The sequence below is a fragment of the Pelodiscus sinensis genome, chromosome 8 (assembly GCF_049634645.1).
Source record: "Pelodiscus sinensis isolate JC-2024 chromosome 8, ASM4963464v1, whole genome shotgun sequence".
Classification (NCBI taxonomy): domain Eukaryota; kingdom Metazoa; phylum Chordata; order Testudines; family Trionychidae; genus Pelodiscus; species Pelodiscus sinensis.
In genome coordinates, this window is record NC_134718.1 from 47,431,575 (window position 1) to 47,503,663 (window position 72,089).

The 72,089-nt window shown below is 43.7% G+C and overlaps 1 protein-coding gene across 2 annotated transcripts; it reads right to left on the reverse strand.

Moving 5' to 3' along the window:
• Positions 1 to 5,723: 5,723 nt before the first annotated feature.
• Positions 5,724 to 59,307, reverse strand: PPP2R2D (protein phosphatase 2 regulatory subunit Bdelta). 2 transcript variants are annotated; one of them, XM_025178191.2, is made up of 11 exons: positions 58,719 to 58,805; positions 47,118 to 47,207; positions 37,862 to 37,959; positions 37,115 to 37,330; positions 30,111 to 30,276; positions 19,107 to 19,219; positions 12,629 to 12,806; positions 10,982 to 11,146; positions 9,274 to 9,443; positions 9,105 to 9,196; positions 5,724 to 7,827 (listed from the first exon to the last, which is right to left on the reverse strand). In XM_025178191.2, the coding sequence occupies exons 4-11, from the start codon at positions 37,115 to 37,117 to the stop codon at positions 7,548 to 7,550; spliced, it is 1,167 nt and encodes a 388-aa protein (XP_025033976.1). In that variant the 5' UTR covers positions 37,118 to 37,330; positions 37,862 to 37,959; positions 47,118 to 47,207; positions 58,719 to 58,805; the 3' UTR covers positions 5,724 to 7,547. The 2 variants fall into 2 exon arrangements, with proteins under 2 accessions (XP_025033976.1, XP_075791355.1); XM_075935240.1 differs by lacking the exons at positions 37,115 to 37,330; positions 47,118 to 47,207 and adding an exon at positions 59,136 to 59,307.
• Between the last annotated feature and the right edge of the window lie 12,782 nt (positions 59,308 to 72,089).

Below are 72,089 nucleotides of genomic sequence, written 5' to 3' on the forward strand. Positions count from 1 at the left end.
GACTGAGGTCCCAGGAAGATATGGGTTGTGTGATATCAATATAAAGGAGACACAGTCCTTTGAAGAACCTTTTTATTGTAGGGTGAGTAAAAACAGACCACCCCTCCATTTTGTGGTGTAAGACTGTAATGGCTGCTAGGGGTACCTTGATGGAACTGAATGAAAGTGATGATTACTTCAGAGTGAGGAGGTAGTCCAGGATAAAATATAGGGGCACTGATACTGGGTCCTGCCCTTTCAAGGTGCACAATGCTGAGAAGTGCTTCCACTTGTAGGTGTAGGAGGCACGAATGGAATCCTTACATCTGTGGATGAGGATTGCGTGCATGTGCCTGAAAGTCCTAGTTTGGAGTGGAACAGCCACAGAGGAGCCATGCTGTTAGATGCAGTTTGTGTAGGCCTGGGTAGGTTTGTGTTGTCCAACCCAGAGAGATGAGATTGTGTTGGAGAGGGGTGGGTACTGTTGAACATGTCAGCGATGCCAATGGCGATGGCAGTGCTGTGGGTTTCGGTACGATTGAGATCATCAGTACCTATGATGTAGCTGGCCATACTGAGGGGCCAAGCTTGATGACCATCTCTCTGTCTTTGAGGCTGGGTTCGGTTCCTGTTCAGATTGTTGTCTGGCCGTTGGTTGAGATAGGCTGGGTAATGCAGCCATTGATAGGGCTGGTGCCGGTACTGCCTATGTCTATTGGCAGGCGTATGGATACCCAGGGTGCAAAGGGTACACAAGAGTTCTTCATGGTATTGAGAACTTAGTTGGTTTTGCCTACACATAACCTCTCCCCATCAAAGGGCAAATCCTCGACCGTGGATTGTATCTCATGAGGGAATGTGGTTGGGAGAACCAAGAGGCCCCATGTATCACAACTGCATTTGCTGTGGTCCTAGCCACAGTGTCTGTGGCATTGAGTTTGGCCTGAAGGGCAGCATGGGAAATAACCTGCCCTCTGCTACAATTGCCATATTGAGGGGGCCTCTGCCTCCAGAATGTCCTCTGCAAAGTCCATGAGCTTAGAGTAGTTTCAAAATCATACTTTGCCAACAAAGCCGAGTAGTTCAAGATCTGCAACTTTACAGTTGCAGATGTGTAGGGCTTATGACTGAAGAGATCAAGTCTCTTATTATCCTTGTCCGGAGGAGTGGTGCAAAAGCGATTTTGCTTCACCCTCTGGGCTGCTGCTTCCACCACCAAAGAGTTCAGAGTAGGGTGGGTTAAGAAAAACTCCAAACTCTTCGTGGGTACATAGTATTTTTTATATGTTCCCTTGCATGTACCGAGTGGCTGTTGCACAGATTAAGTTGTATGCGGTGTATAAAAACTAGCTTGTTTGTAGGGACTAGGCTGTAAACTGTGGTGTCTCCTATAGGAACTCCAAGGGCTCCAGTAAGGCCATTGTGCTGGATGCGGTACTGGTGGAGGCATCCAGGGATGCTCATACCATGGGGGTACTCCCTGTGGATCATAACGCGGCTTATAGTATTGCATTGGAGGACTACGGTGTGGAAAGAAGGAGGCTTGTAAGACTTCATCCTCATCGCTAGAGAATTGCGATAGTACCAGGGACAGTGCTTGAGAAGCAGTTGGACTAGGCAACGCATTGGTGCCAAAAAGTGGTGACTGAGGGGCAGATATCACTGCAAGATCCACATTCTGCTTGTCTGGCAACGGTGCCACAAGTATCAGTGCTGGAGTCTACAGCATTGGTTTATACAACGCCAACGGTGTAGCTGGTGTGGATGGTAGCGACCGTTGGTATGATGGTGGTATCAAGTACATGTTTGGTGTCACTAATCTGGTCAGTGCCAAAGAATAAGTGGGTGCTGTTGGCACCGATGAACACATTGGCGATGCTGATGGTAAATCCTACTCCTTAAATTAGTTTTTCTTCCTTTGGGATTCCTTTCCAGAAAAAGGTGTACCCTCCACCTTCTTCTCTTAGCTGTCCTTCCGGTACTGGCGGGAGGGGGGGGGGGGGGCAGGACTCGAACGCACCATCCTGTGCTCCCCAGGCATTTGCTCTATCCCCTAGGCCACTCCAGCTGCCAAGGCAACTATGTCTATGTTAAATCGTCGGCGCTTGTGGGTGATAATTGCCATGCATCTTTTGGGTCATCCACTGTCTGGAAACTATTGCAGCACCTCCTGGCAATGGCAAGAAAAAAAAAATCTTAGCTTGAATCCTTGCAAATCAACTCCTGCCACACAGAAGAAAATCTTCCAGAATCCCAGTGTGGCTTCAAACCATCTGAGGAACAGTGGACATGATTTTCATCACTTGGAAATTGCAAGAAAAATGTTACGAACAAAATCAAGCCTTATATAGGAGTTTCATGGACCTGACCAAAGCATTCGACTCAATCAATCGTAGTGCCCTGTGTAGCAAAGATTGGTTGCCCCAAAAAATTCTCAGGAGACTGAAGGCCAAAAACAGGACTTTCACAACTTCAATCATAGAGCTCTAATAAGCAGATGACAATATGGTTGCTGGTTTTTTCCCCCATAGCTCTTCAGACTATCTTAAGTGCCTTCACTGAAGCATATGAGAATCTCTGCCTCACACTGATCATCAAAAAGACCAAGGTGCTTCATCAACCCTCCCTGACAGGACAATCTCATGTACCATCTATTGAAGTCAGAGAACTGCTGGAAAATGTGGAGTATTTCCCATACCTTGGAAGTCATTGCTCTGCCAAAGTCGACATTAACACCGAAATCCAGCATTGCCTGAGCTACGCAAACTCTGCTTTTGCCTGCCTAAGATGAAGGGTCTTTAAGAACTGGGACATCAGTGCCAAGACAAAGCTCCTTGTGTACTGCACAGTGGTTGTTCCAACACTGCTGTATGCATGTGAAATCTGTACAACATACAAGTGTCACCTGAAGGCACTTGAACACTATCAATCAATATCATCATTGCTGCCTCAGGAGAATCTTAAATAACCCTTGGGAGGCCAGGTACATAAACACTAGTGCCCTGGAAGAGTTGAACATGACCAGCATTGAAGCTATCAATAGCTATCTACCAACAACTTCACTGGACTGATCAGCACCTCCCAAACAGATTCTGTTTTCTGAGCTGTAGTAAAGACCGAGGAGCATTGAGGGCCAGATGAAGACATGCAAGGACATGACGGCAAACATGAAAAAGTGTGGCATCAGTGTCGACACTTGGGTGAACCTTGCCCAGGATCATCCCCAGTAGAGAGTGGTAATCCATGAGGGGATGGTGCAACTTGAGAGGTCTCGCTGCAGGGCAGAGGGGAGAGGCAGAGGAGGAGAGAAGAGCAGCAAAAACTGTCCCTTCTACAGTAAGACCTGCAGCTTCAGAATCAGGCTGATCAGCTATTAACAGATCCACAAATAGGAGGGTGACAGGAAGAAGTTCTATTTGTTATTGAGCGACTGCCAGGGGGGTGGTGGTGCTGTAGGTTTTGGTACCGTTGAGGTAATCGGTACCGATGTACCTGGCAGTACTGAGGTAGTTGTTGGTACCGTAGAGGTTACCGATATGGCTTTAGGGTGTTGTTAGAACCCTTTGTGATCCGCATCAGCAGCGGCCGACAGGTACTGACACGTGGCCTCTGTGCTGATGGCCTGGGGGAGAGGGACCATTTCTTGGAGAAGAGTTCATGATGAGGCACTGAGGACTCTCTCCTCTTTGATGCCTTCTTGTCCTGAGGAGAACCTGGGATGAGCGTACCTCCCTAGGTTGTCATCCCAGGTCTGAGGCAGGGTGTTTACTCTTCTCCAGTAGAATTAGCTTTAAGCAGAAGTGTCTGTTGCTGTGAGCCTTGGCCTTTTAAGTTTGGTGCAGTCCTGAGGTGAATGATGTTCTACCAGACATCTGACGCATTGTGCATATCTGTCAGAAATTGGCATTGCCTCTACAGGAGAGAGAGTGTTTAAAGCCTGGAGAACCAGGCATGGTGAAAAAAGTTTGTTTTGTTTTTTTAAATGACTAATAACTAACAAACAACAAAAAGAACTAACTACTAATCTATGAAAATCTCTTTCAGAAATGTCAAATAAAGCAGAGAACTCAGGTCGAGGGCAGTTGAGAAGGAATTGGAGGGCTCGAGCCACGTTTCTGCAGTGCCTGCTGGCATGTTGCATGCTGCTTGGCACCGTGCATGGATGACTTGCGCAGGGACTGCTTCAAAATCGCCATTCCAGGAGCTGGGAAGGCATCCAGTTCAAATGTGGAGCATCCATGGGGGGACCTCTTGAGGAAGATTCTCCTCAAAAGGTTTATGTACCTTTCTTAGACACGTTTGCCTAAATAAGGATCCTTATTTCTTAAACTGAACTTTTTTACCTGCCAAGATGAAAGTTTGAGACTTAAATTTCTCTTTTAATATTTGCAACTAGAAGACTTACCAGGCATTGCTCAGGTCCTTTAGAATAGGGAACTGGGCGTGGGGTAGATGCAGGAGTCAGGACAGGGACTGGTTTCAGATATCAATCGATACCATTAATTTCAATTTTAATACAAATAAAGAATCCCAACCACCAAAAGGAGAAACACTGTTTTCAAGTAAGATGTGTGTTGAAAGCTTTTACTGAACTACAATCATCTGTTTAACCAGAACAGTAATATATATAAAAAAAAGTACCCTAATATAATCTCCCTTGCAAAAATTTCTTTAATTTTCTCCTTAATCCCACCTATGCTTTGGGGTTTGCTGAACCCAACTACAATGGCTCTCTAATAGGGATGTAAAATCCCATTTAGTTGTTTAATTGGTTCACCAATTAAAGGGGAGGTTGCTCCAGACCTGCTAGAGCAGTCCCTCCCACCCCATCACTGGGCTCAAGCAGCCCCTGCCTGTGGCAGGCCAGGGTGCCCTGCAAGCAGGTGCTGTTCTGGCGTCCCAGACCAAAATGGACAATGGCTGCTCTGGCCGATCTGGCATCCCAGTTGGAGCAGCCCCTACCTGAAAAGTGCCCAGGCCCACTGCAGACAGAAGTCGCTCTGGTGGGGAGGCCAGAGCAGCCTCTGTCTATGGGGTTCCTGGGCTCTCTATAGTCAGCTCTGCTCCAGCCGGGCCAGAGCAGCACCTGTCCATAACAGGTCCCCTGTAGGGCAGAAGCAGCCCCCTTCCTACCTGTCCAATGTTTCAGCCCCCACTGGTTAACCTTTACCAGTAAGCCTTACCCGTTAAGGCTGAGGCTTACCGTTTGATCAGTTAAATGCTCACATCCCTCCTCTCTAATAGGCAGAATAACATTATTTAGTCATCCAGTATGGACCTTACAAATACTTAAGCCTGGTCTGTACTAAAAAATTAGGTTGGTATAACTACACTGGTCAGCGGTGTGATGCCACACCCAAGCTGTATCAAGCAAACCCAAGTCCCTGTGTATACAGCACTCAGTCAATGGAAGAATTTTTCTGTCAGCCTACCTACTGCCTCTTCGGGAGGTGGATTGCCTACGCTGATGGGAGAATCCCTCATGTCAACATGCATACTGTCTGCACTGAAGCACTATAGCAGCACAACTATTCCACTGTAACAATTTAAGTGTAGACACAGCCTTACTTTGCTCATTGGAATATTAATGGGACTAATCCAGCTACATTTGGTCATTTCCCTTTCCTAAGTAGTATGCTAATTTGATATGTAAGTCTACACTGAATTATGCTGGGGGAAAACTCAGCTAGAATTTAAATTTAAGAGCAAAAATAAGAAAAAATTGTCAAGATACACAGAACAAGTTCAGGTAAACATTTAAAATTTATTAAACTTTTTGGTCAAAATAATTGAACAAGTATATACAATCCCATTGTATTAGCTCTATTACGTATTTTAAGAACAAGGTCAAATCTAATGCTTAAATGACCTAGTTCTACAATTCAAGATTTGCAAATAGTGTCACAACCAATATACAGTATAAGATTTTTATTTAAACTTTATTTGTAGAACCCCCAAAAGTTAGCTGTATTTACTAGCTTATTGTGAACAAGAGTGGCACTATGGACATTAATTGAGAGGGTAGGAACAGACATTTTTCTCTTGCATATCTTATCTGATTGAGTAATCATAATACACCTTCATTTTATTAAAAATGGAGTGTAAACCACACTTCTGTATTTCATCAGGGAAGCTCAAGGGGCTAATTTCTGAAAGAGACCTTTGATTTTGTAGGCACATTTCATAGCCCTTATATATCTAGGTAACGTAATGCTATTAAAATGTGCCTACACCCTCACCTGTTCTGGGTGAAAAACTGATGGATGAGTTCTGGACCCTTTTTAAAAATAGTACCAAGAACTATTCTTTAACCTCCTGCTGTCAATGGGAACAGACATTACCACAAATGCATTTCACATCAGTATGTAGCCTCCACAGAGCCTGATCTCTTGGTGTCTTTGTTAGACTATGTTATAATTTATTTTGTTGTGATGCTGCTTAGCATAAATTAATTATTTTAACTCCAATGTGAAATTCAATATATATGCCAAAATTTTAATTTAAAATAAAGTATATTTTTTTCCAAACCAAAAGTACTGAACAGGTGAAAAAAAAGTAATGTGCATAAAGTATGTGTCTGTCTCAAACATTTGAGAGGACTCTGTTAAACTGGATTTTTAGTTTTCAAAGCAGCAATTTTATTGAATATTTTCAGTTATTTTTCCTTCTGTGCAAGATGGTCTCTTACTATTATGGCTCTAGATGACTTTATACCAAACTTTTCAATCTCTAACTTTTTTTGCATACAGTATATAATTTTACAGAAAAACAACCTAATGACAATTCCGTGGAAACTAATTTCAGAGTTTGAAATATTTCATGTTATACGAAACTTCAGATCTGCCTGTCAAAAATCAATGTTCTGGAACAAACTTGTCAAATCTTCCCATCAGAATTTTTTTTTCACAATTTCAATACATGCGATAAAAAAATAAAAAAGACTGAATACATACTTTCAGATTTAAAAACACTTTTTATAGTTTGTTATTTTTATTAAGTGGTTTACACCCGAAGGTGTGGTTATAGATACAGTTGGTGAGTAAATATACATGGAAACTTGCCTACAAATCCAACTCAAGACCTACCTTAGTGCTCAGAGATAAAAACACCTAAGCCTAGATGAAAGGCCAGAGGAGGAATGTTTACAGGCATAAAGCACAATATATGTTTTGAAAGGCCCAAATATTACAGCAGAGAAAGAGCGCGAGAGACAGAAATTACATTTTTTTGACAAATTTTCTTCTTGGGTGTTAAATTTTTGGTCTATAAACTGGAAAGGAAGGCTCAGACTTAAATAAATACATTTGAATATTGGCCTTTATTGAGTACTGTCCATCAATTCTGCTTCTAGTGGGCTTTTTCTTGTTGAAAATTGCAACTCACATCCCCCCCTCATTGAAGGCAGAACTACACCATGAACTCAAAATCAGGCAAGCTTCTCTCCTTTATCTATAAAAGGAAGTAAGTGCATCAATGTTCTTTACTGGTAGGACAACAAGGCCTTCTCTTTTACAGAAACAACTGAGCTTAACTATGCAAGAAGATGACTGTCCTCAAATAAGCCACCTTTAGTTAATTTTGTCCTGGAATATATACAAGTTATTGGTGGCAGCTACAGCAATGATGTTCTCTGTGGGGTGCCATGCTGTATGAAGGATCTTCTTGTTGAAGTCCAGACTGTCAACACTTATCTCATCTTTCTTTCTCTTACCACCTGTACACACTTTGCGTGGCTTTAAGATGGCACGAGGTTTGCTACTTTCTCTTGATGCTTCTAATGTAATATCCCGTCGTGTGTTACGATCAAACATCCTAAAGAAATTGTTGTAGGAGCCAGTCATGATAGCACTGTTCAAAACCAGAAAGGAAAGCATTTTACTGGATTTACTAGTGACCATAACACATTAGTCCACTCCAGCATTCCTCTAATTTACTACTTCTGCGCACAGAATGAATGACTTCCAGAGCTCCATTTTAAGACTAGCATTACGTTCCTTTCCCTCTTACTTTATGTCCTCCCCCTCATTACTTCTCCTTTGATCTGTCTTCCCACATCATTTATTTCATATACCACATTCACCACTTGCCTCTTCTCCAGCTCTCTTCCCTTTCCCCTCTCGCCATCCACTTTCACACAGGCAAATCACTTGTGACTTTTCCCTTCATTAGCTCTCTGGATCAGCACAAAAGGAAGTGGCTGGTGAAGCAGCAGGACCCTCTCCCTCACAGTTCATAGCAGAGCTGCTCCTTTTCCTAATATAGCACTATCTCTATATCCTCCTTATACTACAGCAGTCAGGGGAAAAAGTCCTTAAGCAACCACCCAAATCCAGCTAGCAGTACCAGAAAGGCAAGACATTTCTCCTGTACTGAAGACACTCGTCTATTTATTTTAAAAATGTGTCTTGAAGCCCATTGCTACTTCCCAGATACCTATTATCTCTACCTCCCCAATGAGAGAAAATTATGAAGACTAATGCAAATATCGATATTGTGAAAATTTAAGAGAACAGTATAAAATAAACTAACTTCTATTATCAAAATTCTATACTGATTGGATATACTAGAGGTATAAAGAACTTCTCTGGGGTGGAAACAGTGCCATAGGTTATGCAAAAAGAATGAGATACCTTTTTAAGTTCAGTCAAAAGAGTTAACAGAAAATGACCAACTTTGTTAAAGATATTTAATTCTTGTATTAACAGAAAAACAGATTGACACCGCTCCTGTTTGGGACATGATACAAGGGTAGGATTGCTATTATTATAAGTGAGATTTTTGCTATGATCCTAATAAGCTTTTTGTTTTGGTTACAGATGTAGCTGCACCTCTCTCCCCTTTCTTTTTTCTCCCCGAATGTACCACTTCAGGTGTTAGGCCTCATTCCTTTAACTATCCAAGGGTGGAATTTTGCAATGCTACAGTTCTCCTATCAATAATTTCTACCATGTGAATGGTTAACCTGAAAGCATCACCCTTACCAGGTGATGCTTACTGGTTACAGTTAACCAGCAGGGACTGAAGCAGCATAGCAGACAGGCCTTGAGGATGCATAACATAATATAAATCTATGCTGAAGTGTTTTCAGGATTGGGCACTAAATTTATTTCACAAATTAATCTTACCTGTCAGAACCATTCCAGCAGCATTCAAACTTGTCAAAGATGCAGTCATTTTCATACAGAGAACAAAGCTTGCTTCGAAGATATTCATGAACCTTAAAACATTTAATGAAGTATTAGACAGACTTAAAGAAAATGATGCTTTTTAAATAAAAAATTATGAAAACTGTACCTGATATGTCTCTACAGGCCTGTTTTCCATATTGAGATCCCACACTTTAACTGAAAGGTAGTCTCTTGTCATCATGTATCGACCACTGTGACTGAATTTTACATCAGATATTGAAGAAATAATTTCTGAAAAGAATGATCTGCTGCTGGGATCTTCAGGCTCTTCAAAAACTGTAAATTAAGATGTAAAGTAAAACTTCATCCAATACAACAAATTTTACAAATGGCAATGCTATTCAGTATTTACATATTTTAAAATCATGGACCTGAATACTAAGTCCCCCATTTAAAAAAAGAAAAGAAAAAAAAGAGATCATAGCCTGGCTTAGTTTTGTGGGGATTTTTTTTTTTAAAAGGTGATCTTTGTTTAAAAAGGCACTAAGTTCTGGTATATCTAGACTATCAAGAAACTGCAATTCTTGGACTTTGGGAATGAACATTAGAGAGGAATTAACCAAAAAAAATGTATAGGAATCTAAATTAAAAAATAATTGCTTTTCCACTAGGACTACTTATTATGATAAAGCAGAACTACAAAATATTAAATATGTACAATAATAATGCATCTCCAGTGTACATTCTTTTCTAGATCCCATATCTCAGTGGTGCTAGAGAATATGCATTTTATAAAGCAAATATAAATTGCATCACACACAAAATATATTGAAAGAGCACGTTTGTATTTACACTGGAATTGCAATCAGGATCTAGGTCTACTTTTTTGAATCGTGCTACTTGGTGATGTTGAAAGTTCACGTACTCTTTATCCTTAAAATCAATGACAATACAAACCATTTAATACCAAGAGAATACCACCAAAGTTCGTTCTTATAAACCTTGTATATAACCATCACAGACTATGGTACATTTTACAGAGTAAAGAAAGTAAACAAAAATGATAAGCTAGACTGGCTATTGACATTTCCAGTTATATAAACTCTTCATCTTCATATAAACTAGGCTGGCTATAAAGGATGTTTAAAATATTTCTCTTCTGGAATAAAAAAATTGCTCATCTTTTCTACAATATATGAGCTTACCTGGAAATATCAATGCTATTTACGTCAACCCCAGGAAGGAGTGATATATAAAATTATTACTATTATGCAACCAAGAAACAACAGGCTGTGTGTAAACATGGGCCCTATTCCTTATGGTGGAAATATAAAAGCTTTCCTCACCTATATGAGGCTGTGTGGCTCAGTGGTTAAAAAAACAAAAAAACAAAAAAAATCACACACTGGCCTTTTACCTCTGGGAACTGGCTTCAAATCCAGCACAGATCACTGTGAATAAAATTCATTCCGATAGCTGTAAATGGTCACAAATGAAATGGGTTCTGGCAGCCTCAGCCCAGTTCCTAATGCACAAAGGTAGATGTCAATAAATTGCCCTGAACTGGCACTCGTTAAGCAGATACCTTTGAGAAGCACCAAGACTGAGTCTGGACAGAAGACAGGTCTCACTGGTGCCAAAAGCACTTGAGCCACATCGTCAATTGTCTCATGCTACACTTCTGCTTGTTGATGGCCTAGAACAAGACAATTAAAATGTTCTATTCTACAAAACTACGACCCCTTACCTTTGTAAGTTCTTTACCAATTAGCAGAATTTGACATTTTAATGTTTAAATAAGTAGAACACCGTCTCCAGGAAAATGTATCAGACAAACAAGTTTATAAAGCAAAGAGATATTTTAAATTACTTACATTTTGAATGCCTATCACAGAGGGCAGAAGAACGCATATCACAGAGTCGTATAGTTCCTTTACTACTACTGTAGACAAACACATTACAATGATGTGGGTGAAACTCTGCAGCAGTAATCACTTCTGTCAGTTCTTCCATATTAGCAGGCTTAATATCTACAATGTCTGAAAATTTGTTTGTAAAGGTGCCAAATAGCATCACGATTGTTTTAAAATATAATTTAAAAAAAATTGTTAATTATGGTTCTTGTATAATTTTAGAAGCATAAGGAAAGTTCATCTCTTCTGCTGTGGGGACATTTACTCATTGTAAAAGGATATGAGTAAGAAAAATAATCCTGGGCAGATGCTAGCATCTGTACCCAGTATCATGCATAAAAATATCTGAGTGGAAATTTTTTTGCAGGATCTTACCACTGAACATTGAATGGCCTTTGTTCCCCTTATGCTGTAAAACATCTTAAATGATATTTTATATTTCTCAAATCTTTGCTTTTATTGAAGACACTAATGTTATTTGCCAAAAATCTCTCTTAATTGTCATGGACCATTTTGGCCTGAAATAGGCAAACCTTAAGCCATACCAAAAGGGTCACTTTCAGCATTGTCTACAAGACATATCCATTCTTGGTGTGCAAAATTCTAAAGTGTCTATTTAATTTCAAGATAAACAGAATACACACAGGTGACACACTGAATACAACAGGAGGTAGCACTCTAGCAAAATGGAATCCTTTATTTTTTAAATATATCATCAATAATCTCATTTAATAGAAGACTGATACTCACAATTAAGAAATATGATATAACATAGCATTTCAATTCGTTTTCACATTCTGATTTGCAAAATTACACTACCTCAACCCAATATATGTCCCAGCTTGGCGCTTTCCATTTCAAAAACAAGTTTCACTGTGAATTACAGCATTTGAACTAAGGATGTTAAGCGGATAATTCACCAATTGTGTAATCGATACAATCTGTTGAGAACAGGGAGCCCGGCTCCTATTACATTTAAAATGCAGAGCCTCAGCAGGGTTAGCTCGCATTGGCTCTGCCTCCCGTCACCTAAGTTGGTCCCCCCCCCCCCCCCCGTAGGGATATTAAATTTAGATTAATCATCTAATCTAACAGCTGATGCAATTTGCACCGACCATTCGATTAGTCAATAATGGCGCCTGTCTTTGAAGTGTAGCAACATCCCTAGCACTGCCACTTTGGAGCACCCACTTCTCTCTCCTCCCTACCCCCTTGCTGCCTCTTTTTGATAGAGGCAGCTGGGGAGGGGGAAAATGTGGAGGAGGGGAGCAACTAGTGTGTCAAGCAGTCATTCACCTCCCTCCCTCCCAGTACCAGCTCCTGCTTCCCCACCCCTCCATGTTGCTGCTTCTGACACAGAGGTAGCAAGGGTGGGGAGGGAGTGAAGAGTCTTTCAACTACCCAATAAGCCTAGGCTTATCAGGTACTTGACTACTCAAGTAGTCGCTTACATCCCTAATTTGAACTAGTGTTTAATTATATGACTGGAGTTAAATGAAAGTATTTAGGCGCTTATGTTTAGTAAAAATGCAGAGAAGCACTTTTCTATTAAAAGTTAAAACACAGAAATGTATATACGATCATAGAATTCATACTGAAAAAGGATACTAAAACTTCTATCTGTGATTTCTAAATGCCATAGGTTAATTCTTAGGTCATCTGCAGAAAGGTATGTTTCATGATCACTATTTACTGAAATAGAGTTTATGTGATACGTGTGTGCATTTGCAAATATCCTTCGGGGACTTGCTTCTACCATTAGGTCCATGGGTTTCAATATTGGTACCTGCAAAGAGCAAGATACAAAAAAAAGACAGTTTTCATTTGCAGGGAAAAACATCACTATAAAGGCAAAAGAAATAGTAATTTGTGATTCATACATTCACATTAAAGATAAGTTATATTCAACTACTGTATGTAGTCATTTTTTATTATGTAAAAATTTAGATTACAGTATAGGGTTGTAAAATCCTGTTTAATTGGCTATCCCGTTAAACATATTGTTTAACCATTTAATCTATTAAAAAGGGGAGCAGGGGGTAGCTCCAGCACAGCTAGAGATCTCTCCCGACCTGCCGCTAGGCTGGAGCCCCCCCGAGGACAAAGGCTGCTCCGGATCGGATGCTGGAACAGCATGCCTGCCCCCCACCCCATGGGGCTGAAGCAGCGCCCTGCCCATGGTAGGCGAGGAGCTGTTCCAGTCCCTACCAGTTAACCTTAACCAGTAAAATCTTTGCACCCCATCAAAGCAATCAGATTCTCTCTCTTTACTGGAAGAGCATTCATTTAGTTCTGGGGCACTTTCAAATCCACTGAGCAAAAAAAATATGTAGCAAAACAGTTGTCGTCCTACTTTGACTTTCCATATTAGCACACAAACCAGATCCTGGATTAACTTTTTGCATTTCAAACATGTAAGGCTCTCCCATACCTCCACCATGAAGAGACAAGTACAAGTACACGTTTATACTGAACAATTTGGCTATCTCCAATTTGAAACTAACATATCTGAAAATACATCTTCTGTAATTACTTTTAAAATCTATAACTGAAAGAAATTAGCTAACCAAAAAAGAGCTCAGATTGTTTACTTTGAGCATCTGATAGCTCTTGGTATTCATGCTATTTTTCCTCTAAAAGTCAATTAATTCCTTGCACACATCCATCAGGCAGACTCAAAACTCTTAAAACATTTTAAAATGGAATGAAAAACAAAACTATTTGAAGGATGAACCACCAGAATGTGGACTTTTAGAATTAGAAAAAAGTTGGTTAATTTAAAAATTAAATCATTTTGACCACGTACTCATAATCTGATACTCTTCTTACTAAATTGTTGAGAAATTATTTTTAAACACACCAAGAGGAAAGCTAAGACAATCGTTGTTTTTTAAAAAAACAGACGAGAGATTTCTGGAGCTGCCACATCTTGTTTATCAAAAACATCCTTTTTCTTACCACTAATGATGTGTCACATTTTAACATTTAAGGTAAAAACAAAAAATATAAGGGACAAAGTGGCATTCTGAGATGAAATGGAAAAAAAATATTTGAGGGTATATGATAGGGATGTTAAATATCGGGTAATTGAATAGTTGATTAACCTTGAAATTCTTATCAGTTACTCAATTATTCTATAGTACCCAGGTGTGGGGCCGGTAGCCGGTGAGCTCCAGCCCCATTTCTGAGGAGCCCCCTGCCACTCAGAGCTGTTGCCTCCGTATCAGGCGGGAGATGGTCTGAGAGGGCAGCCAGTTTAAACAACCAGGTCCTCTTGCCGATCTGCCTGTTGCCCTGCACTGCTGCCTCAGACACAGAGGCAGCTGTGCAGGGTAGCAGCAGCCCCTTTCCGGGGGACTGGAAGGGGGGTTTAGCTTCAAGACCCGGCACAAGCTGGAACGGAAATGGGCTGCCTGCTCGCCTGGCTCCTAATACAATTTAAATGGAGAGCTGCAGTGGGGTAGGTCCTGGACCCAGAGAGAGACAGGACTGAGCTGGGCTGCTGGTTAGCCTGCTAAAAAATTTATTAGTGGGCGGGGGCGGGTGGAAGAGAGAATGAATATAGTCTATAACATTAACCTATAAACTTTTGCTTATTGGTTAATCAACTACTCTATTATATCCCTAATATACAAGTCTTATAAAAGACAATCAACATTCAGAAACACTTGGATTAATGTAATTAAAGGTAAATTAAACAAAATCTAAATTACAATTAAATTACAATTAAGTGTGAAATTTTCCTTGATGTAAAACTCTGCACCAAGGCTGCAGAGGAAAAGTGGAGCACATGAGCCACACAGAGAGCTTCAACACTCTGTATGTCAGTTTGGAAGATCAGTGTTGAAAGAATGAGGATGGCTATGTAAATCCAGTAGGCCTAACACACCAAGTGTACAGGAGTGACTACAACTACAATTCTGCAGTAGCTGCTGTTGGAAGGGGAAGGCTCTATGCACCACAGTAGGGATGTTAGCGTATACTTAGGTAAACGAATAACCGATACACCTAGGCTTATTGGTTAATCCTATCGACTACATGCACTTCCTCTCTCTTGCTGCCTCTGTGTCTGGGAGTAGGGTAAAGTGGGATGAGGTGCCCATGAGGAGATGGCTTTAAGCAGGCTCCCCACAAGCACCAGATCTGACCCCCCACCGTGCTGCTGCCTATAATCGAGAGGCAGCAGCATGGGGAGGGGGAGGGGAAAAAGGGGGGCAGCTGGAGCAGATACACACAGGGAGCAAACTTTCAAGTTAGCTCCCCATGCATATGGGGTCCCACGGACCCACCTGCTCCCCCTATTGGCTGCCTCCTACAGAGGCAGCAAGGGGGAGCAGGCAGGCACCAGTACTGGGGATAGCCAGCTTAAAAGCCAGTCGTCCTCCCCGGTCCCCAGCTCCGCGGTGTCGTCTGTCCACCGCCTCCCCCCACTGCTGCCTCTATCAGTGTTTTTTAAACTGTGTTCTGTGGCACACCAGTGTGCTGCAAGGCAGTCGGAAGTGTGCCGTGGGAGAACAGAGTTCAAAATATCTGCCCGTAAAGGGGCAGGCAACCTTTTTTTTTTTGCTCAATAACTTCCTTGCCAACCCTTTTTGATGGGTGGTGCTCAACAAAAAATCCTAGGTGTTCCTCATAAAAAATATTTATTGTTTGGTGTTCCTTGGTCTTAAAAAGTTTAAGAAACACTGATATATCAAATGTAGCAAGATGGGGGAGAGGGAGGCAGGGGAAGGCCTCCATGAAGCAGTCTCTGTCCATGGGGGTCAGAGCTCCCCATGGACAGAGACTGCTCCTCATCTCTCAAAGCAGTCTCTCTCCATGGGGAGCTCGGACCTGAAAGGACAGTAGCTGCTGCCACCCTGTGCTGCTGCCTCTGTATCAAAGGCAGCAGCGCAAGTAGGCAGACAGCCAGTCCATGAGGGAAGCTCCTTTTTAAACTGGCTCCCCTCATGGGCCAAGTGCTGCCTGCCACCCTGTGCTGCTGCCTCTAATACAGAGGCAGCAGCGAAGGGTGGCAGGGGGCTCCCCAGGAGTAGGGCTGGAGCACATAGGCTGCCAGCCCCACCCCCAGGGACTATCAAATATGATTATGAAAACATACAAGTGTAAATATCACCAAATTGGATATTAATATGTTCCTTTTATAAATTACCAGTAAAATTAAACCCTGAACCACTAAGATTTCTAGTAAGTGTGATATGCAAGTAGTTTTTACTACTTACCAGTTATAGGACACTAAGAAAAATATTACTTACACATTACTTGCTTTGGAAACAAAAAAAAATGACGAGCTATTTCAGGTTGAAACTCTTAACAGCGACTCCCTGGTCCGGCAGCATCCGTGGTCCTGCCAGACCATGAATGTTCCAAGACCAGAGAGTCCCAGGGGAAGGTTGGAGGCTGGCCTGCCTGGCTCCTTGCAGCTGGACTGCTATGTAAAACCCGGCCGGGCTGTCTGGCACAGCCAGAAGCTCAGTGCACTGTGGCAGAGCTGCCTGGTATGGCCAGGAGCCCAGCATGCAAGGAGCTGGGCTGCCAGACTTATCAAGGAAAGGGGTGGGAGGTGAGGAAATGGCAGGGCAACTGAGCTGGCAATGGAGAGGGAGCCGGCCAAAAGCCTGTCCAAGTTGGGGAGAGAAGAGCGCAGTAGAAAGGGGGCCGGATACAATCTCCCCTTGGCCCAGCAAAATCCCTCATCTAGGACTGGTAAGGTCCTGAGGGTGCCAGACCAGGGAGGTCCAATGTATATTGCAATTTGATTGGGTTGTGACTGGTTTTGGTAATTCTGGGTTTTAACAGCCTCAGTAACAATAAACACATGATCAAAAGTATAAAACCTTCTTGTTTCTGCTTTCAAAGAATTTTTACAGTACAGTAGAACCTCAGTATTAAGAATACAAAATTACAAACACTGATCAGTCTACCACACACCTCATTTGTAATCAAAAGTATGCATTCATGCTACAGCAGAGACCAAATGCTCCCACAAACAACATCAGAAACAACAGAAGTACAAATATAGTGAAGTACTGTTAAACATGTATATCACTACAAATAAAGGAAATGTTTTTAAAAAATTGACAAAAAAAGTGTTTATGCTTGTTTCATTTAAATTAAGATGGTTAAAAGCAACATTTTTTGCTGCAGTAATATTTCAAAATCAATGTTCATTTGTAAACTTTTGCTCAGACTTATGAAAAATCTCCATTCCAGAGATGTTTATAAATGAGATTCTACTGCATTATGTCTTGACACCGTGTTTAATCATATTCTTCCTGCCATAGCTTTATATTTTAAAAGGGCAAATCAGGACTAGGAATGGATCCAATTCTTAGTTTATGATGCAACAGAAGCAAATGCTATAAATAATATTACTCTACCGATTAAAAACATTAAATTTACAAGCACTAAATCAAAACCATTAGGAAAACACTTCTTTACAGTTTCCAATTTCAGAACAAGCTCCACTCATTCAAATACAGCATCCAAAGACTCCTGCAATGAATCCTTAAAACAATTACATTTAGACCTAGATGATCCACGTGGCCAAACATAAGTTTCTTTTAACTAACTGAGTTGACCATTATCACTTAAAATTATTTCAAATTATTTTTCCACCAACGTCCAAGATAACCACCCTATTTTAAGTGCAAATTAATCGTATGTGCCTCCCCTTGGCAGCACTGCATGGAGCCCAGGATCAGTTAGAGTCCCCAGCTGACCGCGGGCTCCACGCAGCACTGCCCCTTTAAAGCACTGCAGTGGCGCATCAAAGGGGCAGGGCAACACGGAGCCCAGGATCAGCAGGAGTGCCGAAGCTGATCCCGGGCTCAATGTTGTGCTGCCTCTTGGAAATACCGCCCCAGCAACTCAAAGGGGCAGCACATTAGGAGCCCGGGATAAGCTGGAGTCATCAGCTGACCCTGAGATCAGCTACATGGGAAGCCCAAGATCAGCTGGGAGTCCTCAGATGACCTTGGGCTCCACAGCTTCCCCTTCAAAATGCCACCTCTGGCATTTCAAAGGGGCAGCTGCCATGGAGACCACGGTTAGTTGGGGACTGCCCAGCTGATCCTGGGCTCCATGCAGCATTTCCCCTGAACCCAAGGTCAGCTGGGAATCCAAAGGGGCAGTGCAGTGCAGAGCTCGGGATCAGCTGGGGACTCCCCAGCTGACCCCAGGCTCCACTGCCCCTTTGAAACATGTGGAGATGTCGTTTCTAAGGGGCAGCTGCCACACAGCTAGTCCCGGGCTCAGCTGTGAGGCGGCTGCTCCTTTGAAACGCCGCCTCTGCGCATTTCAAAGGAGCAGTGGAGCCTGGGGTCAGCTGGGAAGTCCCCAGCTGATCCCGAGCTCTGCACTGCACTGCCCCTTTGAAGCGCTGCAGCAGCATTTCACAGGGGCAGTGCAGCATTAACACCTACGATTAATACATTAAAAAATGTAATACGTTAGTCCTGGACTGCGTTATTGCAGGCGTTAACACATGTCAATTGACAGCCCTAGTGACATTTATGAATCCACACAAATATTGCAAGATGGTTCACTAACAGAACAGGTTATTCAGGGAGATGAGATGTAAGACATTGTCTAGGTTAAAAAATAGTTTAAAGAATCTGTAATGTTAAACTGATCATTCAAAAATATTCTCTCAATTTCAGTGTCTTCTATAAATTATTTATATGACTGAAAAGATGCACCTAATGAAAAACTGTATGTATTAATTTTAAACAGACTTTAAAAGCCCTATATTTACAACAACATTAAGATATTCCAAGATGTCAGTAAGAAGCCAGCCACAAAATATTTGAAGCAGTCTTGTCTTTAATCTTTGCAAAGCATCTATGCAGTGTTTTATGGGACCATGAATTACTGAAACTTCAATAATGTCTTCACATTTAATTCTGCATGTTTTGTATGATCGTGAAATACCCAGTACACTTCTGATTCCACATAGTACAAACTGCAACATAAGACAACTTTATACATGAATGTTTCTTTTTAAAATGTACAATGGTGAACTTACACATTCAAAAAACTAGATTTGATTAGAGTCACAGGAAAAGAAAAACAAAACATAACGTACTCGTAGTGCTGTGATTCTAAATGGATCCCGAAGTCGTCCATCTTCATCTTTCAAGTTATACCCTTCAGCTCTTTTATCCCTTTCACTTATTTTCCATAATTTAATAGTTTTATCTAAAAACAAAAATTCACATTCTTGAAACTGAAATTACAAAATTAAAGACGTTTCAATAAAATATAAAGTTACATGCCAGATTATGAACTTTCCAGGACAGGGACTGTTTCTTTCTTTGGATTTCCCCTGTACCAAATACTAAGACGAGGCCTTTGAGTGCTACCATAGTAATACCGTTATTAAAAAACACACACACTGCATACTGAAAGTATTTTACTTTGTATGAGCTGCTTATGGAATCAATCAGAATTCTGTCATTAAAGTTGCCTGTTTTAGCCAGTTATATACAATGTTCAAACATAATATAAATGTAAAGCGTTGTTAAAGCTGGGAATACATATCAGTAATGCAGAGCTATTGTTATACCCCAAGCAAGCAAGATAAACCGAGGAAATTTGGAATTAAAATAAGAAATGCAAATATGTTACTTCAAGGAAATGCACAGTTAAGGCCCCCTAAATGCCTTAATTCTGACTTGTAGTGAGTGCCAGCATCAAATAATCATCCAAAGGGTATTTTAGCATTTGATATGCTGGATTAGATTAAGTTCAAGCAGACAATAGATTTCATATTTTCTCTCATGATTTCTCTGTCCACTATATATTAGAGTTGGTCTGATCTAATTAGCTCATCACCTAATAAACCATCTTGTTAGTCTTTAAAGTGCTGCATAGTCCTGTCTTTGGTCTGACTGTGTTTGTTCAAGAACTCCTCCTAAACAGCAAGAGCTAGGAACATCTAATTCCAGCTTCCTCTTATCATAACTTAAAGCAAGGCAAGGGTCTGGTTGTGCCTGGAAAATGGGATATGCCCAGAGAGGAATTGCTTCTCATAAAACCATAGAGAAAGGAGACAATCATCAGACAGGTGAAAGGGACTGACTGGGGGCACCTCATCTCCCATCCAGAACTGCCCCAGTCCCAAGCCTCATGCTCTCTCCCAACACCCTTTAGGGAGGGTGGGGTCAAAGCTCCCTCCTTGTTGATTTGTATGTGAATACAAAAACGAACAAACAACAAACACCAAACACACACACACCACCACCGGCGACAATCACCAGGAGGGTGACTTGAGCATGTTGGCTCCCATCCTGTCCGAGACTACCCCAGCCCCAAGGTTCCTACTGCCCAGGTGCTCTTTAGCTCACCTGCTTTTTCAGTATGGTTCACTTATATTCCACCGGAAAAACTAGCCATGAAAGAAGTTCTAATTCTCCTTTAGGGTCACTAGTCCCTTGATACTTGTGTACATAAGGATACTGAACTACTGTAGACTTCCGATAATCCGGCACCTTTGGGACCCAGGTGGTGCCGGATTATCAGATATGCCAGAGTATTGGTAGGTCCCGGTACAGCTGCACGGCTTAACAGCTGGCTGGGACCCTATCTCCCTTCTCCCTCCCCTTCCCTTTCCCCTTTGCTGAAGCAAAATGCTCTTCTCTATGCTGATCCCACTCCCACTTGTGTTCGGTCTGGGTACAGCCAGCATGTGCGTTGAGCGGCCGGCTTTTTAATCAGTTGGATGGGAGCGCTTGACATTTTGATGCTGGAGTATCGGAAGTCCCGGACAATTGGAGTTTTACTGTATTAGACTGAAGAGCTCTTTTTCCACTACAGAAAGATGGAATACTCAGCCTCAGGGACAAGTTAAAAGGAGTGTTACTCGGAGTGTTATGTAAGAAAGTTTAGAGAAGTTAACTATCTTTCTTTGTTAAGGTCAGGAGCATTTTGGTCTGCTGGTTTAGACAAAGAATTGAACCCTGGATTTCTTGAGACTAGCAGGTCACCTTTGTGAAATAAAAATTGTTCAAGGATAAGGTTGTGTGTTTTTCTATAACAGAAAGTGCAGGAAAAATTATTCTGAGGAAAACCAACAACAAGCAGTAATGCAAACGTGTCTTTTAGCTAACTTGGTCTCCCCAGCTTGAATATTAAAAGTTCTTTTCCAAGGCGGCATAAGTTTACTCTATACCTTCTATGCTAACTGGAGAACCCAGGTATCAGTATGCTTCTGAGCTAAGTTGGGGTTCTGAGTGGGAAGAGATGCAATATAGGATCAGTAAAACAATGAAGATGTAAGCACCAAGTATATTTATATCTAGGGGCCCTAACAAATTCAGTCCATTTTAGCCAATTTTAGGCATAGGATTAAAAAAAAAAATCATATATGTCATGATTTCAGCTATTTAAAACTGAAATGTCATGGTTGTGTAATTGAAGGGGTCCTGATCCAAATCAGTTGGGGGGGTTGGGGGGGGGGGAGATGCAAGGAAAATTTCCTGAGGATTGAGACATCCTTCAATTTTAAAATTTTAAAAGAAATGCCAAAAAGGAGTTTGAAGAACAGCTAGCCAAAAACGCCAAGGGTAATAACAAAATGTTTTTAAGTATATCAGAAGCAGGAAGCCTGCTAAACAACCAGTGGGGTCCCTGGATGATTGAGATACAAAAGGAGCACTTAAAGACGATAAAGTCATTGCAGAGAAACTAAATGAATTCTTTGCTTCAGTCTTCACAGCTGAAGATGTTAGGCAGACTCCCAAACCTGTCCTGTCCTTTGTAGGTGACAAATCGGAGGACTGAAGTGTAATTAGAGGTGGTTTTGGAATTAATTGATAAACTTTACATTAACAAGTCACTGGGACCAGATGGCATTCACCCAAGAGTTCTGAAAGAACTCAAATGTGAAATTACGGAGCTATTAATTATGGTTTGTAAGCTATCTTTTAAATCAGCTTCTGTACCCAATGACTGGAAGATAGCTAATGTAACACCAATATTTAAAAAGGGCTCTAGAGGTGATCCCAGCTATTACAGACTGGTAACCGGGCACATTAGTTGAAACAATAGTAAAGAATAAAATTGTCAGACACATAGAAGAACATAATTTGTTGGGCAAAAGTCAGCATGATTTCTATAAAGGGAAATCAAGGCTTACTAATCTATTAGAGTTCTTTGAAGGGGTCAAAAAACATGTGGACAAGGGGGATCCAGCGGATATAGTATACTTAGATTTCCAGAAAGCCTTTGACAAAGTCCCTCACCAAAAGCTCTTATGTAAATTAAGTTGTCATGGGATAAGAGGGAAGATCCTTTCATGGACTGAGAACTGGTTAAAGGACAGGAAACAAAGGGTAGGAATAAATGGTAAATTTTCAGAATGGAGAGGGTAACTAGTGGTATTCCTCAAGGGTCAGCCCTAGGACCAATCCTATTCAATTTATTCATAAATGATCTGGAGAAAGGGGTAAACAGTGAGGTAGCAAAGTTTGCAGACGATACAAAACTGCTCAAGGTAGTTAAGACCAAAGCAGACTGAAGAACTTCAAAAAGATCTCACCAAACTAAGTGACTGGGCAACAAAATGGCAAATTAAATTTAATGAGGATAAATGTAAAGTAATGCATACATATAATATGATGGGGGCTAATTTAGCTACAACAAATCAGGAAAGATCTTGGAGTCATCGTGGATAGTTCTCTGAAGATGTCCATGCAGTGTGCAGCAGAAGTCAAAAAAGCAAACCAGATGTTAGGAATCATTAAAAAAGGGATAGAGAATAAGATGGAGAATATTTTATTGCCCTTATATAAATCCATGGTACGCCCACTTCTGGAATACTGCGTACAGATGTGGTCTCCTCATCTCAAAAAAGATATACTGGCACTAGAAAAGGTTCAGAGAAGGGCAACTAAAATGATTAGGAGTTTGGAACGGGTCCCATATTAGGAGAGATTAAAGAGACTGGGACTTTTCAGCTTAGAAAAGAGGAGACTGGGGGGGGGGGGGGAGGGATATATGAGAGGTATATAAAATCATAAGGGGTATGGAGAAAGTGAATAAGGAAAAGTTATGTACTTGTTCCCGTAATATAAGAACTAAGGGCCACCAAATGAAACTAATGGAGAGCAGGTTTAACACAAATAAAAGGAAGTTCTTCACATAGCGCACAGTCAATCTGTGGAATGCCTTGCCTGAGGAGGTTGCCATAGCTAGGACTATAACACGGTTTAAAAGAGAACTAGATAAATTCATGGAGGTTAGGTTCATAAATGGCTATTAACCAGTATGGGCAAGGAATGGTGTCCCTAGCCTCTGATTGTCAGAGGGTGGAGATGGAAGCAGGAGAGAGATCGCTTGATTATTACCTATTCGATTCACTCCCTCTGGGACACCTGGCATTGGCCACTGTTGGCAGACAGGGTACTGGGCTGGATGGACTTTTGGTCTGACCCAGTATGGCCATTATGATGTTCTTATGTAAAATGGTATGAAAAAAAGCATGACCTATACACTTGAATAAGCCTCTCTTTCAGAAGGTTGTATGAAATTTTTTCATGAACAAACAGGAGACTGATACACAGCATTGAAATGTGCAGCGATTTATTCTGCTGAGTTTCACAGTTGGTGAGCCTGGTGTTCTCTTTAAAAGGTGACCATTATATAATGGACAAGCCCTTGTGAAAGGATATGGATTCTTACGTAGGAGGTAAGAATGATCATGATCACCCTCCCTTCCACCGTTCTTCATAGGGTGGGGAGTGCTGAAATGACAAATTTTGGATTCTCTTACCATTTCTGTAGCAATGGTATTGGATTACAGAAAAGCTGAAAACATACTGGATTAAGAGACTAAAGAATTCATTTGTGGACAAAAGTATAATGAAGAAAAAAGTGATTTAGTCAGGAAAGTAAGGCTATTTTAACAGAAGCTATTGTCAGGAAAGATAAAACTTTATTTTACAAACAAGAGGAGACTATTGTTGTATAAAAAAGCCTCCTCCTGAGCTTACTTGATTTATATACACATGGATTTTCTAAAGCTACACCAAACTGTAAGGTGTAAGGGTTTTAAACTGAAACTCATTGTGATCTTCATCAAACTTTGTAATCTGTGTAACTCTCAGAAATTTACTGTAAGCTGCAGTCACCTTGCTTGTAACTTTCTCAAAGCTGCATCCTCTCCTGGGTGAATGGAGAGAGAGTGTGAGAGTGAGAGTGTGTTTGAGAAGACTGGGAACAGTGGAGGACATTTTAATGAATCATCACAGTCTGGTCATGCTCCTTGCTGGATAAAGCGAATTCTGGGCATGCTCCCTGATGATGAGGTGAATGAGTCACAGGAGCCATTCAGACACTATATAAAGAGAAGCAGCGCATGTGAGACACTCTCTTTTTCCCTTCCCTAGTTCCTGAGAAGCCCCTCTCCTGTGTCTTTGCTCATCATGGCTGGTGAAGCTGGTCAGGAGGAGACAGACCCTCCAGGATCCACATGCCTTGGCTCCTTCTGCAACCCATATGTCTGTGTAAGTGTGAGAGCGCCTGTGGGCAGGAATGAAGGGTGTGAATGAATGGAGGGTTATGTGCTTGCTTGCACGTGTGTGAGAGATCGATCGATCTATCTTTAGTTTAAATCATTGGTGGTTGCTTTCTTCTCTTTAGTTTTTCCTAGTGGAAATAAACGCAATACTAGTGTAACCTTGGTCTCCAGTGAGAATATTTTTGGTGTAACAACTATCTTGTCAGAAATTCAACACTTTTACTCAGTGATGATGAACTGACTTTCATAAAAGGTGGGTGATCTCATTTTGATAGGATAACAAGTCTTATGGATAAGGAAGTAGTGGTGGACGTGGTCTTGCATGACCTCTACATGACTTCAGTAAAGCATCTGATATGGTTTTGCATGATCTTATTAATAAACTAGGGAAAAACATCCTAGATGGGGTGGGTACATAACTGGCTAGATAACTGTTCTCAGAAAGTAGCTATTAATGGTTCACAATCATGCTGGAAGGGCATGACAAGTGGGGCTCCACAGGGGTATGTTCTGGGACAGGTTCCAATCAAAATCTTCATCAACAATTTTGATAGCGGCATAGAGAGTATGCTTATTAAGTTTGCAGATCATACCAAGCTGGGAGGAGTTGTAAGTCTTTTGGAGAATAGGTTCATAATTCAAAAGGATATGGATAAACTGAAGAAATGGTCTGAGGTAAATAGGATGAAGTTTATTAAAGACAAATGCAAAGTAACCCAATTCAGTTTCACGCTTACAGAATGGGAAGCGACTGTCTAGGAAGGAGTACTACTGAAAGGAATCTAGGGATCATAGTGGATCACTAGCTAAATATTTGTCAGCAATGTGACACTGCTGGAATAAAACCAAACATGATTCTGGGATGCATTAATAAGTGTTGTGAGAAAGACATGAAAAGTAATTTTTCTGCTTTACTCTGCAATGATAAGGCCTCAGTTGGAGTACTGTGTCCAGTTCTGGGCACCATATTTCAAGAAAGATTTGGAGAAATTGGAGAAGGTCCAGAGAAGAGCAATAAAAATGATTAAAGTTCTAGAAAACTTGACCTATGAGGGACAACTGAAAGAACTGAGTTGAGAGGGGACATGATAGCACCATGGTCCCCAACACGGTGCCCGCGGGCGCCATGGCGCCCGCGGGGTCATTTGCATGCGCCCGCCACGTGCTCGGGGGTGGTGGAGCCCCGGGCGCGCGGCGCTTGCGGGGGGGGGGGCCCCCGGGCGCGCGGCGCGCGGCTATGGGGGGGGGCCCGAGGCGCGCGGCTATGGGGGGGGCCCCGAGGCGCGCGGCTATGGGGGGGGCCCCGAGGCGCGCGGCTATGGGGGGGGCCCCGAGGCGCGCGGCTATGGGGGGGCCCCGAGGCGTGCGGCTATGGGGGGGGGGCCCCAGGCGTGCAAGTGTCCCCGCCCCCTGGCGCCCGGCGGGCGAACGGCCACGCCTCCTGGCGCCCGACAACCTCAAAAGGTTGGGGACCACTGTGATAGCACTTTTCCAGTTCCTGAAAGGGTGTTACGAGAAGTAGGAAGAAAAATTGTTCTCCTCGGCCTCTGATTACAGGACAAGAAGCAAGTGGACTTAAATTGCAGCAAGGGAGGTTTAGATTGGACATTAAGCACCCTGAGAGGAAGTTTTTCCTAAATACTGGAATAAGTTGTCTAGGGAGGGGGGTGGAATCTCTATTACTGGAGATATTTAAGAGCAGGTTGGACAGACATCTGTCAGGGGTGATCTAGATGCTTGGTCCTGCCATTAGGGAAGGGGACTGGACTTGATGACCTCGGTCCCTTCCAGCTGTAGTATTCTATGATTTCTACTAAAATGTTGGGTAAGATGGCAAACATTCTCTAAAGAGATGGGTTGTGTTTTTGCTGAAGGCACTATAATGTCAACAGTACAAAGATATAGCTTTGGCTTTCAAAAAGTCAAGACATTTCTACCTGGTAAGGAACATGGCAAGGAACAAAGTAAATAAACTGTAAAATTTAAGTTACAAAATAATTGGATAGACTGCAAGTAATTTTCATAGAATCCACATAAATATTAAATGAAAACTTTGTAGGTTTTCTTTCCATTCTATAAATTGTCTTAATTCAATTTACAAAAAGCAAAATCTGTATTTTTAGAACTGATGTTTAGTGGAAATTTCTAACATTCTTGAAACAACTGAATTGTATATGGGAGACAAGGAAGAATGAGCCTTGTCCCAAACCCCCAATGCTAATCAGTATCACTTTTTTGAAAAACAAAAACTGGTACCTTGAAGGTCTCTGAGTACAGACCCTTCCTGTAAATCAAGGGTAGGGAACCTTTTTTGGGTTGGAGGTCGCTAACTTACAGAATAAATCAGTCAGGCTGCGTACGGAAGAAAAAAAAATCCTCACTGACATGGCCGCCTGCCTGAGGAGAAAGACACACCACACATTCCCCTTGCACACCAGAGCCTTGGGGGCCCAGGCTAGTAGATTTTGTGTGCTCCTGCCCATGAAGGGACTGTAAGAGGGCTGGAGTGCCAGCACAGGCTCCCCAATGCTGAGGGAGTGCCCCAAGTCTCATGGGCCAGATCTAGGCAAGTTGGGGCCACATCTGGCCCCCAGGTCTTAGGTCCCCCACCCCTGCTTTAAATCTTATAGAATGGCTAGTTCAGGTTGCACCACAGAAATCCATCACTCTGGTCCAACATCATCTGTGATCTGGCAGGACTACAGATATTGCTTGACCAGAGAGCGCACCTGGGAGCAGGTCTAATGTACAGCCTCAGCTGGGGCCAGTGGCATCATGGCAGGTGAGGCAGGTAGTGCAGCCCTGGCCAGGTCTGGCGCTCCAGAAGGGCTGACAGTTAGGAGAGGAGGCTTGCTCTCCTCTGGTTCAGCAAATTCCCTGGTTTGGGATCACTTGGGTCCCGAGGGTACCAGACCAAGGAGATACAAACTGTACATCAGCAGAAAACAGGAAATTCTATAACAGTTAGATGTACAATAAAATGCAGGATTCCAAAGGCAAAGATATTTTATGATAAAGAACACCAGGGCAATGGTATACTGCAGTATTCTACATGAAATAACTACAGTAAAACTCCAATTGTCCGGCATCCAGTGGTCTGGCACTCCTGCTAATCCAGCACCAACTGGAACCCGGAAGTGCTCCGGCCAGCCGGACAATTGGAGCTCCTGTGAGCCCCACGCACGCTCAATGGCCGGGAAAGGGAAGGGGAGGAGAGGGAAAGGGGATTATACCCCTGTGACGGGTCTGCCCGGACCTGCACTGTGGCTGGCTGGGAGGCGGGGCAAACCCTCTACCATTTTGCAGGGAGGAGCGGGAAAGCCCCATGCAGCCACCTGCTACAGGCCAGCTGGGGCTGCAGGCGGCAGTGGAGAAGAGGGGGCGCTGCGGGACTAACTTGGCAGCACCCCAGCTGTTCTGCCCACCGCTCCCCCAAGTCCGCCGCTCGTCAGTTTCAGCAGCAGCAGGTGAGGGGTGGCGCTGCAGAACCAGCCAGGCAGCACCCCAGCTGCTCTGCCCCACGACTTCCTCAAATTCGCCGCTGCTGAAACTGACGAGCGGTGGACTTGGGGAAGCCGTGGGCAGAGCAGCTGGAGTGCTGCCAGGTTGGTCCCGCAGCGCCGCTCACGTGAGGGGAGGCGCTGCAAGACTAACCCGGCAGCACCCCAGCTGCTCTGCCCCACCACTTCCCCAAGTCCGCCGCTGCTGCTTGCAGCCCCAGCTGGCCTGTCACCGGCGGCTGCGCAGGGCTTCCCCACCTCCCTGCAAAACGGCGGAGGGTTTACTCCACGCCGTGCCGTTCCCCGCTGACCCGTCACAGCACCCCTGCCAGAGTACCTCCTGATACTCTGGCATATCTGATAATCCGGCACCTCCTGGGATTATTGGAAGTCTACTGTACATGTTTTAAGACAGTGGTTCCCAATATATTTTTTTTTTAATGCCAGGGACCAGCAAACCCATTCATACTTAGTGGACCAACAACATTTTTTTTATTTGCATATGAATATCCAAATAAAGTGTTGCCAGTCTGCCTAGACCTAGCCCAACCCCTTGCTCCCCAGTATCTAACACCCTTTGACCCCCCCCCACACCTGTGCCCCATGACTTTGACCTCCAACCCCTACATTTCATGTCAACATCCTCTTGCCCTGTGACCCCAACACATCCATCGCCCCTTTGTCCCCACCCCACCGCGGCACTCCCCAGAGATGGGGCATAACATTAGAAGCAAATAATTTTTATTTCACTTATTTTCAGTATTTGATACTACTTGTGTATTCAGTTTCACTGCTTCCTCATAGTTTCCATCTGTGGTCATCTTTCATTCAGTAATAGGGAAGGAACAGTTATAAAATAAGAAAAAAGCGATTGCCTGTCAATTTTTGTTTTGCAATCTGGGTCCAATGTAATACTTGAAACTATTGCTGATTCTTTTTAAAAAACTAGTTAGATTTCATGTTCGTGCTCTCTCTTTAGACTTGTCAACTGGCATTTTCAAGACAGTGTAGAAGTAATAACCTATAAAACACCCTTCCCTATTAATTGAGTATTATAATGAAACAGCAGTACCGCAGTGCCTAGCACAATGGGACTGTAGTTCTGAATGGAGTATTTTGGTGAAAGAGTAATATAAAGATTTCAGATTTTTTTAATTTTAGGTATGGCACTTACATATCATGGTCATGTATGTAATGGAATTACAAATGCATTTCTATAAATACAGCTGATCTTTTTAGTTTGTAAGCTAAGTGCCATGCTTTGATGTTTGGGAAACATATCACACTGTGGGAATAGGCAGAAATAATATTGCCTTGCTAACAAATTGTATTGAAGAATGGACCTGACATCAGATAATGCTAAAATCAGGGAAGCACAAAGGAGGCTTAAAGTCTCCTTTTCTAAACCTGTGCTGAAGATATAGGGCTAGATCCCACCATCTGCAACAGTTGTGCGAGACAGGGGGAGCAAACACACAGAGCTTTGCATTGCTTGCCTGACTGAAGACTGAAATAACAGGCTGGGAAGGTACTGCTGGTTATTAGATCAGCCTATGTATTACATCCAAAGACACATTCAGTGAGTTGGGCGGTATATTTTCCCATATAATAGACTAGCTGAAATCGACATACTACTCATTGTGGCATTTTGCATGTGGTAAGGCTGACAAGGGCTGCTCATCCATCGACGCCGGCTACTTTTCTCATCTTGGTGGAGTACCAGCGTTGATGGAAGAGCACTTGGAGATTGATTTATCTTGTCAACAGTAGACACAATGAATCAACAACTAGTGGATTGATCACTACAGCATCAATCCTCCATGTAATGCAAACAAGGTACAAGACAGGTAATGTATAGCTACTTATATTGTTGAGCTTTCACTATTCTAAAAACATAGGGTATCAAACCTAAACATGTCTTGCATGGAATCAAAATTATGAAAAAGAATACTATTTTACTATATGAAAGTAATCAACAAAGATATCCAGGGCAAGACTATGAAATTCAACTGGAAATATCAAGAGATCTTGCAGTTTTATAAACTAAAAGTACACAATGAAATGTCCTTACCATTTGTAGACAGCAGGAAATGAGCAGCATTCTGTTGTGGTAGCCACCTAATTTTATTAATTTTTTCCTCAATTTCTAGACTTTTCAAGTAGTCAAATTCAGGTTCATGACTCTGAAAGGTACTGTAAACATTATACTCTCCCCGAGAATGAGGACGGCTTTTATTCTGCAAGGAAGCATAACATTTTTATTAATGAAGTAGAACTCTTATTTCTGTACCTAGAAAGTGACAACAGTCTATATATGCTCTAAGAACAGATAAAATTAGTCAACTATGCATCCCAAAATAAATGTGAACTAGGAATTGAGAAATACTGGGCAAAGATTTGATGAACGGATCAAGATCCAACTGACTGCTATTTTGTATAACTGGTCGTTTACAAAAAAAATTGTAAGTTTTAAATTAAACTTCCATTTATGTTTAGTTTTAGACATTTCAAAATCCAATCTGTTCTTAATATGTTTGATGCACCAGTACGTCCTCTGCTGGCAAATGTTCTAGGGACAATTAGGCATGCCTTATCTGGTTAAGGGAAGACCCCATTTCTCACAAGATGTGTGGTTTTGTAAAGTTTTGAAAATGCGTTTATATTCCATTGTTATAACATATTACAAACTCTACAAAACTGCGCATATTGGAAGACAGTGGACTCTTACCACTATCAGGCAGCTCCAGTCCACAATAGGTTTCTGTGGCTGGTATGTCAGCAACAGAGAACATGTGGTGCACCAAACAGCAAGGGATCAGTAGATCTGCAGCTAGTCTTGAACTAGAGATCTGCAGAGAAACAAAGAAATTTACAGTACATTAATACTGTGCAATGTTTCTTTTTTGCCTGGTTACTTTGACAGTCAAATAATTTCTAAAATTACTGCTTTACTAAATATTCAAACTGACATTAATGCAGATCTGCATTAATAAATGACCTAAAAATGGTCATTATCTCCCCTTACCAATACGTGGTAAAACTCCAAAAGTGATCCAAAGGTTGGTCCAATCCTGCAGTGTGGCAAACATTTTCAACTTCCATTAATTTCAAGTGGAGGGGAGGACACTATCCACAATTCAAGAAGTCAATTTGGCTTCCACTTTGTTTTAAGGCATTAATAACATCCCATTCCTCACTCTCATCAGCAGGCTCTTGTTCAGATGCCTCACTATGCTAAAAATAAACTCATGGAATACAACCAGAATATGGAGACTGCCGCAGACAGAGGCTGCTTCACGGCAGCCTCCTCTGCACCCTACATGCTGCTGCCTCTGATAGAGGCAGCAGCATGGGGGCAGGGGCACACAGTAGGAAGCACTGAGGAGTCAGTGCTGGGGGAACTGGCTTTTAAGCCAGCTTCCCCCAGCACTGGCTCCTGACTGCCCCACGCCCCCTCCACAGCCCAGCTCTGTAGGAGGCAGCAAGAGTGGGGGAGGGAGGCGGGTCCACAGAGCCGGCACGCAAGGAGAGCCTGCTAGAAACCTGGCTCCCTGCACGTATCAGCTCCAGCCTACCCCTCACCCTCTGCACTGCTGCCTCTCTATCAGAGGCAGCAGCACGGGGATGGGGAAGGCAGGCAGATTCAGTGCTCGTGGGGAGCCTGCTTAAAGCCAGCTTCTCACGGGTACTGGCTCCCGCTCTCCCCCACACACCTTTGCTGCCTCTCATACAGACAGAATTTGCCAAACCATGGAAAGTCACTACTGTCTAGCAGCATTACCAATATTTCCACTGCTTACTGGGTTATTAGAAAACATTTGGGGTTATATTAGAGCTAAATAGCACAGAGAACACTAAGAGCCAGGACTGGTGGCTGTAAACAAACTTTATGGGACCACTGGAAAGTTGGCCAGACTCATGATAAGCGGACATTTAGCTAACTAAAATCATGTTAGACCACAGATGCTGCTGGACCAGAGAGTGCCAGACTAGAGATGATCAACTTGTACATGACTTGGGGAGGGGAGGAGAGTAAATGTTGAGCCCCATCACTCCAGGAGGGGGGAAGCCAAAGCTTAAGCCATACTACCCCATGTGGGAGGGAGACCAAGGGCTTCAGCCAAGATAGAGGGCCTGTAACCTGAGCCACACAGCCCAGGATTGAAGCTTAAGCCTTGGGCCCCAGCAAGTCAAACACCAACTCCTAGTGAACCCATTAAAATGGGGTGATGACCCACATTGGTGTCCCAAGGCACAGCTTAAGAACTCCTATTCTAGTCCATGGAGATAAGCAGGACTTCCCTGCAATTGCTTGTCCCAGCAGTCAGGGATGGTGATGCCAGACACCAGAATTAAAAGCAGGAATAGCGTATTCTGTCTTCCCAATATTCCTACTGCTGATGTCCAGGTAGTTTTGATAAAGTAGCAGCAGCATGACTAGAATGCAAAGGGATGAGGACTCAAGGAAGAGAGCCAGGGACTGGACAAGGAGTCAAGGGGAGGCAGTAGGAAGGCAAGACTAGAAGTGGAACACGATCAGGTTGGCAATACCAAATGCAGAACATTGAGTATGCTCCCCTCGGAATCTGGTTTAAAACTCAGGATTCCTGAACCTCTATATTCTTCTATTAATAAACAGACATTAAACCTTCTAGCAAATTATGTGCTTTATCTCCCTCTAGTGGCTGAGCCACACAGAGGATGACAAATCACTACAGTTACCCTGTCAGGTCAAATGGCAGAAGTTTGCTGGAGATCTCAAGGTTTGTGACATATATAGATATTTTTTTTTTGATAAACTTATCCCAAAAGTATGATTTTAGAAAGAAAAATACTTTTTCCTCTGACTAAAGTCTACCCTTCAACACTAATTTACAGAGTAAAATAAAATGCTGCACAAAACTGAGTCAACAAGAACGAAAACATTTAAAAAAAGATGTTTTATCGACAGATGCTCATAACAAACAGTTATATGTGTATGGCTCAGCAAACGTCTTCTGTAGGTTTTCCTATTTCAATTCCAACTTTCATACCTTTGTATTGAGTTCGGACTTTATTAGCAGGGCTCGGCAAACTACTGAATCTACTCGCCCGTGGCGAGTAGATTTCAGCCCGGGGCCCTGTTTACCGGCGGCACATGCATGCGCAATGCGGCTCTTGCACATGTGCAGTGCGGGGTTGGCAAGCAGCTTTTGCAGCCGATTGTCAAGCCTTGTTTATTAGGATGGTGAAAATAATGTCTCTGAACCAACCTAAGAGTTTATGCATCTCAAAATAGTTCCATACCTCGGACTGTAAACATTTTTTGATCTGTTAGTTTTCTGACCTGAAATTACTGTAATCAAGAAGTTCTTTGTTTGATAAAGGTGACCTAATTGAATCCAATTGGGCCACGATCATGATTTCAGAAGAGGTGTATTAATTTTGATTCTGCAACGGACACAAAGTGCTTTTCCCTAGAGAAGAAACCACCTAAACTGCTACAGGATGAACTTCTCTAGTCAGGCACCGTCAGGACCTGACTGCTGCCAAACCAGAGAATTTGCTGAACCATGAGAGGTCAGTATTGTCTTGCAGTATTACCAACACTTCCACTGCTTACTGGGATGTTAGAAGACATGTAGGGGTGAACTAAAGCTAAATAGCCGCACAAAACACTGAGAGCCAGGACTGGTGGTTGTATACAAACTTTATGTGACCACTGGAAAGTTGGTCACACCCATAAGAAGTGGACATCCAGCTAACTAAAATCATGCTGGACCTCGGATATTGCTGAACCAGAGAGAGTGTCAAGTTAGAGAGGCTCAACCCATATCTTCAAATAGCTGAATTAAAGTTGCTAAAGCTTGTGGGCCTGTTTGCTGACAAATAGCTTCTGGCATCTGACCATTTGATACCTCCATGCCTGTAATTTACTCCATCCTCCAACTGGCCATAAAGAGTAAGCTGTAGCTACTTCTAAAATTCTACATTTACAAGCCTGTTATCTCTACAAACGCAGCAACTTGTCACTGTTTAAACATCCACGCTGATAAAACCATTAGCTAATATTTTCAAACATATGCCAGTATCCTGAAGTTGAATTAAACCACAAAAATATCAAATTTCCAAGGTTTATGTTTAATTTTTGTTGATAGACCTTTCTAATAAAAATGCAAGAATACTAATGTGGTTTTTTTGAAATTCCAATAGATAGCCAGTATCCAACAAGTATGTGCACACGTGTAGGACTATGCACAGCTAAAAGCCACAGAACGAGACATTTGCAAGGAAAGAAAGTTTATGTAAGAGCCAAGCATGAAGGCCATTTATTGTTACACCTCTGAGTGCTACATTCATTTTGGTAAATAAACAATGCTGTGTTCTGAGAAGCTGTTGAGTCACTTTAATCAGATGTTAGACATCGGCCCCTACAGGAAAAGAACTTACAAGTGCCAGACACAGTTGGACTTGTACTGTTCTAACAATCAGAAAACAAGGGGCTGCCACCGATAGATCCTGTTCCACTGTGGTTTGAACATAGGTGTCCATTCTTGTGGGAGATGAGGGATTCCAAGCCTATTACCTGAAGGACGCACTCAAGAGAGACCAAAAGTGGTCTAAAATATACCTCCCATAACTGATGCGCAAAGAGAAAGTAAATTGACACATACATATATGATAATTTCTTAGTGGGCTGCACAACCTCAGAGTACCCAGTGTGACTATTACTCACTCAGTTTAAATGTATCTAATATTCTACAAGCCTATACTCCTCCCACGGTTCATCAGAATGGTCAGCCCATGTGCAAGTCAATACAGTGCCACTTGGTGGTGGTGTTTTTTCCAATTTGCCTATGTTGTTACAGAAACACATTAAGGTTGCAAAAACAAGCACTCATCTAACCCCAGAATTAAGGATGCTTTTATAACATTAATTTGTCTCCCATGTGTATATGCATTATAATATTGTCTTGAATTACATGATCATTTATTAGAGAGATAAGATAAGTGAGGTAATATCTTTCATTGGACCAACTTCTGTTGGTGAAAGACAACCTTTTAAACCAAAGGTTTGAGAAGAGTATTCAGATTATTGTAGCTAAATATAGGTAGGAGCAGACTGTTAAGCTTAAGTAGTTAATATATATTGTAAGAGACTACTCAAGGTGGTCAACTAGTCTCTGAATTCATAAGACAAAAAGGGAGGTAAAAGTGGCTTACAAACTGTTTTAAATCCAATGCTTTTATTAATTCTGTGATTCTGAGTGTCTAGTAAAGTTATGAATTCAAGCTCCGAGGTAAGCCTTCTGATGATGCTGTACAGGTTTCCCTGGAGGGCAAGGACTGAAAAGTCTAATATAGAAGGAACGCACATGAAAAACACCACTATAACTGTGGGCAAACACTATTCAAAAAGCAAAATCATCGTATATCTAACTCATCCTCAAACAAAACCTGCTCAGCACCTTCAAAAGAAGAGCCCGGAAACTTAAATCTACCTGAGAGGTGGATTACGTACATCAATGGCAGAACCCCTCCCAGCAACATAGGTAGCATCTATATTGAGTGGTATAGCAGTGCAGATGTAACATTTCAAGTATAAACAAGTCCTCATTACAACAGACACCTTTCCCAGACCAGAAGAATTCTGGAATGCTAGTCTCTTTCACCAAAAAAATTGGCCCTACAAAAGACATCACCTCACCTATTTTGTCACTCTATTAGCATGGGACCAACACAACTACAGTATTGCAAACAATGACAGCACACTGTTTTTTCCAGGGGATCCCTGCCTCCTTCAATGTACTGTATAGATGATGGAATTAATCCGGGCGGGGTAGGAAATGAGACTTGTGTATTGGACCTTGCCTCAATTGCTGCACAAGCTGGAAACTGTGCAATGAATAAGGAAGGGCATTAAGGGAAGGGAAGAGAAGAGATAGTCTTCATGATTTACAAGACTAAAAGCTACTCTAAAGAGCTGGATTTTATCTCCTGCCTCTGCTACAGAATTCCTTTTTGATACGGAGCATGTAATTTAAAGCAAATTTTTCAGAAGTGACAACTAATTATATGTTCCTCATTTTCTGAGTACCTGACCTGGGGTCTGATGTGAAGAAATACTGCGCAGTCTCAACTGCAACTGAAGTCAATGTGAGCGGTGCTCTAAACATATAAAAAAAGTTATGAAATGCTCAACTGACTAAAAAATAGAGTCAGGCCAGAAGCACATTCAATTATTACCTAAATTAGTGGATTTGTTTACCTGTGTCTGAGAAATACCATCACCTAACCTCATGGCTTGTGAATATTAACGTTTGTGAAGCATTCAGATGCTACAGCGATGAGTGCCATAGACAAGCCCAATAGAAAATTCTGTATGCAGAACAGGATTTGAATTGTTTTCAGTAAATAAGGCAAAGATCCACACAGTGAACAATGAGGCTAAAATGAAATATTGACTAGCTACCCATTAACTTCACACTGCCCATTCTAAACACTTAATGAGGCAAAAATTCTATGAGAGAAAATAGTATGCAATTTTGAATTAAAGACCATGTCAAACTGTGTACTAATAAGGGGTTATTTCTAAACTTTTACATGCTTGAGTTTGCAACTTGAACATTCTTTCAATGTAGTTTATTTATAAAATGTACACATACTTCAGAAGGAGGGCTCAGAGACAGGATTTTCCATAGGCTTTAAAACAAATGATAAAAATGCTCTTGGGAGGAAAAAAAAACCCCACAAGTGAATTCACTTGGTAACAATATGAAGATGTCTTTTGCATATATAGCAGTGAGATGGTAACTCATGTATTTGGCTGCTTACGGCTCAGGTAGTAAATCTGTGTTCTTTACATACCATGATATTGAAGTATCACATTGTATGTCATTTGGGTGTCATAATAAACTGGATTGTTAAATTAAAAGGTTAATAATCAGTATTGGTCAAAGATTGAGGACGAAGAATTTTTCTGTTTTTTCCAATTCTACTGCGAAGCCTACGGTACATACAGTATGCAAATATGAAGAGTCTATAGACATGCGAGCCCACTCTGAATAACACAGGAAAAATGTAATTGGTGCCTACCATCTAAATGACATTATCTGCCAAAGTTTCTGCAGGTGGTATTCTCTATGTTCTAACTTGCCAGGTTGTCACATATTGTTGGAAACCTGCGGCTCTGCTGATCCTAGAATACAGCAAGCCACTGATGCTTCAATTTTCAAGCACCCTCTGCTTCCCTCCTTGTAGCTGAACGTCCATGCCTTCTCTCTGAAGACGGTTAAATATTTCTAGAAGAGACTGTAATTTATCTTTTAAGTGACCCTGAGCTTTGAATTCAACAGCAGGTCCCACATCAATCTGCAGAATAATTTTAGCTGTACAGGATAGAAGAAATATAGGCAGCCCCCTATATTGCGATGCCATCGGTTCCTGGGGAAGTGTCGCAAGTCGGGGGTGTCATAATTCGAACCCGCATTTTCAATAAGCACTGTGCACCGTCGTAAATGCAAGATGAGGATCTAAGTTTGGGTTTTTTGGCCCTTCCACACTTACAAAAACGATTGTAAGTGCAGAGGGAGTCACAACTTGGGCCATTGTAATGCGGGGATTTCCTGTATGCAGAATGTCCACTACTTCAAATACAGCATTGTCCCAATCTCTTTTCAGAATTCAATTTCAAATTTTCTAAATAAATACCACGAACTAGAACACAACATGGGAACATTTAAAGTTGGTGATATGAAAAGTTTAACAATACAATGTTTGTTATAAATTAAAACTCAAAAGCAGCTTCTTTAGGCACACTTCGTTGTTTTTGAAGTCACTGACCTCTTGTTCCCTTTGAAATATAACCACTCTGCCACCTTTGTCTCCTGTTGCAAGAAGATCTCCAGAGTAATTAAATTCAACTGTTGAAATAATATCAGCTGTAAACATAAAATAGAAACAAAGTAGCATTATAATGTGTAAACTGAGCCAAGAAGTTTTAAAATCTAGAAACTGAACATAATATTCTGCAAGACAACTATTCCACTTTAGTAATATGACAGCATAACAATCCAAAACAAAACTTGCAGCATTACTTTCCAAAACTAGAAACAATACATTTTGAATAAGTATACATTATTTTATGTCTTATTGCTGTATATTTGCTCAGTAGCAACAGTATGTTCTATGCTGAATGGAACAAGGTAGCAAGCCAAGCTGACAAGGGTATGTCCATGCTGATACAGGATAGCTGTGAGTATCAATTGATTTGGGCTTGCGGGGCTATAAAACTGCAGTGTAGATATGTGGGCTGGGACTGGAGCTCAAGCTCCGGGACTTCCCCCAGGAAGCAGGTATGAGGTAACCTAGCCCCTAAGAAGGTTTCTTCCTAAAATAATCTCTTAACTCTTGGATTGTTAGAAACTAAGATGTGAGATTTATATCCTCAATTATTTAATTTTTTTGCATTTATTGCAACAATTTTGGATATTTTTGATATCCAAACAAATATCTAATCTGGTTTTGAATCTTGTTAAGTTTCTCATTGATATTTTGCAGCAACAGGTTTCACATTCTGATTATATTTTTAGGAAAACGCCTAAAATCTACTCTATTAGCCTGTTCTAACTACTAGAATACTCACTGACTCATTCTCTTAAAAATATTGAACAAAAAGCAGAAACTGGTATTGCTAAAATGTTCGGGGACAATAATAGCTGTTTCTCTTAATGCCTACAAGTAGCTGATGCCACGTGGCATAGATCTGTTATTTACTATTTGCATTGCAGCAACACTGAGATTAAGTTCCCCTTAAAAATAAAATACAGTCCCTGTTCCAAACACTTTAGGCATAACAAAGGAAGGCAAGGAAACAGGCACAAAATGCTGAAGTACAGTAGGCAAGCTCACACTGCAGTTTAGTGGCAGAGCCAGCATTAAAACACACTTCTCTGTTGATTCCCAGGCTAGTGCTCTGAATTATACAGCCTGAATTTTATACAGCACCCAAAAAACATGCTGTGTATATTAAAGGCATATTTGATCTGGAAAAGCAGGCAAGTAGAGGTGGCGTAATGACAATGAGTAACAAAAGATTCAGAGTAGTGGTGTTAGTGACAAAGTTGAATGGTCAAACAGACATTTAAATCATAATGCAACTACAGTAGCCATTTAACAGCTATAAAGACTATACAACTTCTCTGAAGACTAAAAGCATGGGATTTTCTAGTGGCACAATCCTTTATTTGTGCCACTATTGAAAAAGTTATGAGGCCATTTAGGAGGTGCAGCCACTAGGATGACTTTTGGATTGGGCTACTGAAAAATATTGTAAATTGCTGACAGTACACGCAGGAAAGTAAGTTTTGGAGAAGGAAGCCAAACAGGGTACAGAAAAGTACACAAGATTATTCCACTGTTCTGTTGTTGCCAGGGGTCTGAGGAAGCTGCACAGAGCACAATGGAGCCACCATCGCAACTCTGTGTTTGGGAAACATCACTTAACCTCTGCTTCTTTACCCTATCACTCTAAGAATATATTTTAGAATGCTTTCATTCATTTTTTTCCCAAAATGTAGAGCTCTCTTATTTAAGTCTAAGTAGTTAATGTTTTTAGTATCATTATATATATATATATATATATATATATATATATATATATATATAATAGTATATATAATGGTGTGTGTATCTCAACAAAACACAGGAACATCAGTGAGAGTCACAGGGATTAGGAGGAAATCTTATAACTAAATACAGGCAGTCCCCGACTTACGCGGATCCGACTTATGTCGGATCCGCACTTACAAACGGGGCTTTTCTCGCCCCAGAGCTCACGGGCGGCGGGTCGCCACCCATGTCCTCCGGGGCGAGAAAAGCTTCTCCCGGTCCCCCTGGTCTGCTGGGAGGGTCCAGCAAAGCCGCTGGACCCTCCCAGCAGACAAGGGACACCCGAGCAAAGCCGCCCAGGTGGCAGCTTTGCTCGGGTGTCCCTGAGCTGCTGGGGGAGGGGTCCAGGAGCTTTGCTGGACCCCCCCAGCAGAGCAGGGAGACAGGAGACCAGGGAGACAGCAGACCAGGGAGACAGGCAGCATCCCGCCGCCTGTGCAGCTTTGCTCGGGGGCAAAGGAGCAAAGCCACACGGGCGGCGGGGTCCCTCCGCCTGTGCGGCTTTGCTCGGGTCTCCCTGGTCTGCTGGGGTGGAGGGGGCGCAGCTAGTGTGCCCCCCCCACCTCCCCAGCAGACCAGGCTTTTGTTGCGGGACGCCTCGGGTAGAGCAGCTGGAGTGCTGCCGGGTTGGTCCTGTGGGAACCTACCGGGCAGCGCCCCAGCTGTTCTGTCCCAGGCTCCAGATTCAGCAGCTGTTGAAACTGATCAGGCTGATTCCAGGAAGCTGGGGGCAGAGCAACTCTGCCTCCGGCTTCCTGTAGTCAGCCCCCGGTCAGTTTCAGTGGCAGCAGCTGAATCTGGAGCCAGTTCCGACTTACATACAAATTCAACTTAAGAACAAACCTATATTCCCTGTCTTGTACGTAACCCGGGGACTGCCTGTACATCTAAATGTACTTTGGCTCTTTTGGCCCAAACTGTCAAGAACAAAATTCGGAACATGACAAACAGCAATTCAGAACTATTAATCTCTTGATGTGAAAATTATTTGTTCAGGAATATATCAGGCAATTGTGGCAAGAGGGAAGTAATCATCCCTGGTAGTTCCCAGAAAAAAAGTGAGGAAAGAACCATTAATATCAACATCATAATAGCTTCTCCCAGTCCTTTCTGAAGGGAAAGACTAGATTTCTGGGCCTATTATATCATGAAGAACTAGGGCTGGGAGTGGCACACCCACAGAAACCTATTCACTATGTATTACTTAGAAACACATCTGAGGCCTTGTCCAACTTGCTATACCACATGTTTCCCTGAGGGTGGCTGAGACTCACTCTACCCAGGAAGTGTCACAGGCCTTAGTAAGTTCACTTGTAAATTAAGCAAGAGGACAGGTTTTTTGATTTTTATGGTTCTATTATGAATTTATTAATCTGGCAATGATGTGTTGCTTTCTTACTGGACAGAATGAATCCAAAGGAGTACATTCTTAGTGGAAGTAGTTCTACTGATTGAATGTAACTAGGGATGCAAGCAACTTATAGACTATCCAATAAGCAAAAGCTTATCGGATAGTCACCACACTAGTTGACTAGTCATTTCCCACCCCCACACTTGCTGCCTCTATCAGAAAGAGGCGGGAGGGGGTGGAGGAGGTAGCTTGAAAGCTGGTTCCAGCCATCTACAGCTCCATGGGAGCGGCCACTGGGGCTCTTGTACATTTCAAAGTGGAAGCACCGCATGGAGCCCACGGCTAGCGGGGGGGACTCAAGGAAGGTCCCAGGCTCCATACGGAGTTTCAATCTTTGAAATGTGCAAGAGTCCCCATTGGGGCTCTTGTACCTTGCAAAGGAGGAACACTGCACAGCACTTCCGCCTTTGAAATGTAGCCACAGCTGGGCAGGTTCTTGCTACATTTCAAAGTGGAAGTGACCTTATCAACTAATCAAATAGTCAATGGAATTTCCATTGACTATTCGATTAGTTGATTAATCTAATTTTAACATTCCTAAACTTTACTACTCTTTGCAAATCTACTATGTAGCTTTGTTCCTTTAATGGTATAGGGAGGAAGGAATGTTCAGGGACACATGATGCAGCTTCAAAGTTGCCAGTAGCCATTCATATGGCCACTTTATCATCCTGGAATTTATGACAGTCAATCACTAGGGTGTGTCTAGACTACAGGGTTGTTTTGGGGTTCCTCTCCCCCCCCCCCCGAAAAAACTTCCCCTGCATCTAGACTGCTGCCGCATTCTGTCGACAGTAAATTGAAAGAACGTGGCAGTTTTTTTGACCGTGGAAACCTTGTTTTATGAGGAAGAACACCTTTTTTCGAAAGTGCTCTTTCGAAAAAAGGTGCTATGTAATGCAAACTGTGCTTTTTTGAAAGAGAGCATTCAGACTGCCTGGATGCTCTCTTTCGAAAAAGCAGCTTGATTTTTCAAAAGTACTGGTTGTAGTCTAGACGGTCTTTTTTCAAAAGAGGCTTTTTTGAAAGTAACTCTCGAAAAAGCCTCTTTCAAAAGAGGCTTGCAGTCTAGACGTAGCCTATAAATGGGGTCCCTTCCTTTTTTTAATCTGATATCAGGACATTTAAAATGACCATCTTTATAAAGCAGTAAATGGAAGCCCAAAACACTATTATTAATGCGTGCAAAAGAAGGTTAAAATTCACTATAGGTCCTCTCAATATCAAGATACCCCAGTTCTTCACAACAATAAGGATTTTCACCATGGCAGTGATCTGTTTTTTTATATATATATGAATGAGAGAGAGAGAGAGAGAGAGAGAAAATAACTTCCCCATAGGTAACGTCACAAAAAGCTTCCATTATTAAAGTCATATTATTGCCTGTTTGCTTTGGTCTGCCTAATTGTTTTGACCTGAAGACAGCCATGTTTACTGTAAAAGGCAGAGGAGAATGTTCCTGTAAGTATGCAAAAAATTCAAAGCCTTTTAGAATTATAAGTAATTTTAAATGTATCCTGATTTGAAGTTGATTGTTGTCGGTCTGTCTCCTTGTATCTTCAGGTCAGCCTAGTACTGATCATTCAAGTGTGCCTCAAGTTAAATCTTTTTTGAAAACTCGCTGTATGTAAAGAAAAAAAGTTGTACTTAAGCAAAAAATAAAGTTTGGTGGATCTTTTGAGGATCTAATCATGTCCAATTTCATTAGGAGTTTAACATGCATAAATACACTAGATGTGTTAGCTACAAGAATAAAAATAAAAGAGGGGAAGGACTGAAGGACCCAATGAACACCGCAGGAAGGGAAGAACAGCAGTTGCTGAAAGTCAGCAATGAAGAGGGAAATAACTTCACTGTCACCCTCTCCATAGTGTGAAATTCTCTCCTAGAATAGCAATCTCCAAGCTTTTCATGGCCATGCTCCTCTTTCTCCTGACTGCATCTCCTTCTGGGAATGGAGATACAGTTCCCAGTGGGAGGGAGCAGCCAGGGTTAAGGGGACAAGGCCGGAGATGGGAGTGGAGCCCAGCACTGAGGGGAGCAGGGCTAGGAGTTGAACCACAACTGAGGCTAGGGGTATGCTGGGAGAACTGTGACTGGGCCAAGGCTGGGGTTGCAGCAGAGCTGCAAAAGGGGCAGAACAGAGCTAAGTAGCACTCCCACCCTATCCCACTGTAGGGGCTGGCCCATGCCCCCCCCTCACCCACCCCCCAAACATTCCTCTGTGCTCTGTTTGGGGCTGAAGCCCACAAGGGATAGAAGCAGGAGAAGGTAAATACTCAGGATTAGGCAACCAGAATGCAATCCTATGCCTTCAAAACAAATGTATGTTATTCCCTAGACATATTTCCTAACCCCTGGAAATATGCCAATAATGTACATCTACTAAAAGAGCATTAAATTAACTTAAATTATTCTGACATTATTTGAATTGTAGCGCTGGCAAAGTTGTTTAAATGAACACTTAATTATTACAGAATGCAGCTGGTACAGAGGTTAATACAAGCAGCTTGTTGACATAAGTTTTTTTTAATTACACAAATATACTTACACTAATTGAATGTTCCAGTATTCACAATTATTCCAGTAGAAAGTGGATTTTTTTTTCAGTTTAGCTTAAACCTTTCACAAGCAACATAAGCTACACGGAAGAAAGACAATTTTATCCTAAGTGAGACTGTCCGCTTGGTAATTAAACTGTGCTTGTATAAATGGTAAAATTTTGCTATATGAACAAGTCCACATGACCCAGGGTCTTTACAAGACCCACCTCTGTCAGTCTGTTCAAGGTAATACAGGCAGTCCCCGGGTTACGTACAAGATAGGGACTATAGGTTTGTTCTTAAGTTGAATTTGTATGTAAGTCGGAACTGGCTCCAGATTCAGCCGCTGCTGCTGAAACTGACCAGGGGCTGACTACAGGAAGCTGGAGGCAGAATTGCTCTGCCCCCAGCTTCCTGGAATCAGCCACTGATCAGTTTCAACAGCAGCTGAATCTGGAGCCTGGGACAGAACAGCTGGGCTGCCCGGTAGGTTCCCACAGGACCAACCCGGCAGCACCCCAGCTGCTCTACCCCAGGGTCCACAACAAAAGCCTGGTCTGCTGGGGGGGGAAAGAAGGGGGCACGCCTCCACCTCCCCGGCTTTGCTCCCGGTGTCCCATGTCTGCTGGAGACAGTCCCCAGCAGACCAGAGGCACTGGGAGCAAAGCGACAGCGGGGTGCCACGCCTCTGAGGCTTTGCCAGAGCAAAGCCTCAGAGGCGCGGGACCCCTCCGCCTCCCCGGCTTTGCTCCAGGTGTCCCTGGTCCGCTGGAGACGGTCCCCAGCAGACCAGGGGCACCCGGAGCAGCTTTTCTCGCCCTGGAGGTCGAGGTGGCAGGACAGCTGCACTCTGGGCGGTCCCGCTGCCTGCGAGCTCCGGGGCGAGAAAGCCCCGTTCGTAAGTGCGGATCCGACATAAGTCGGATCCGCGTAACTCGGGGACTGCCTGTAACCAAGTATTTTTGCTTTATAAGAGGAGAGTTGAACGACAGAGGGCAGTAGCTTTAACTGATCACACATTACAGAAGTGCTGAAAGGAACCCAGCTACAGGTTCATCATCTATTGTAAGCTTCCAAAGACTGAATAGAAGCCAACTAATATCTCCATCTTTGGGTCCTGAGGTATATCCTCAGGGTGCAGACCCTCTAAGTCCCTCCACCCTCATGAAAGTGGGAACCCACTCAGCTGTACAGGTTCTAGATTTAGATTTTCTGTTGCTTCAACTCACACCCCCCAGAACTCTACCAAAAGGTGAGAGTTTCTCTTGCTTACAATTCATCTGAAGAAGCGAGGTTTACCCACGACAGCTCATGATACTACATTTATATTTTTGTTAGTTTCTAAGGTGCCACAGGACTACTCGATGTTTTTCAAGTTACAGTCTAACACAGCTACCCCTCTGAGACTCTCTGGCTTACAGTTTACCTCCCATGAGGCAGTGCACTAGTTGCATATAAGCTGCTACGTGCTAAGCTGCCATTGCCTTTTCTTAAGCTGTAAAAAATGGACACAAAAACTCATCTTTCTGTAACATTTTAGCCCATTTGTCAGGGGACATTCTGCTCAGCCTCCTCAGGTGATGACATTCCATCCTCAGCCTCACTCCCTAGTACTAGTCTATTGTTTAGAGCAATGATTCTTAAAGCATGTTCTGTGGACCACTAGTGTTCCGCGATTGTCTTGCAGGTGGCTCTTGGGCTTGGGACTCCCTCTACTCCCACAGAGGGGGAGCTCATGGTAGTGCTCCAGCCCTGCACCCCTTTACACAGCAAGGTTGGAACACCAGTGAAAGGCTCCTGCTGCAGGATGGGGACAAGCCTTGCTGGCTGGATCCGGCTTGTGGGGTGAGGAAGGGCAGGAAATCACTTGCCTGGAGGCTTTCGCCCTTGCTCCCACTGGCTGGAATCACAGCCAGTGGAAGCAACAGGATGTGGTGCCTGGGAGCGGTGGGAGCCATGGAGCAAAGTAAGCATCCCCGATTTTCCACATGCCCAAACAAGGCACCCCATCTCCCTCACACACCCTCCTCCCGCCAAGACACCTCAACCCTACCTTGTTCCTGCATCCTCCCTCCAAGACCCCTCCCATCCTCAGCCTGCTCTTGCACCTACATTCCAGCCAAACCCTGCACCCCCACCTGCATCCATTTTGTCATCATGGGTGGCTGGTTGGCAGTTGGCTGAAATCTCTGCATTGAGAGGGGAGGGCCAAAATGTTTGAGAACCATTCATTTAGAAGTATTTCAATGACAGAGCACTTCAGATTTAGACCTTATTGTCATCCCTGTACATCTACTCTGTCGAAATATGAAACCAAAAGGACAGACAAAACAGATGGCTGAAACTTCAAAATGGAGTTTGTAAATTGATAAAAGATTCATGCAGCATAGTCATAATTTTAGAGAATGCAAAAATTGTACAGAGTCCTCATTGTTAGAACATGACAAGTTGATTTTAATGTCTCCTATTTCAGAAGTGACAAGAATATGCTCCAAATGTTCACTGTTCTTCCTTTTCCAAAGGTTTAAAATGGGAAATCTTCCTTTTCCAGTGGTTTAAATTCTTGATTTTTAGACTTTAGGATACATTGTACTCATTTTTTTAAAGACAAGTTATAGGATATAACGTTAACTGCTTTGTTCCTTAGAATAATGAATTTTGGGGAAATTATACATTTTGGACAGAGGAGGAATGCAGCTTCTCAGGCCAGCTTTTTGTTGTTTTTTTTAAATAAGTGGTTACTGCTTAGAAGGTTCAGAATAGCCTTGGTGAAAACAGATTAGCAAACAGAGTGAAGGTGCAAGATAGTTGCAATTCTCATATGACTATGTTCACAATATGTGGATATTAGGGATGTGATAGTGTACATGTTTAAACAATTAACCAATGAGCCTGGGTTAATTGGTTAACTCTCACAATTACACACTCCCCTCTGTGCTGCTGCCTTTGTATCAATGACAGCAAAGCAGTGGGGGTGAGGCGAGGGGACCGCGCAGGAGTCATAAAGCCAGCTCCCTGCACTTACAGCTCCTGCGGAGTCACCCTTCCCTCCCGCTCCTTATGCTGTGCCACTCAACCTGCAGGAGCCAAACATACCCAAGAGGTCTAGCACACAGTATGTTGGATTCCCCTCAGAGTTATTCTCATAAGTGGCCTAAATGGGGCACTTGATAGAATGCGTGGTACCAACATGAAGTCAGTTGCAGGGTCTAAACACATCCTTTTATTATTTCAAGAAAGGATGAAGATACACCGAAGTCCAAAAAAGCTTAAAGTATTAAATTAATTCAAGCTACATACACTCTTAAAAGCAGTAGTTCTTTTGTGAAGTATTCACACAGTTAGAAAGCACGCCAAGTACAAGTAGCAAAATTATATATAGTTAGTATTTGATTATAAAAGACAGACATTTTAGCATAGTCCAAACACCACACACAATGCTTTCAGGAGAAACATTTATGATAGTTTTAACAACCTTGGGAAGCCTAAAAAAACCTCAAGATGTCAGTCTGATAAGGATCTTAGGTTCCTTCCAATATTTAGGCAGCTCCCTGACTTGTCACCCCTGAAATTAAAACAGGAAAAAGGTCTGTAATGACAGCCACACAGATTTTAGAGTTATCCAGAGTACTCCACTAAGCAGATCTGAAAGTGACTAATGCTTACTCCACACTGCAAAGTTAGGTTAGAACATAAGAACAGCCATACTGGGTCAGACCTAAGGTCCATCTAGCCGAGTATCCTGTCTGCTGACAGGGGCCAATATCAGACGGCCCAGAGGGAGGGATCACAACAGATAATCCTCATGTGATCGCTCCTGTCACCCACCTCCAGAGAAACAGGCTAAGGATGCCATTCCCATCCATCCTGGCTAATAGCCATGGATGGACCTAAGCTTCATGAATCATCTATCTCTTTTTTGAACCCTGTTACAATTCTTGCCTTCACTGCATCCTCTGGCAAGGAGTTCCACAGGTTGACTGTGCGCTGAGTGAAGAAAAACTTCCTTTTGTTTGTTTTAAACCTGCTGCCTATTCATTTGGTGACCCCTAGTTCTCATATTGTGGAAATAAGTAAATAACTTTTCCGTATTCACTTTTTCCATACCAGTCATGATTTTATATATCTCTGTCATATCCCCGATTAGTCTCCCCCTTTCTAAGCTGAAAAATCCAAGTCTTTTTATTTAATCTTTCTTCATGTGGGACCCATTCCAAACCCCTAATCATTTTTGTTTACCTTTTCTGAACCTTTTCCAATGCCAATATATCTTTTTTGAGATAAGGTGACCATATCTGCACGCAGTACTCAAGATGTGGGCGTACCGTGGCAACAATCTCTTCTCTTTCTTTTTCAATGACTCCTAACATTCTATTTGCTTTTTTGACTGCCGCGGCACACTGAGTGGATGTTTTCAGAGAGCTATCCACAACTCCAAGATCTCTCTTGAACCTTGAGTAGTTGTAGCCAAATTAGTCCACATCATTGTATGTATAGTAGGAATTATTTTTTCCATTGTGCATTAGTTTACATTTATCAACATTAAATTTCACTTGCCATTTTGTTGCCTAGTCACTTAGTTTGGTGAGATCTTTTTGAAGCTCTTCACAGTCTGCTTTGGTTTTAACTATCTTGAGCAGTTTGGTATCATCTGCAAATGCTGCCAACTCGCTGTTTACCCCTTTCTCTAGATCATTTATAAATGAATTGAATAGGATGGGTCCCAGGACAGACCCTTGGGGGATCCCACTAGTTACCTCTCTCCACTCTGAAAACTTGCCATTTATTCCCACCCTTTCTTTCCTGTCTTTTAACCAGTTATCAATCCATGAGAAGGACTTTCCCTCTCATCCTATGACAACTTACTTTTCTTAAGAGCCTTTGGTGAGGAACCTTGTCAAAAGCTTTCTGGAAATCTAAGTACACTATATCCACTGGATTCCCCCTGTCCACATGTCTGTTGACCCCTCAAAGAACTGTAGCAGATTAGTAAGGCATTATTTCCCTTTACAGAAACCATGTTGACTTCCCCCCAACAAATTATATTCATCTATGTGTCTGACAATTTTATTCTTTACTACAGTTTCAACTAACATGTCCGGTACTGACATTAGACTTACCAGTCTGTAATTGCCAGGATTACTTCTAGAACCCTTTTTAAATATTGGTGTCACGTTAGCTATCTTCCAATCATTAGGTACGGAAGCTGATTTAAAGGATAGGTTACAAACCACAGTTAATAGTTCTGCAATTTCACATTTGAGTTCTTTCAGAACCCTTGGATGAATGCCATCTGGCCCCAGTGACTTGTTACTGTTAAGTTTATCAATTTGTTCCAAAACCTCCTCTAATGGCACCTCAATCTGGGACAATTCCTCAGATTTGTCACCTAAAAAAATGGCTCAGGTTTGGGAATCTCCCCAACATGTTCAGCTGTGAAGACTGAAGCAAAGAATTCATTTAGTTTTTCTGCTATGACTCCTTCAGCATCTCAATCATCCAAAGCCCCCCTGGCTGTCCAGGTGGCTTCCTGCTTCTGATGTACTTAAAAATTTTACTATTACTTTTTGAGATTCTGGAAAAGTTGTTCTTCAAACTCCTTTTTGGCTTTTCTTATTATATTTTTACACTTAACTTGGCAAAGTTTATCATCCTTTATTTTCCTCACTAGGATTTGACTCCCACTTTTGAAGTTCTGTCTCTGATTCTTTTATGTAGTTAAGCCAAGCCATGGTGGCACTTTTTTGGTTCGCTTACTGTGTTTTTTTAATTTGGGGAATACATTTAAGTTGGGCCTCTATTATGGTGTCTTTGAAAAGTTCCCATGCAGCATGCAGAGATTTTACTTTTGTCGCTGTACCTTTTAATTTCTGTTTAACGTCCTCATTTTTGTATAGTTCCCCTTTCTGTAATTAAATGTCAGTGTTGGGCTGCTGAAGTGTTTTTCCCATCACAGGGATGTTAAATTTTATTATATTACGGTCACTATTTCCAAGCGGTCCAGATATATTTACCTCTTGAACCAGATCCTGCACTCCACTAGGACTAAATCAAGAACAGCCCCTCCTCTTGTAGGTTCCAGAACCAGCTGCTCCAAGAAGCAGTCATTTAAGGTATCAAGAAATTTTATCTCTGAAGCCCATCCTGAGATGATATGTACCCAGTCAATATGGGGATAGTTGAAATCTTCCACTATTATCGAGTTTTTTTAATTTGATAGCATTTCATAGTCACTATCACTGTCCTGATTAGGTGGTCAATAATATACTAATATGCTATACTCTTATTATTGGAGCATGGAATTACTATCCATAGAGATTCTATGGAACATTGACTCATTTAAGATTTTTACTTCATTTAATTCTATATTTTCTTTCACGTATAGTGCCACTCCCCCACGAGCACAACCTATTCTGTCCTTACAGCATATTTTGTTCCCTGGTATGACTCTGTCCCATTGATTGTCCTTATGCCACCAAGTTTCCATGAGATAACTATTATATCAATATCCTCCTTTAAAACTAGGCACTCTAGTTCACCCATTTTACTATTTAGACTTCTAGCATTTGTGTAAAAGCACTTTAATAATTTGTCACTATTTATCTGTCTGTCATTTCCTGATGTATTAGACTCTTTTTCATTTGATTGTGTCTTGACTGATCCAACCTATACTTCCATCCTCTCCTCTTGACAGAACACAGAGCATCTCTATTAATAGAACCTCCTCTAACAGATCTCTCTACCTGATCCATGTGCTCCTCCACACCTGTCAGCTTTCCCCCAGCCCCTAGTTTAAAAACATTAAAAAGGTTGTAGAGCAGTTAAGTGCCAGCAGTCTGGTTCCATTTTGGTTTAGGTGCAGCCCATCCTTCCTATCCCAAAAGTTTCCCCAGTTCCTAATAAACCTAAAGCTCTACACCATCGTCTCATCCACGCATTGAGACTCTGAAGTTCTACCTGCCTACCTGGCTCTGCATGTGGAACTGGAAGCATTTCAGAGAACGCTAACATAGAGGTCCTGGATTTCAATCCTTCCTAGCTGCCTAAATTTGGCCTCCAGAACCTCTCTCCAACCCCTTCCTATGTCATTGGTACCTACATGTACCACGACCATAGGCTCTTCCCCAGCATTACACATAAGATTATCTAGACATCTTGAGAGATCTGCAACCTTCACACCAGGCAGGCAAGTCACCATATGGTTCTCCCCGTCATCAAAAACCTAGCTATCTATGTTTCTAATGATCAAATCCCCCATTACTAACACCTACCTTTTCCTAACAACTAGAGTTCCTTCCCCCAGAGATATATCCTCAGTGCAAGAGGATATCATAACACCCTCTGGAAGGAGGGTCCCAACTACGGGATCATGTCCCTCTGCTCCAGTTGAATGTTCTCCTTCCCTGATGTTTGATATAAACTGCTTACATAAGTGGTTCCCAAACTTTGAGCATAAGACCCCTTTTCAATCTATTAAAATGTCATGGACCCCCTTCCCTGGGGGAGAAAAAAAAAAGGAAAAGAGAAGTAAAGAAAAAAAGAATTGGGCCCATGATCCTTATTTTTAAAAACCTTCCACAGACTCACTGCAGTACCGTCGCGAACACAGGTTGGCAACCGCTGTCTTACACCAACCTAATTATGGCAGTATCTACAATAGAAGGCTGCTTCTGCTGAAGTAAGAGGCACACTTTACAACATAATTATTTCATCTCCATGAGAGGCATTGTGCTTATGTCAATGTAGTTAGACCGATACAGCATCTGTGTAGACACTGCATTACTTATACTGGCTGTTAGCTCCCACTGACAGACTTTTTCCTGCCTGGTGCTGACATCCCAGAGCCTTGCTGCCATCTCTTGGTGAGGGATTGAGTGAGAAGGGGAACCTGACTAGGGTTGGGATCTCCTTCCCTTCCACTTTCCTCACCAGGAGGGGGCAGCAAGATGCCCAGGTGTCAGCAGGGCTCACCGTGGGAGCCCTGGGGCTGATCAAGCTGCCAAAAAAGAAAATCATAGCAGAGAGATCAACAACAGTTAATTTTTTGTCAGTTTCATGGTTATTATTTTTCATTTTATCTCCAGCTCTGGCGGTTAGCTTCAGATCAGAGGGGCCTCCAGCTGTATCACCTGAGGGGTGACAGCCAGAGCCAAAATTTAATTGCTGGCTGGTAGACTCCCAGTTAGAAGCTGAGGCTCACCCAGCACCTGCCCAAGAGTCAAGGGAAGAAGCTGTGAGCTCCTTGCATACAGCTGAAGTTATCAACCTCAGGGCTGACAAGCTTCAGGTATCAGGCTATGTCTAGACTGCAGGCTTTTTGTGCAAGAAGCTTTTTGTGGAAGAGATCTGCCACAAAAACTTCTTGCACAAAAGTGCGTCCACACTACAAAAGCGCATTGCAAAAGTGATGCACTTTTGCACAAGAGCACATCCACACTGCATGGACGCTCTTGCGCAAGAAAGCTCTGATTGCCAATAACAGAATGGACATCCGAGCACCTGTGTTTTTTCCAATAAGCTCTTTTTGCACAATACACCCCTGTTGCCCATCCACACACACCTTTTTGAGCAAGAACTCTTACCCAAAAAGGAGTTATTCCTCGTAGAAAGAGGTATACCTACACTGCAAAAAGCCCTCTGTTCTGCCATTCTACAGTAAATTTTTTTTGCAAAAATGCACTTGAGGTGTGGATGCTCTGCGGGTTTTTGCACAAAAAAGGCCATTTTTGCATTAAAACCCTGTAGTATAGACATAACCTCAGTGTCCCATAGTGTCCCACTTCATTCATTGGGACAGCGGATGAGGACGTGCACCACCGACAGAAGAAGAAAGTGTAGACATAACAATAATCAGAGGTTGTTCGTGTCTGTCAGCTGATTTAAATTAACCCAATTCTGTAGTACAAAGAAGCTCAAAGGAACCTTTTGACCTCAAGGATCCAAGCTGATGCTGATAAACATAATGGGATAAGATTTTTCAATAATACTGTGCAAATTTATTTGCAAGGGAATTACTGTGATTAGCAAGCAACAAAACTTGTCTAATTTGTTTTACAGAATTTAGCACAGGCCTGGGCAAAAAGTAGCCTGCCAAACCACCAGATCCGGCCCACGGACACAGCAGGGACCCCAAGGCAGGGTCCCCTGCTTGCCCTGTAGACCACTCAGAAAAGCAGCTGTGGGGCCATTTCTCTTTAAAAACTGTGAGCCCGGGAGGGCGGGGGGAGGCTTCAGGTGTAATTCCTGCCTACAGCATAATCCCATTAGCTGGCTTATGGCTAGAAACTGGCCAATGGGAGCCACCTAGTTTAACAACAGGCTGAACTTGAAGCACCATGCCCTCCCCTTTCCTCCAGCTCAGTGATTCACAAAGTACATGGCCGGGCAGCCTGTGCAGGTATGGGGAAGGCAGGCAGAGAAACTTTTTAACCTCTGCAAACATTTAGCTCTGCAGGCAGGCAGGCTGGCTGGCTGGCAAGTCTCCTGGCCAGAGCCTGCCTCTGGCACCCCAGCCCCTTTCTTCCCCAACTTTCCGCTCCCCCCTCAACATACCCAACTCTCTGCCCGCCTCCTGCATCCATATCCCCTTCCAGATACGGCACCCCAAGCTCCTGCCCCAAATCACAATCCCCTTCTAGCCTAGGTTACAACCCAAATTCCTGCACCCCAGGCCCCTCCCCAGGTCACAAACCAAACCCCTGTACCCCAAGTCCCCTACCCTAGGTCACAACTGCCTCCTTCACCCAAACTCCCTTCCAGACCCCACTCTCCCTCCTGCACCCCAATTCCTTACCCCAACTTCCTTCTGCACCCAACCTCCATCCCAGACTCTGTACCTCCTTCCATTAATATCATGGAAGGGTACAGCCGTTGACCACTTTCCAAAATCTTGGAGTGGCCCCCCGCATCAAAAATTATTGCCTACCCCGATTTAGCATTATGCCATTGGAGAAACAGTCAGATCTTCTGTTGATGAGATTAGTCAGATGTAGGGATGTTAAGTAGCGGTTAATTAACTAATTAAGTAGTCGATGGACTTTCCATCAAATACTCAATTAGTCGATGGGGGGAGGAGGGCGGGAGGAGGCACTACTGCCGCTGCGGTTCTGGATTTTAAATACAGTAAGAGCCACCAGGCTCTTACTACATTTCAAGTGCAGAGCCACAGCAGGATTAGGACCTGGACCACTGCAGCTGGCTCTGCCTACCTAGCCCTTCCCCCCATCAGACTGAAGACAGTGATGAGGGAATCAAGCTGATAGAGGCAGCGGGGATGGAGGGAATGAGTAGTCAACTACCCGATAAACCTATGCTTATTGGGTAGTCAACTACTTGCTTCTAACCCTAGTCAAAATTAGAAAAAAGTAGTGAGATCAAGCAATCACAAACGATAAACGTTAAAAAGGAAGCCTACATTTATAAAATTAGGCAGCCCAGAAGTTTCTTTGGATGTGAAATTCTGGGATTATCAAAATGGAAGCTGTAGGCAAAATGTTTCCCTGCAAAGAAACAATTGAGATTTAAGTAATCTGCTTTTAAGAAATTCATTTAAAACCAAGTGTTTCAGTTACTATCTTCCTCCAATACTGTTCTTCAGCTGTTCTCAAACACTACTTTGAAAACTACCCCCTTCTCAGTGCACTACAGGCAGTCCCCGGGTTACGTACAAGATAGGGACTGTAGGTTTGTTCTTAAGTTGAATCTGTATGTAAGTCGGAACTGGCGTCCAGATTCAGCCGCTGCTGAAACTGATCAGCGGCTGATTCCAGGAAGCCCAGGGCAGGGGCTTCCTGTAGTCAGCCACTGGTCAGTTTCAGCAGCAGCTGACTTGGGGACGCCTGGGGCAGAACAGCTGGGGTGCTGCTGGGTTGGTCCAGTAGCACCGCCGCTCCTCGGCGCTACTGGACCAACCCAGCAGCATCCAAGCTGCTCTGCCCCAGGCGACCTGATTCAGCCGCTGCTGAAACTGACCAGCAGTGGCTGAATCAGGACGCCTGGGGCAGAGCAGCTGGGGTGCTGCCGGGTTGGTCCCGTAGCGCCCAGAGTGGCGCTACGGGACCAACCGGCAGCGCCCCAGCTGCTGTACCACAGGCATCCGGAGCAAAGCCGTGGAGCACGGGGGCAGCAGCTGTCCGCTGCCCGTGTGTTCCACCGCTTTGCTCCCCGTCCCCCTGGTCTGCAGACCAGGGAGACGGGGAGCAAAGCAGAGCAAAGCCGCGGAGCACGCGGGCAGCGGACAGCCCAGACGCGTCTGGGCTGTCCGCTGCCCGCGTGCTCCGCCACTTTGCTTCCTCTCCCTGGTCTGCGGGAGACCAGGGAGAGGGCCCCGTTCGTAACTGCGGATCCAACATAAGTCGGATCCACGTAACTCGGGGACTGACTGTACATTAAGTGTCTATAATTTTACATGACTGGTTTGTAGCCATCACTGATACCTTGAAAGAATGCACTGCCTATTTGTTAGATATACATATGAAAAGAATTCTATCAATCAATCTCAACACAAATTTATAGTGAATAATTTTTAAGAGCTGTTTGAGCACAGGAACCACATCAGAAAGACAGCCAACTTCAGTTTTCTATATTAATCAAATAAGTTCAAAAAAGTTTTGAAAATGTACATTTCAGATACAAACTTACCTTATCAGCACACAGTAACAATCCCAAAGCATATCTCACAACTCAGTATATTTTAATTAAACAGTGTCATATGAGAAATGAGCTCCACATGATCTTGTACATTAAAGAAATATCTCTAACTTTAAAACTAAAAGTACACTTAACTCCCTCAGTAATTGCAAAGATAAACATGAGTATTCTAATGAAAAGTTTAGAGAAAAAACTTCTGCATTTATGTGTTTGACAGCACTTTGTGCATTATCATTTGCAGGTTTATTTGTAGAGTTATCTTCCTCCTACTGACATCTCTTTTTCCACAGAGGAAAAGATAAAAACATGTATTTGTAAGACCACAAAAAGCAACAGGAGAGTTGCAGTTAGCACAGCATCTGCAACATGACTACATTTCAAGCTGATAATGCCCCATCAAATCAGTTTATTTGGGCAGGCTGGTAAAAGATGAGATTAGACGCCATTGTTCAATAGTCAAAGCCCATTCCCTAAGAACAAGTACTGCAACACTCACTAAAGGTATAGACTTTCCGACTTCAGAGATTGCTACACAGACAAAGAAATTCACACTAGCAGAGACCAATGAAGGAGTGGGGGACCAATATGTGATTATAAATATTTCTGTTTAAAGACAAAAGGTAAGAGAAAGAATCCTAACACATGGCAAATGTTACCACTATTTCAAGTGTAGCAACTGATAAATTTAACTAAGATCTCAATCCTGCAAAACGTGTGCTTTAAAGTCAGTGGGACTACTTACAGAGGTAAAGTCAAGCACAAGGCAAATTATTAAGCAAAATCAGGTGCAAATAAGTCTACAAGATGTTCATTTGTACTGGGGAAAAAATAAAGCTTTTATCCAATGTGTGTGTGTCCTACTGCCCTACTATTATGCTTTTTTATTTCTCTCCCCTCCAGCACAATTCACAAACTAAACTCATGTCAAGAAAAATAAATATTTGTCTTATTACAAACTGGCATAAATTTTTTTTTAAAATAAGTTAAAACGAACTTTGATAGAATACTAATGAAATGCCCCTCATCTGAAGTCACAAATGATTTCATGACACTGTTCTATTTAATTTTAGTAAAATAAAATTGTTTTATTGTTTTAGAAATAATGCTTTCAGCTTATTCAAATTTTACTGACAAGACAACATTTTATTAACTATTTGATTACATTTTAAATTTTAGCCAAAAGACTGAGAAAGAAAGCTAAGAGCCAAAATATCACACTGGTAAACTTTTACAAAATTAAGCAAAAAGCACAGTTGAAGGAATGGGGCTGAACACAGCCTGGATCTTACTTCTCATGCCAATAAATAGGCCAGCTATAGACAAGGGTGATTCACTCATATTATACTGCAGCAAATATTGCCATCATCCTCTGTGGAATTCACCATCAAAGACCAATTTTAGAATGGACATGATGTGTTAAACAGGAGACCTCCTGGTGGATTGTTCAAAAATAAGCGGAATTAGCATATTACCTAGTAACCCTGGCTGTACCCTTGCTAATGGATGTACTGTCTACTTTCAGATTGCACAGGCCAGAATTACATGAGCCTTACAATACTAGAGGCCATTATTTGGGAACACTCTGCCACCATAAGCCAAGATCTCTGCCAGATTTAATGCAGTTCATGATACTAAAGTGAATGAGACCATTACAGGTGCTTCTGTTTTCACTTAGGCAGAACTCTTGTTGATTTAATAGGTACTAAAAATCACACCCAGAGGTGGAAAGTACATTGCTAGAGTTTTCTAAGTTATAGTGATATGGTTTTTCCTATTACATACTGACTACGTGAAGGAATGGAGCTTAAGTCTTTCCAAGTTGCCAATACCTTCTGGCTCTGATAACACACATTTCTTTCACATTGAATTCTGATGTTACAAAATCACTGAATGAGGTAGTTAAACTTACTGGCTATTTAGAAAGGGAAAAGCATGTGATTATAAACACATGCTCTCTACTTTTTAAATAGCAGGAGAGAATATAAACAACAAATATGCTGGTAATCAACAGTGACTGGAACAATTTTATCATAATAAGTATTTTGCCAAAATTGACTTGTTTCTTAAAATATAAGAAGGGATGGCACTTTAAACCTTATCAGTGTAAAAACTTAAGAAACAGAGACTATTAAATAAAAATACCAGAAAGCTCAAAACTTTAGAATGTGTTACAAGAATAGAAAAATCAGGAAATGCATACTCCCATCTCTATTCTGAATATTATCTGCTCCAAAAATCCAAAGCATTATAGACTACTAGAACTGGAAGGGACCGCGAGAAGTCATCAAAACCTCACAGCAAGACCATCTACAATCATCTCTGATAGATGTCTATCTAACCTGCTCTTAAATATCTCCAACGACGGAGATTTCACAACCTCCCTAGGCAACTGAGTCTCTTTCCATGTCAGGCATTTGGGGTCCAATGCTGTAACTCCAAAACAAAAGTAACATGAAAACTAAAACTTCTTAATATTTTTGCAGTGGAAAATAATATGAATGAAACAGACTAGGTACAAGCAAAATGCATTCAAAAGTCATTCCAGAACCAAAAACAACACAAATAAGTAGCTAAAGTTTGAGGATTTTTTTTAAAAAAAATCATGTAGTAGAAACTCAAGTACACGAGGAAAAGGTATGCACCCTCATGACATCCTCTTTACAAGCATATATTTCAATTGGAATAATCTGAACATGTCAGACTTTAAAAAAAAACCTAAGACTGTAACTCCTTGAAACTCATATAGCACACTCTACATGTCCATCTTGCCTATTTAGAAGGGATTACTTTTTAAAACAAAAATGTTTATCATCATAACACTCATCCCCAAATGCTCTGCAAGTCTAACATTTCAATGGCACTTAAAAAGGTACCTATTTGCCACACAAACCTCCTTCTTTATAGCTTTCAAATATCAGCAGATAAGAATGAAACCCTTCACTGCCACAAAGAAATTTTAAACACTGCTTCTGAAATTAATCCCCAATGAAGGAGCCTCCCTCTGTGCGTGAGACAGAAGCCTGACACGTCTGACTACTTTTTTCTCCCCCATTTTATCACTGTCGATATCCCATCTCGCTGGTGACCATAAATGATGATGAGGAGGAAGACACCTTCTCTGACATGCTATCTGGTGAGAGCAAGCCGTTGTGAAAAGCACAGGCAGCAGCTTAGTCATCGCACCCCTCCTCCACCCTCACACACACCGCATCCTCCGGGATTCACACCGGGCAAGAGAATGGCAGCACCGGGAGAATTGTAGCGACTCTCTGTGCGAAGCGGACACTTTAGACAAGAATAGGTGGTGTCCGGGGTGGATTAAAGCGAACGAGGGACAGGGAACCACTGACACCCCCGGCTAGGGACCCCTATGACACGGCGATTCCTGCACAACCGAGGGCCGCAGCGCCCGATCCCCCGCGCTTACCTTCCGCCACGTCCTCGTCGATAGCCCCCTTCACCTGGGAGAAGCACCACTGGAAGTCGTTACCGCCGCCGCCGCCACCTGCCACCCCTGCGGAGACAGCGAGCGATGAGGGCGAGCGGCGAAGGCAGCCCGACCCGGCCGAGGGCACCTAACTCTCAGGAGGCTTGGCCTGACCCATAACCCACCCGGCCATGTACCTCCGCACTCGGCCCCAAACCCGGCCAGGCCCGCCTCCCCATGGCCCCGCGGAGCCCGCTCGGCCCCCTGTGACCTAGATCCGCGCTGCCCGGCTAGGCCCGACGCGCTGCCCTCCCGGGTTCCGCAGGCACAGCGCCTCCGCCCGGCCCCTGCCCTAGGCCGGCTCCAGGCCCAGGCCTCCCCCGCTGACGGGCGCGGCGCGGCGTGCGTCTCTCTCACCTGCCATGTCGCGCACTGTGTGGGGGGCGGGGGCCTGCGGGGCCCACGAGGGGGAGGCGCCGACCGGGACCAGGTCAGAGCCGCCGCCGCCGCACACAGCTGCAGCCGCTGGAGGTTTTGGGGTTTCAAAATGGCGCCCATTGCCGGTCGGCCTGATCCGGTGACGTCATCCGTCTGCCTCCCTCTGGGAGGGGGAGCTCGGAGCGCCGGGCGGGGAAGGAAGCGGGCGGGGCCGGAGCTACACGGGGGGGACGAGGGTAGCTGAAGGGGCGTGGCGGGACTTGGCGGGGTCAGGCTGCAGCTGGGCTGATCGGATGTCCCGGTTTTGTAGGGACAGGCCTGATATTCGGGGCTTTCTCTTATGTAGGCGCCTATTGCCCCCGTCCAGATTGGTCACACTTGTGTCCGGTCGCCCTAGCGCAGCCGGAGGGGCTTGCTGGGCCGGGCCAGGCGGAGGAGGCTGCCACCCAGGGACACAGCTGGGAAGGTCGGCGGAACAGATGGTTCGCTGGGGCGACTGGGAGCCTCCGTGAGGCGGGGGTGTGGGAGACAGGTATCCCCCAGCGCTTGATTTATGCCACTCCGAGGCTGAGCTGGGTTTGTCAGTAATGAAAGTAAAAATATTGCTGGAGCTCCTGTGTTGCTTTCATCACAAACTAAGCCCCCGTAGGACCAGGTGAGGGGAAAACACTCCGTTCAGGCTGAGATTACAAGTATGGGGACGTTGTAAATCAAAGCAAGAGAGGAGCAGATGGGTTGGAAAGGCTGATGTGTTGTCCTTACTGTGTTTAAACACAACACTAGCTAACCCTGTTTCTGTCTGTTTGGCTCATGTTGGATAAACTGAAATGGAGGCCAAATTCAGAGGCAAAAAAAAAGTGAGGGAGACCCCAATTTGGTAGGAAAAGGATTAGTGCTGAGAAGGCTAGGCAAACATCATCTCCATTCAGAATCAGCATGGACAAGATTGAGCCATGGTATTGCACAACAGTTGCTCAACATTACCCTGAGAAATCAATCAGGAAAGAGTGAGCAGATCTGTACTAGTGTTTCCATTCCTCATACCAGCTTCTGAAGTCATTTCAGCAAAACCATACTCAGCAATATCAAAGGCCACTAAAAGGTGTAACACTGTTCCTAGAATCAGGGCTGGAATCAGGAGGTCATGGAGTCCAGCCCCCTGCCCAAAGCAGGACCAACCCTAACTAAATCATCCCAGCCAGGGCTTTTTCAAGCGAGGATTTAAAAATCTCTAGGTAAGGAGATTCCACCACCTCCCTAGGTAACCCATTATAGTGCTTCACAACCCTCCTAGTAAAATAATGTTTCCTAATATCCAACCTAGACCTCCCCAAATGTAACTTGATACAATTGCTCCTTGTTCTGTCATCTGTGACTACTGAGTATAGCCTCTCTCCGTCCTACTTCCCCTATTAGTTCCTCGCTGTTTGTGAGTAGCAGTTCCTTCAACACTTGTACCAGGAAGTTATCCCCAACATTTTCCAAAAACTTCCTGGATTGTCTGTATACTGCTCTATTGGTCTCCCAACAGATGTCACGGTCTACGTATACACTGCAGGGGTTTTGCACAAGAAGTCTTTTGTGGAAAAATTGCACAAAAATTTCTTGTGCAAAAGCACATCTACACCTCAAAAGTGTGTCACTTTTGCAATTCACTTTTGCACAAGAGAGCATCCACACTGCATGGATGCTCTTGCGTAAGAAAGATCTGATGTCCATTCACAGAATGGCCATCAGAGCACCTGTGCTTTTTTGGATAGGCTCCTTTTGTGCAAGAAACCCTTGTAGAGCGTCCACACTTGCCTTTTTGCGCAATAGCTGTAGCGCAAAAAGGAGTTATGCCTCATAAGAGGAGGCTTACCTTCACCAGAAAAAGCCCTCTGTTCTGCCATTTTACAGACTTGTGCAAAAACGCATTCGAGGTGTGGACGCTCTGCAGGTTTTTGTGCAAAAATGGCCATTTTTGTTCAAAAACCCTGCAGTGTAGACGTAGCCAGGATGATTCAAGTCCCCCGTGAGAACCAGGGCCTATGATTCTTCCTAGAATTAAACTTGTTTTGATTTTTTCCCCTTCATTCTCCTCTTGAAAGAGGTTCCATTGTCATCTTGAGATTAGCCATATCAATATTATAGAACATATGATAACCTTACTGCGCATTGGGATGGTTTGTTCCTGCACATTCAGTAAGGCATTTTTAAAATACAGTCCGCTCTCCTGGATTCCTTTCCCCTTTATGTTAGCATCCCAGGAGACCCTACCCATCAGTTTCCTGAGAGAGTCAAAGTCTGCATTTCTGAAGTCCAGGGTATGTATTTTGCTGCTCTCCTTTCTTCTTTGGTCAGGATCCTGAAATCAACACAAATAGTACTTCCATGGGAAAATGCCCTGAATCTTTCCTTTTTAAAAGGAAAATGATGTCAGTGTATATTAGAATCTCATAACATCTTTTAATCCTCAATTAATTGAATCTAGCATACCGCTGACATTGCATGTTACTCATTAATGCCAAATGACTTTTCTGTTCTAAAAAGTTTCTTTTTTAAACTACAGCCTGGAATGATACAACATGAAATAATAATATTGGCCCCTATCCATCCAGGTGCAACCATTGGCTCCACATGAGTGCAGGGGTCCACCTAGGCATATTATCCTGTGCCTGTAGGATTGAGTCTACCACCCTGCATTCCCTAGGTAAATGCCCTAGTCCCTAAGCCACTCCAGAAACCATCACACCACCCTACCTTCAGGGTGACCCTTATCAGGCCTTCCTAATGTGGGAGCCAGCTCCATCTCTGAGGCAGCAGGTGTTGGCTATCTAAAGGCCCAAATCTCCATTCTGTTCTGACAAAATCATGTCGATATTATAAATGTAGGACAAATGCACTATTGTGATTTCAATTCATATTTATATTAACATGTTTTCAAACAAGTATAAAATCAACAAATCCTTCTTAGGAGCAGGATGTGAATGTCTGCATTATAGGCTACATTTTATTTCCAGATGTCTTCCTGGAGGGTCATGGCACTTAGATCCAGCTGGCCGGGAGCTGGTCCCGGCCATTGGCGGCCCCCGTGGCATGGTGCTTAATTCTGGCCGGCCGGGGGCTGGGCCCAGCAGTTGGTGGCCCCCACAGTGTGGGGGTCGCAGATCAAAAAAGGTTGCATACCACTGGTTTAGACTGAGCTTTCGCTAGCTGGTTTTTATTCAGATTCCAGCTCTCAAGGGATGTTACATCCGGGGTGAATGACAGGGAGCTATAAAACTAGGCATACTGAGAACACCACAGCCCATATGGTTGATGATCTAGAGATACTTCATATGTTGAACAAAAAAGGTGTTAGGATTGAGCCTGGGGCCTGTACTGCTGAGAGCGATTGCCCCAAACCATTATGTGGGATTTTTCAGAACAGAGTGAGTTTCTGTTCACCTATGCCATGTCTTGTAATGATTTAAGCAACACCCTGTGATCAGCAATATCAAAGGCCACTGAAATGTCTGGAAATGTTTGGCAGTGCATCTTTCCTCTCTCCCATGTCCAAGGGAGATTCTTAACCACCCAAGTTAGTATCATGTCCTATCAAAAGTCCAATTGGATGATATGTGGTACATAGGTATTAATTTAAGGCAGGCATGTCCAAAGTCCGGCTAGCGGGCCAATTGCGGCCCGTGTTCTGGTTTAATACGGCCCCACAGGTAATTTGGCAATATCTATCTTTTATGGCCCCCAACGAATCCATATGTATTGAGATGAATACATTGTAAAATCTCAGTTAATGTCAGTTGGTCTAAATCAGTTATAAATATATTTGGACACAACATGTATACTTGGTGTTATGTTCCTGTTCATATTTTTTGAACTTAAAAGTTGACAGACAACCTTTATTACCAATAATATGTAATGTACTTTACAATGTTCCTGACATATATTTCAGCTTCCTGGATTTTTTTTTTCATCTGGCCTTTTTTTCATATGAAAGGCAGAGTGATTTAACACCTGTTTAGATTTGTCATCCATGTGACGAAATGAAAAGTATGCCGTTTGCAATAAACTTTGCATAAAATAGTTAATTTGCATTTAATTTTAATGGTTCAAAGAATGTCAGGCAAAATGGTCGGCCCTCAAGCATGTTCACTTCATCAAATCTGGCCCTCTTTGAAAAAAGTTTGGACACCCCTGATTTAAGGGAAGAACCATGGCTAAGAAATGTATAATTTAAATTACCTTTGCCCTCAAGATTCATGACCCTTGTAATTTGAAAAGAAAAGAAAAGAAAAGAAAAGAAAAGAAAAGAAAAGAAAAGAAAAGAAAAGAAAAGAAAAGAAAAGAAAACAGTACTGTGTATTTTTCTGGATTTTATTACACATTAAACAAACTGAAAATTAAACTTCCAGCAAAAAACTAATTACTACACCTTTTACTGAACTAAGTATGAACTAAACACAGTTATCAAATCAATGTTACAATGGGAATTGAATTAATAAGCCCATGAGTTAACAATGATATAGAATGGAGTCAAAATCAAATCATTCGATGAGCACAGTCAAGCTCAGTTCATGAAGTTTAATACACTGCATGATTCTTTTAGATACTAACCATGGAAACCTAAAAAAGCATAACATCAACAGAACTCAGCAGTTTTGTTGACGCTGGTAAACCTCATTTTACGAGGCATAACACCTTCTGTCGACAGAGTTCTGTCGACAGAAGGTGTTATTGCATGTACGGTTGTGTCTAGACTACAGGGTTTTGTCGACAAAGCAGCTTGCTTTGTCGACAGAACTGAATGTAGTCTAGACGCTCTTTGTCGACAGAAGCTTTATCGACAGTATCTGTCGACAAAACCCTGTAGTCTAGACGTACCCTTAAAAAGCATTAGAGGGAAAATCAGGAACACAGCTATCACAAATCCTTGTGATCACAAAGTATGAAAAGAAAAAGGGTTATTTAGAGAAGAGATTCTCTAGTTTTCATAGTCTTTGGAGAATCAAAGTCAGGACTGGAGTTCAGGGGATATGTTGCTGTGTTTAATATCTCATGCTGGTTGGCTTTCTATGCTCACTTGACTGGTTGGGCTGGCATGGCATGTGAAATCTTGGCATGCTCTTTCCTTTGAACTTGCCTCAGTAAAGCAAAGGCATTGGCTTTTCTTAATGTTGTGATGGCCCAGGAGAATCATACCATCTTCTATATTTACCACTTACTTAAAGGTTGCAATCCTTGTTCCATTCCCATGGCACCTTCCTGGAGACTGCAGCAAATCAGGGGATCACAGAACGCACTGCAGTAATGTGTTTGAATAAGGGTTAATGGTGGGCAAAGTTTGAATGTCCCCTCCTTTTATGAGCAGTCCTTTGACAGTATCCATCACCATGCTACAAACCAGATGCATTTCCAAAAAGTATTAAAAGCATGGTTTTAATGGTAGATGTCTTCACAGACATGATTCTAGGCCCTCTTCTCTCCCCCAATCCTCCACATCTTCTCTGAATTCAGTAGGTGGGGGCAGATGGCACCAAGCTCCTTAAGTGTCCTACATAGTCTGGATGTGATCAGTGACCTGATGAGACGTATTTGGGTACAGTAGCTCACATTTGTCAATATTGCATTCCTTCTGCATTTCTTAACATATTCTGGGGGTTTTATTGACAATTGGGGCAACAGTTTGTAGCTCTATCAGATAAAGGCTCACTTCTTTGCAAAGGTGAAAAAGCTGTCTGAGCTGTTTTTAGAAGATCCACTTAAGCTAAAAAGCTCAACTCTTTTCTAGGAAGGTGAAATTTGAGACTGGAAAAGAGGTGGGAAGGATATTGGTAGCCAAGTTGTTTTCTTTAACAGGTGATTGACCACACCTTGTTAAGGGTTTGCCAGCTATTTGCTCTGACATGTCATCTAATAAATGTCCCAGTTTCATCAGCCAAGACAGGCACAGATCCAGTTCAGATGAGGCATACTGCTTGTATCACAACTAGAATTTCAGACATATATTTCATGCCAACTTTAAAATCAAGATAAATTCCCCTCAGCTCACTTGAAACCTATTTCATTTTCCATACATTTCTTTGCCTTGTTCATAATTAACCACTGCCAGGAGCAGCATTCAGCACAGTTCTAATCAGTTGCTGTAGTAAAGGCGATGCATGGGATTTTTTATTTAGTGGGAATAGCAAGCAAGAGTTCCCCAGTGAATCATTGAGTATGTCTACCCTTCAAAACAAAACAAAAAGCACCTGCTGCAGAGAGTCTCAGAACTGTTTTGGGCTTCCTATGCTCATGCTGTGGAGCTAAAAATAACACTTAGATATTCCTGCTCTCAATCTGGAGTCTGAGCTCTGATACCAGGCAAAGGGTGATGGGTATCAGAACCCAGGCTCCAGCAGGAGCAGGAATGTCTACACTGCTATTTTTAGGTCCAGAGTGTGAGCTCCAGTCAGTTGACCCAGGGTCTGAGATTTGCTGCTGCAGGTGGATTTTTATTTTTGTTGCAATGTAGACCTACCCAATATTACCTTTTCTTTTACAGGAGAGATCAAACATTTATTAACTTAATACAAGCTCATTATTTTTTGTTTTGCCTGTGATTTAATTTTAACATGCAGTTGATAATTGAACACAATCCATCTATGATACTTCATCATGAAGATGCTATGGAAGGGCACAGTCTTTAATTTGAAGTGAATTGCTCATCCCCTGGATGCTTCCATGACGAAAGTAACTGATTTCACAATTCTCTTAGAAGACAGACCAGAGACATATTTGTAAATTAGTCATAATTGTAATAATTATTGTAATAAGATTTCTATTATGTGATACTTTGTTAAATGTCAGTTACATCCCCACCCAGCTTACCGCTGCGTCATTCTGTGGAAACCAATTAAAATGTCAGAAAAATTCCAAACATTTTGGGGTTTGCCCAGCCCTACCTAGATTCTAAATACAACTTGTGTCTTTTCCAGGGCAGAAGAAATGTTATAAACTTGTCACAGCTAAATTGTGAGTCACTTCATTAAGTGTGGTTCCTGATAATCTACTTATGTTCTAAAACTAAGAAGACAGTCACTATCTGGGATTTATAACCAAGGAAGATTTAGCATGACAGCACTCAGACTTTCAGGCCTTTTCTATCTGTATTGCGCTAAAATGGATATTTAAATAAACAAACAAACAAACAAACAAACAATTTCTGTTTTGGTGAGGTAGGAATTCTTAAAACTCTTTGTCACAGCATTCTGCTCTAAATATAGACCAAGTATTTGTTTGCCTGAAACTTAACACTTTATGAATATGGTGCAAGAGAAGTTTACACAAGGACTTTACTAAGGGGAAAAAGAAAATTGGTTAAAATGTACTGCAGCCTAACTTTTTTTTTCCCTGGAACTTTTCTCCTTTGGATGCAGTAAACAAGGGCCAATTTATTAAATAGTAACTTTTACTTTGGCCTTTAAACAGATACATTTATTCTTCATTTACTTTTGGTTTGTCTAAGCTTCCACTGGAAAGGGTGAAGGTCCCTGAAAAGAAACCACCTCACATTTTGAGAAAGAGCCTCCTGGAGTAAATTTTTAATTGACCACAAAGTGAGGTTAACAATTTATTTTAATCTTGACTTCAAATCAATGTCAGTTCTTATGGTCAGTGTGCATGTTTGCATGCTGATTTCAGCGGTAGGAAATATATTTTTGGATGATATCCATGTATACCAACTGGAGGAAATAATTGTTATACGTATTGCTACAGTTGGTTCAATTGCAGAAACAGACTTTCTTCACTTCCCAGAACATACAATGTCGAGGACGGCCATTTCTTCCCCTGCTACTTTTTCTTTAGCCAGTACTCCCAAAATAAATATTTAAGAGCAGCAGAAATGTTGATGTAGATCTATTCTGAAATACGGATGCTGAAAAAAGGTGTAATAATTTAGTGAAGGTGAGAAGCAATTGTGTTTAAAAAAAGATATCAGTCTGGCAATGTGGGACTAGATGGAGGAATCTCTGGATCCTCTCAGAGCCAGATGCAGGCATACTGGCTGATATTCCTTGCCAAACAACATGTCAACTTGCTTAGTGGACAAAAAGCGATGCATCTATCATTTTGAAAATGTTTGACCTTTCAATAAAAATGGAGTTCTCAAACTATGCAGAAAAGATACTAAGCAGAAAAATACTTAAAGATGTGAGATCTTGGATTCTAGTGCAGAAATAATAGGTCCAGTTCAGCTATGAAGTGACCAGGGAGCAATTTATGCCAGGGCTAAATCTGGTTCTACTGAAGGACTTAAAAAGCGCATTTACATTATTATTAGATATTGTTGGCAGTGTTTTGAGATCAGCTACTAGTTTGACATGATAGACTGGCTATTTGGAAATTTTAAATTATTGAAACACACTTAATAATTGAAAAGCTTCAGGGTACGTCTAGACTACATGCCTCTGTCGCCAGAGGCATGTAGATTAGGCTACCAGACATAGGAAAATGAAGCGGCGATTTAAATAATCGCCGCTTCATTTAAATTTACATGGCTGCCGCGCTGGGCCGACAAACAGCTGATCAGCTGTTTGTCGGCTCAGCGCGATAGTCTGGACGCACGGGTGTCAACATCAAAGGTATTTGTCGACCACCCAGGTATGGCTCCTGGGATGAGGTTTACCTGGGTGGTCGACAAATACCTTTGATGTCGACACCCGCGCGTCCAGACTATCGCGCTGAGCTGACAAACAGCTGATCAGCTGTTTGTCGGCTCAGCGCGGCAGCCATGTAAATTTAAATGAAGCGTCGATTATTTAAATCGCCGCTTCATTTTCCTATGTCTGGTAGCCTAATCTACATCCCTCTGGCGACAGAGGCATGTAGTCTAGACGTACCCTCAGAGAGGTAGCCAAGTTAGTCTGTTACAGGAAAAACTTTCAAAACAACAAATAGTCTAGTAGCACCTTAAAGACTAACAAAACATGTAGATGGTATCATGAGCTTTTGTGGGCAGATGAAGAAGTGGGCTGTGCCCATGAAAGCTCATGATATCATCTACATGTTTTGTTAGTCTTTAAGGTTGTGACGGGGCGCGCCTCCCCCACACCCCGTCCGGCGGCCCGCCCCGCACTCAGCCCGCAGTCGCACTGTCCCTCCTGGGCGCCACCCAGGGAGCGCGGCGGCACTGCGGGGCCTGTTCCCTGGCCGCGGCCCGGATAACGGGCGGCGCGGCGGAGGCGGGGCTACGCCCGGACAGCAGCGTAGGGCGGGGGCGGAGCCCCGGCGACGTGACGGCTGACGTCGCCGGGCGCGCGCACGCACGGCAGGGGCGGAGCCTGGTGACGTGGCGCGTTGCGTCACCCGGGCCGGACGCCGGCGGGGGATTCAAAAGGGGAAAGGGGCAGAAGGAAAGGGGAGAGCCCGGAGGAGCGAGGAGGAGAGGAGGGAGTCGGAGAGCGAGTGAAGGAGGAAGGAGCGGACAAGGGGGAGAGAGCGGAGGCGGGAGAAAGAGCGGAGGAGGAGAGGAGAACACAGGAGGAAGGAGGCACAGGGCACTGGAGGAGCGGCACACAACACGAGGAGGAGGGGAACGGAGGAGCACAAGTGGTGAGGGGAACGTCAAAAAGGGGGCAAACAGATTCACGGCGGGGAGCAGGACGGGCTCCCGCGTTACACGTGGTGGAGAATGTGGGCACTGAACTCTAGATAAAAGCGCACAACCCCAAACAACTCACCAAAAAAAAAAAAAAAAACCCACGGGTGGAGGAGGTTACGGTGTAACAGGACGCAGCCGAGTAGAACCGCGACTGAGCGTAACGAGGAGCCATGGACGCGGCCGACGTGTTCAAATGGCTGACGGACAATCAACACCAGCAGCAACAACAGCAGACGGCCCTCCTCCAGCAGTTGGCCACGCAACACCGGGAGCAGCAGGCCCAACTACTACGTGACGTGACGGAGCAGTTCCGGACGCAACAGGACCACTGGGTGAGGCAGTGGGAAAATGCGGGCCGGGGGCCAGCCCCAGCGGTCGTGGGGGAAGGGGCGGAGGGTGGGGCCCTAGCCCAGCTCCCCGTAAGATTGACTAAAATGGGCCCTGCCGACGATCCCGAGGCCTTTCTGGTCACCTTTGAAAGAGTAGCCACAGCCGCCCGGTGGCCAGAACAACATTGGGCTACGCTACTAGCTCCGTACCTTACCGGCCCAGCTCAGCTGGCCTATCGGAGTCTAGATCCACGAGATGCCCTACATTATTACAAAGTGAAAGAGGCAGTCCTGGACCAGCTAGGGGTCACCCCCGAGACCTATAGACAGCGGTTCCGGCAAGAAAAATACACCCCGGGGGCCCGCCCGCGAGCCGTGGCACAACGGCTCAGGGAGGCGTGTTGGCGCTGGTTAGAACCCGAGCAGCGGTCAGGGCCCCAGGTAGCGGAGACGGTGGTCCTGGAGCAGTTTATACACATCCTTCCGGGCGAGGGGCAGCGGTGGGTGAGACGGCACCACCCTACGTCTCTGGCCGACGCGGTAACCCTAATGGAGGACTATATGTCGGCCGAGGGGGGCCGGGAAGGACCCGGGTCCCGAGGGGAACACTCCAGCGGGGCAGCAAGGGAGACCAGACCCCCGCCCCGGCAAGGGGAGACAAGGGGACCGGGTGCCCCCCCCAGCCCCGGCCGCGGTGGCAGACGCCTAGCGCCGGTGTGGAGCCGCCCTGTGAGGGAGGAGCCAATTCCCCGCCCAGCTGCCCAGGAAGAGCGGAAGATCAACCCACCCCCGGCACGGGGTCCCGGGGGAGCGTGCTACCAGTGCGGCCAAGAGGGACACTTCAAGCGGGACTGCCCGCTGATGGACTGCTCCTTCACGCAGGTAATGACAGGGCAGAGCAGGTCGGGGCCCCAACCCGCGGGAAGGATATTACGTCAGGTGGAGGTAGAGGGCCAGGTAGTCACCGCCCTCGTGGACTCAGGTTGCGGCCAGACCCTGGTCCGGGCCGACCTAGTCTCCCCCAGGGAGCCCCGGGGGCCCCCCGTGTTCGTCCAATGCATACACGGACGCGTCGAGCCATACCCCACTGTCTGGGTGCGCTTGAAGGATGGGGGCTCGGAAGGGAGGGCCTACGTCGCCCTTGTACCGGGACTAATATATCCCGTGCTCCTTGGAAGAGACTGGAGCGGGTTCGGGCAGGCCCTCCGGGAGTGGCAGGGAGATCAAGCCGCCTTGGCCGGGGAGGAAACAGAGGCCCCAACGAGGGAGCCGGGAACTAGGGCCGGGGAGGACCCGACCGACATAGAGGGTGAGTGGTCCCCCGACTTCGTCCGGGAACAGAGGGAGGACCCCCTCCTGCAGCAAGCATGGGAGAACGCAACCACCGGGGCAGAGGGAGAAAGGGGCTACCCACGCTTCGAGATCCAAGACAACCGCCTATACAGGATCACGGAGGGACGAGAGGACGGGGAGGTGATCACGCAGCTGGTCGTACCAAAGCTACATCACAGGCGGCTGTTGGACCTGGCCCACAGCAACCCCTGGGGCGGACACCTAGGGTATGAGAAGACGGTGCAGCGCCTACTGCAGCGGTTCTATTGGCCTGGCATATACCGGGCGGCTAAAGACTTTTGCGAATCTTGCCCGGAATGCCAGAGAATGGGACCAGGGAGGGTAACCAAGGCCCCGCTCGTGGCAATGCCGGTGATAGATGTCCCATTCCAGAGGATCGCCATGGACCTGGTAGGACCCTTGGAGCGGACGAAGAACCGGTACCAGTATATCCTCGTGGTAGTGGACTACGCAACCCGCTACCCCGAGGCCGTCCCCCTTCGGAACGCTACCGCCCCCACGCTCGCGAATGAACTGATTAAGATCTTCTCACGAGTAGGCATACCAGGAGAAATCCTCACCGACCAAGGGACGAACTTTACCTCGGCGCTCATGAGGGAACTGTGCCGCCTGCTGAGGGTAAAGACCTTGAGGACATCGGTCTACCACCCGCAAACCGACGGGCTCGTGGAGCGGTTCAATCGGACACTCAAGGGAATGCTCCGGAAATTCGTGGAAGAGGAACCTAAAGAGTGGGACCGAGCCCTGCCGGCACTCCTGTTCGCAATAAGGGAAGTACCCCAAGCCTCCACAGGGTTCTCCCCGTTCGAGCTCCTGTATGGTAGGCAGCCCAGGGGGATCCTGGATATAGTGAGAGAGGCCTGGGAGGCGCAGGAGACCCGAGTACAAGGGACAGTACAGTACGTCCTGAGGCTCAGAGAAAGGCTACGTCGGGTAGGCGAGTTCGCCAAACGCAACCTGGAGGAGGCGCAGGGGAAGCAGGCCCGCTACTATAACCAGAATGCCCGGTTGCGCACCTTTCAGCCCGGGGATAGGGTTCTCCTCCTGTTGCCCGAACAATCCTCAAAACTGTTAGCTAGTTGGCAGGGCCCCTTCGAGGTGATCAGGAGAGTCGGGGACGTGAACTATGAGATTAGGATGCCCGGGAAACGGAAGACAACCAACATTTATCACGTCAACCTGCTTAAAGCATGGCGGGCCCGGGAGGCCCTAGCGGGGTGGGGCTCAGGACCGAGGGAAGGCGAGGTGGCCGCACGGCCCCACCTGGGCCTAGGCCTCACACCAGGGCAGAGCAGGGGACTACAAGAAACCTTGGGGAGGTTCTCTCAGGTCCTGACAGAGACGCCAGGACGGACAGACCTGGTCCAGCACCCCATCGTGACCACACCCGGTCGCCCCGTGAGGGAGCCGGTCAGGCCACTGCCCAGGAAACTGTGGGGGACGGTACGTGACGAAGTGGACAAGATGCTGCGGTGGGAGGTGATCGAAGAATCCCGCAGCGCGTGGAGAAGTCCCATCGTACTGGTCCCTAAGAAGGATGGCACCACCCGATTCTGCATTGATTTCAGGAAGGTCAACGCGGTGTCTGTGTTCGATGCCTACCCAATGCCGAGGATAGATGAGTTGTTG

Excerpts from the sequence above, each read along its gene's own strand:
- PPP2R2D (XM_075935240.1), bottom strand. Across the intron at positions 19,220-30,110 it reads TTTCCTGCTGTCTACAAATG|ATAAAACTATTAAATTATGG; the intron begins GTAAGGACATTT and ends TTTTGTTTTTAG. Across the intron at positions 7,828-9,104 it reads TGCTGGAATGGTTCTGACAG|TGCTATCATGACTGGCTCCT; the intron begins GTAAGATTAATT and ends GGTTTTGAACAG.